At 42.9% G+C, this 72,089-nt stretch overlaps 1 protein-coding gene across 1 annotated transcript; it reads right to left on the reverse strand.

The window, feature by feature from the left end:
• Positions 1 to 22,906: 22,906 nt before the first annotated feature.
• On the reverse strand, positions 22,907 to 50,769 carry LOC117367920 (dual serine/threonine and tyrosine protein kinase-like). The gene is given in 6 exon segments (XM_033961027.1): positions 22,907 to 23,168; positions 23,170 to 23,513; positions 23,515 to 24,441; positions 24,955 to 25,435; positions 45,962 to 46,136; positions 50,694 to 50,769. Coding segments are annotated over 6 exon segments (2,265 nt in total).
• Positions 50,770 to 72,089: the final 21,320 nt, after the last annotated feature.

Consider the following 72,089-nt stretch of genomic DNA (forward strand, 5'->3'; position numbering starts at 1 on the left):
CTCTTCCAGAGGCTGTTATAGGGGAAAACACCCTCCAGGGATTCAAGACAAAGTTAGACAAGTTCCTGCTGAACTGAAACATACGCAGGTAGGGCTAGTCTCAGTTAGAGCGCTGGTCTTTGACCAGAGGGCCGCCTCGTGAGCGGACTGCTGGGTACGATGGACCACTGGCTTGACCCAGCAGCGGCAATTCTTATGTTCTGTGTGGTCCTGGGGGTGTGGCCATGGGTCTGGATTTTCTTGAAGGACAATCTGGTAACCCTATCCCTGGCACTAACTGGATAGTGGTACAGCAGTCACACTGGATTTTCAGCAGCACCACGTGGTTAAGAACTGCTGAAAAAACAGGGGTGGCCCGCTCACTGCATTTTAACTGGCCACGAGCCTCTCCTGCCTGGTTACATCATTTACAATATCCAGTGCTTAGGCTCTTAAGGACCAATCTACCTTCAACTGGCAAATATTGGAGGCAGGATTAGGGTTACCATATGGCTCCAGAAAAAGGAGGATGGATTGAGACATCCAGGTTTTACATCTATTGAAAGCAATGGAAGTATGGAGGATGGATTAAAACATTTGGGCTTTACTTTAATTGAAAACAATGGAAGTAAAACCTAGATAATCCGTCCTTCTTTTTCTGGAGCCATATGGTAACCCTAAACAGGATATGCATGTGCTTTTCAGACTGTTTTCAAACTGTTAAAAGTTCTTTTCCAGGGTTTGAATAGAGATATCTGGAGCTCCTCATTGACTCTTCACCCCTTAGATAAGTGGCTTTTTCTTGCCTCCCTGAGCCTCTTTTCTCTAGGTCACAGCAGGAACCAAGTACACTTCTCCCTCCGTATTTGCGGTTTCAGCATTCACGGTTTCGATTATTCACGTTTTATAGCTTGCTGGCTCCACCCCCAAAATTACATCAGCTTGTATAGAGAAATCGCTGATTCCAAGCATTTACAGAGAAAATCGCCAATTCCTAGCACTTTCTTCACCGTGTTTTGCCTCTCCTTCAGGAACAGGCCAGGTCTCCCACCATGTTATTCACAGTTTCACCATATTCACGATGGTTTTTAATAGAAAACAGTGAATAACATATGAAAAAGTTATTTGCAGTTTTTCTGTATTTGCGGTTCTGTTAATCCCCTATCACAGCGAATACGGAGGGAGACGTGTAAGTTTGACCTGCCTTCCTTTTGCCGAAGTAGGCCCTGTTATTTCCTATGGAAAGAAAGTGTATTCCTTTCCTGCCAGGGCTTGTCAGAGTATTTCCTTTAGCTCTCTCCAATCTGTTAGAAGGCAACAGGAGGAAAAGTTAGGGGAGGTTGAAAAACAATTGTGGTTTGGAGAGTTTTTAGTCACTTTTGTTAAAACAGAGGCAGCACATTGGAGGCAGCACTTCAAAGCATGGGTGTGTTAACACTGATATTGACAGTTTTTGCATACCAGCAGGAGTAAAGCCTTGGGTGGTCCTGAATGAGCCATGGCCCTTCCGATTTGAAGTCAGGCCCACCCATCAGCAGCCCAAACAGCAGGAGAGCTGGAGGTGGTTTCTTTCTATATCCATTCTGCCTAGAGCTCTGCCATGTTAACCTCAGGTCTCAACAAAAAATCAGTTCTGGCTATGCCATTTCTGCCTCCTGCACAAGTATTTCAATATCTTTACTATTCACATATTCTCTTCTGGGTCCTCTTCCCCATTCATATAACTTTCTGATAGTCTCTCTCACAACCACTGCAGGACCCAGGGAGTTATTTATTATTTATCAGTGCAGTAGACTCTCTGTTAACCAGAACTCAAGCAACCAGAACTCTCAAGCAAAAAATAAAAAAAATCAAAGAAATACTGTAATACTTTAAATAAAAATGAAAATAAAATCAATTTCTATCAGAAATTTAAGTGTAAACTCAGCACGCCACACCTGAGTATGCTCATGCTTTGCCTATCACATGTCCGGTCTGGAACAGTTTATGGTATGGCATATTATGGGGTATAGTATTACCGTATTTTCACCCATATAACGTGCATACGTGTATAACACGCATAAGCGTATAGCGCAAGGGTCCAAAGCATTTCAGTAAAAAAAATTTTTTATATAGCACGCACACGTGTATACCGCGCATGCTGCTATAACCTCCTCCCACTCCCGCTTACTCTTCTGGCCTGCGAACTGGCATCCTCCCCCCCATTCACATCACCCCCCTCCCCCGCGATCCTACATCCCTCCAGCACCGCAAAACATCTCTTACCCGATTGGGCACCGGCACCAGCACCAATGCACAGGACGTGCCAGTGCCAGTGCCCGAAGATCCTCCCTCGTTGTTGCTGGGCTGGGCTGTGCTGGACGGTGCGAGGAAGATCCTCCTTCTTCCTCGTGCCGGGCTGGACTGGGCTTTGAGCATTTGCGCATGCTCAAAGCCTTCTGGTCTCGCTCTCTCCGAGATTCTCAATGCTCAAAGCCCAGTCCAGCCCGGCACGAGGAAGGAGGATCTCCCTCGCACCGCCCAGCACAGCCCAGCCCAGCAACAATGAGGGAGGATCTTCGGGCACTGGCACGTCCTGTGCATTGGTGCTGGTGCCGGTGCCCAATCGGGTAAGAGATGTTTTGCGGTGCTAGGGGGGATGTAGGATCGTGGGGGAGGGGGGGTGACGTGAGCGGGGGGGAGGATGCCGGATCGGAATGAAAAAAAAAATTGTACAACGCACTCACGCGTATAACGTAAAAATTGTAAAAATTGTGTATAACGCGCGCGTTATATGTGTGAAAATACAGTAGTTAGGCTATTTTTAATCGTAACTCTCAAGCAACCAGAAACTACATTTTATCCAGCTTCTATCAATCCCCATGGGTGCTGGTTAACTGAGAGTCTATTGTACTTATATTCTGTATAATCTGGCATACTCATCTCTGCCAGCGTCTGTGGGTTAAAAAAAAAGCTATTTATACACACAATAGTCCTGGCGGAATTCTGCATAAAAAGTTTTGAAAATTCTGCACACAATATTTCAGAATTCTGCAAAGTTTATTTGTAGTGTTTTGCATAGAATTCTCCTATCCTGAGGCCTGAAATTCCTTCCTGCCTTTTCCTCTCTCAGGTTCCAGCCTCCTCACTACTACTAAATAGCACTGTCTGAAAGGCGTACGCAGCACTGTACATTTTGACATTTAATAGACGGTCCCTGCTCAGAAAAGCTTACAATCTAACTTCCCTCTTTCACGCCAACTGAAGTTCTGTCTCCCTCTAAATCCCACCCCTCTCTCACTTGCACCTTCAATCCCCTACTTGGCCCCCACAGTCTGGCATCTCTCTCTCCCCCTCTATTCACTGGCTAAGAATCTCTTCCTCCCTTCCCTCCCTTTTTCTGGTCTTGGTCACTCTCTCTCTACCATCCCCAATCCCCCTAGTGCAGGGGTCTGCAACCTTTAAGACATAAAGAGCCACTTGGACCCGTTTTCGAAAAGAAAAAAAACTTGGAGCTGCAAAACCATTATAAAACAAATCTAACACTGCATATATTGTTTCTTATCTTAATGCTATATACAGGATCATGCAGTTAGCTGTCAATCTGAAGAAAAAAAGGACTTTTTCACTTAACAATGTAAAATATATTTTTGCACATTAATAGCCGCCGGACCAATCAGCAAGCAAGGCTTTCATCTGTGTATGTGCTGAGCTCACTGCTCAGCATGGCTATTTCCCGCCGCGATGCCGGACTTGTAAGCTGCATGCCTGCATCGCCAGAATTTAGGTAGGCTGTTTTCATCCCCGTGGGAGTCCCTTAGGTCAGGGGGGCATCCCACGCCTCCCATTCTTCAGGAGCGCGCCGCAGCCACTGAAAGACTCCGGCCCGCGTGACACACTACCGGAGCTGCGGCAAAGGTGAAAAAGAGCCGCATGCGGCTCTGGAGCCGTGGGTTGCCGACCCCCGCCCTAGTGGGTCCAGCATCCATAACTCCTCCCCCCGCTCACCACTTCTTGCTTGCACCCTGAATCCCTTCCTCACTCCCTATGGTCTGGCATCTCTCTCTCTCTCTCTCTACAATCAATCATCTCTTCCTTCTCACCCCTCTTTCAGGCCTGGGTTTCTTTCTAATCCCCTTTTCCATCTACTTACTGGTCTATCATCCATGACCCCTTCCCTCTCCTCCTCTCCCTGCAGGTTTAGCATCCATCCCCTCCTCCACCTACTTGCAATCCAGCATTTATGTCCCCTTCTCTACTCCCCCCCCCACTTGCAGTCCAGAATCCATGTTCCCTCCTCTCCCCTCCCATTTGCCTAGCATTTATGTTCCCTCCTTCACCCCCCCCCCCCATTTATTTATTTAGTTTTCTATTTCATCATCCCCAAATAGTTCAGGATGGGTTACAGTTTAACATATATAATATACAAATTTTGGTCTAGCATCCATTCCCCCTCCCCCATGCAGGTCTGGCCTCTCTCTGACCAACTGACCTCCCACTCTGTGAGATCTGACATACCTATGAGTCTCCCAGAGAAGCAGAAACAGCAGCAGCAGCTGGATGGCAGAGGCAGCGCTGTGACCAAGCTGCTCACGGTTGGCCCTGCTGGGGCTTTCCCTCTGCCGTATCATTCATCTACAGGAAGTGATGCAGCAGAGGTAAGGCCCCAGCGGAGCTGGCTGCGAGCTGCCTGTTCACAGTGCTGCCTCTGTCTGCCGGCTGCTGCAACTGCTGCTTCTTTGGGAGGCTGTAGGTATGTTGGATCTCACAGTGGGGGGTCAGTCAGAGGGAGAGAGGCCAGACCCAGGCGGGGGAGGAGGAGGGACGGGAACAGGGGCAGAACGGAAGGTTTCTGCAGAATTCTGTACAGATGGAGAATTCTGTGCAAATTCTTCACTGTGCAGTTGTGCAGAATTCCACCAGGAGTAACATAAAACAGAGGGTTATACATAGAAATGGTTTCTTGTAAAGTTTCACGGACTACAGACAGGCTATATGGGCCTGATTCTGCATAGTGCGACCAAAATTACCCACGCAAATCTGTGTGCACTTCTGTGATTTGTACATGAAACTTAATTGTTTAATAAGCTAAACAGCGATGATAATTGGCAATTAACAAGTGATAATTAGCACTAATTAGAATTTGAATGCACAATTTTCTAAGCTTATTCTATAAAGTGGTGCATGTAAATTCTAGTGCATGAATCTCAAAAGGGGGCATGACCAGAGGAGGAGCATGGGGAGTCATCGGCATTCCTATAAGTTAGTGTACTGTTACAGAATATTCCCAATCTGCGCACAACTTAGGCGCAGGTATTTAGGTCCTGTTTTTATTGGCCTAAATGATTGTGCTTAAATGTTAGTCATGCTTGCCAGTGCTGAATCTATAAACTGCACATAACTTTGGAAGCATTTTATAGAATCATGCTACGCACTGTCCGTTTTGGCGCTGAGTTTTTGTGCGTCAAATATAGAACATGGCCCTATGGCCCTGATTCTATAAAGTCCTCCTAAAGTTAAGCGATTATTTAGTCACTGATTCAATAAAACAGGTACCCATTATAGAATCACCCTTAGTGTTGCCTAAGCGTGCTTAGGCAGTGCTCAGCATGCTAACATTTAGGTTTCCCCAATTTATGCCAGGGGTTTCTATGCCTAAAATTAGGTGCTGATATCAGAGCCTAATGGCACCCCATTCACAAAGAGTAGGGTTACCATATTTTTCTTCGGGAAACCCCGGACACATGACTCCGCCCTGTTCCGTCTCCAGCCCCACCCCATTCTGCCCCAGCCTCCCTCCAGTTCCGCCCCATGCCCCGCCCTGTTCTGCCCCAGCCCCGTTCCTACAAAACCTCCTCTCTTCTTCTGGGATAGCTCCAGCTGCGTCTGGAGGACGTGGAGCATGCATGGATGTGTGTGACGTCATCTGTGCATGCTCAAAGGCCCTCCAGATGTGGCCAGAGCTTGTCAGGGTTTTCCAAAACCCAGATAAATGCCGGGTGTTGGAAAGTCTGTCTGGGAGCCCAGACAGTACTCTAAAAAGAGGACATATCCGGGTTTTTCCGGACGTCTGGTTCCCCTAACAAAGAGGCACCTAATTCTAAAACGTGCCCATAATCCGCCGCAACCATGTCCACTTTTAGGGCCTGTTTTACAAAGCCGCACTAGCAGCTGTTGCACGGTATCGGCCCTGAAGCCCATAGAGATTTAAAGGGCTTCGGGGCTGTTGCCGTGTGGCTTTGTAAAACAGGCTGTTAGTGTAGGTGGCTTTAGGCTAGGCGCCTATCTTTTATACAATCAAGCTTTTTGAGTTAGGTGCCTTTCAATTAAGTCCAGTTCCAGCTGACTGTGAGATGTTGAGTTCCCGTATAGGCACTGATTAAACCTATTGCTCATTTAAAGTAGGCTACGATATCGGCCCCTAACTTTAGGCGGACTTTATAGAATCAGGGCCTCTATGCATAAAATTATTCAAACTGAGCAGAGGTGTGTTTGGAAAGGTTAGAATTTACTTTCACTATACAAAATATGCACATAGAGAATGACACGGTGACAAAATTCATCACCATTTCCATCAATCCCTTGTCATTCTTTAGTCTTAATCTCAGTCCTTCTACACCAGCATTCTTCAAAGCAAAGCTTGAGGGTCAGTGGTTGTGGCCATTCATACTCTGATTCTTATTTGAGCCAAGTATAGGATAATGAAGCCATTGTGACATCATTGAAGAGGTTGGATCTTAGGCATTGGTGGAATAAGACATTATGACATCACAGTATCTGTTCTGGATACCTGAGACTGTCATTCTTTAGTGTCAATCTCAACCTCAGTCCTTCTACATCAGCATTCTTCAATGCAAGGCTTGAGGGTCAGTGGTTGTGCCCATTCATACTCTGATTCTTCCCTCTCTCCTTAAAGAATGACATGGAGCTGGTTTCCCACGGTTATCCGCGATGAATTTTGCCACCGTGTCATATAAGCTGGGTGTAAACGTGTGTGGGCATTTTCTGTGGGACATTTTTCAAAGGGAATGCATATATTTTCTTTTGACAATTGATGTAATTTATGCATATACTGTAGATACTGCACAGTTTAGACAACCTGTGAGAAAATTATGCTCTAGATTTTAACAAAACAAAGAACATTTATACAGTAAGCATTTTTAAAAATAACTTATTTTTTTTTTCTGAATGTAGACATAACAGGGGGCTAGGCCTTTGTGGCCTGTTGGAAAGCTTCCACAGGGAAGAGGGGAACCATTGCCTCCTCCTGCAGCTCTCAACGGCAGGGCATGAGTATAGTTTGGTAAGACTGAAAGAGAGAATAAAAGAGAATAAAGAAAAGTGAGCTTGGATACTACTACTACTAATCCAAGATAAATCAGAAAGTAGGAAGTGCAAAACAGGAAAACAGGCAGAACACATGGGCGCACTTCATAAAAAGGGCTGGCACCTCATCACCTCCACAGCTAACCCAGCCAATGCATAAGTAGCAGCCGGCAATTTTCTGAAACTGTGACAGCAAAGGAAAGGCTGAGATGGGGTCATGCTAGCTGTTGAATAAGTCTCTATGATTCATCAGAGAGTGGAGGGTGCATTAGGGTAGTCTACATCACTTCCCGTTGTTGCTGTCAGTAATTAACCAAGAAGTTGAGACAATTTATCTGGTAGGAGAGTGTGTGAATTTGTTATGTTGTCTATGAAGTAAATTAGCCATGGAAAGTTGCACATCAATTCTATTTCTGCTACCATTGAGTCCAGGAGGGAATTACACTACAAATTTTAAGTCTTTTAAAAGCCAGTGGCATAATTATGAATTTGCAATTGGCCTGGAGGAACAGCCGATTAAAAGACTTGCTGCTATTCTCTTGGCATGCAATAATGTGGAAGCATTTGAGCTGTACGAGACCCTGACCTTCCAGAGTGAGGCAGACAAAACTGATGTGAATAAAATCCTGAACACTTGTGAAAATTACTATGTCAGAGAAACTACTAATCTAATCTAATCTAATCCTTAGGTTTGTATACCGCATCATCTCCATGTTCGTAGAGCTCGACGCAGTTTACAGTAGGAGAAATAGGAAGGAACTACAATGGTAGTATACATCCTGAATAACAGGATTCAAGAAACCAATTCATCTTCTGATGTGTATCTAGCAGAAGTTAAGTGTCTAATAAAGTTGTGTAAGTATGGAGATTTAGAGGAAATGATCATACATGATGGAGTTATCAGCATTAGGGGTAATGCTATGCAGTGGAAGCTCTTCCAGACAAAAAACTTACCCTGAATGATGGCACCACAATATACTGTACTCACTATGAAAGGTATTATCAGTGAGGAAAAAGCACAGTGGCTGTTTTAGCACAAGTCAGAGCACAGGCAGCTGCAAGTACACTGGGAATTCTGGCTGCTAGAAGCTGGCCAGAAGAGCTACTATTGAAACAGCAGCCATAAAGTGAAGAAGGAAATGTGTCCCATATATGAGAAACCCCATGCTCAATATGAAAAAAGAGTCACTTTGCCAGTGCATACAGAAATCAGCTAAATGTACTCTCCCTGGCAGATGAAAATGATGACAGAGAATGCCTTTTAGTCTTAAGAAGTAGTAAAAAGAAAAACCAGAGTCCTGTGAGAACTGGTGGCAGCCATTCAGAGAGCGACTCATTGCCGGATAGGAGCTCAAAAAGCTCACTCTTGCCCGGTACACTGCTGGACCGCAAGAACTCACAGCAGCCATTCAGAGGGGCTCAGCATGGGGCAGGAGCATGGAAAGCTTGCTCCTGCCTGGTACACCGCTGGATCACCAGGGATTCAAAAAGATACAAGGGGGTGGGGGTGGGGGGGGGAAGAAGTGGGAGGGAGAAAAAAAAATTGTCAGAGTCGACTAGGACAGGACACAGAAGGGATCCCTTCTGTTCTAGCCCACCAGGTCATACGGCAGGCCGGCGGAGGCCTGCAACAAGTCTGAGAAGGGTCAAGTGGGCACTGATTCAAATATAAGACGAGACCCCCATTTTTGAGCCATTTTTTTGGCCCCAAAATCTCGTCTTATATTCGAGTATTTACGGTACAATTCCTTGGCTAAAAAGATGTCTTTACAATTCTTTAACTAAAAGTACTAACTTTACAATCTATCATATAAAATTTTTTTCAACATTCTATGAAATTTCCAATAACTATCTTCTGTCCTTATTTGTATAGGTAAATCATTCCAAATAACAATAGCAGCATATGTAAAAGAAAAATTAAATTGACTTTTAAAACATATACCTCTAAAAGGGGGAAACTGCAATAAAAATTTATTACTCAATCTATTAGATGAACAATGTAAATGTGATGATTGGAAGCCTCTGCCTATATAATATGATGACTCAGACAAACAGTTTTAAACTCTATGGGGCTCATAATCGAAAGAGAAAAATGTCCAAAAACTGGCCTAAGTCGGCACTTGGACGAACATTTCTCAAAAACGTCCAAGTGCCGATAATAAAAACGGGTTTTGGACGTATTTCTAACCTAGGCCTTCAACCTAGGCCTTCATAGTGCCGCTGAACGACCAAAGTTAAACAAGGCGTTTCGGGAGGCATGTCGAGGGCGGGAGTTGGGCGGGACGTGGGCCAGCTTAGACTTAGTCGTACAGCATGTATAACCAAAAGTTTTACAACAGAGCCTAGACGGAACTTGGATGTTGTGACTTAGACCATGTAAAACATGGTCTAAGTCACAAAAATCCACCTAAAGTCACCAGATAAGCACTGCAAACACATAAAACAGACCTCCACATGCTACCCCAGTGATCACCAACCCCCTCCCCCACTCCCATAAAAATTTTAATCATAACTTTAAAATTCAGCCTCCAGACCATCATCACTTGGCCGCCTGGCATAGGAAAGCCTAGCTGTCCAGCCCAGAGGCAGCTTAAGTTGTCTTGGGGGTGAGTAAGGACCCATAGAGAGGAGGACCTATGCCCATAAGCCCCTGTAATCACTGCATTGATACTTAAACATGTGCACTCCCCTATACACCCCCAAAACCCTTTTGTACTGGCATATAAGTGGCTCCTGCAGCCATAAGGGCTATGGGGGATTCTGGAGGTGGTTTGGGGGGCTCACCGTAACCTATAAGGGAGCTTTAGGGAGGAGAAGACATGGCACCCTTTTTGTGAAGTTCACAGCAGTGCCCTGTAAGGTACCCCACTATTTAGGTGGCATGTCTGGGTGTGCAGTCCATCACTTTGCAGACCCCTCCCACGTCCAACAGGGCTTGTTCTAGGCGTTTTGGACTTGGACGGATAGTTGGATAAAAATGTGGTATAAAGATGGACGATATAGTGGCTTTGTCGATCAGATCGGCAGGACGTATAATTAGACGATTTTCGAAACAAAAAAAAAGTTGGACGTATCTTTCGAAAATGTGTCTTAAGCTGTTTTTTTACTTTGGACGACTTGCGAGATGGACGTAAACAGACTTAGACGTCCCTTTCGATTATGCCCCTCCACACGTTTCTCTATAGGCAGCCAATGAAGTTTCTTATAAAACATAGAAACACTACTGTATCTCTTCAGACAAACAAAGGGCATGATTATTACTACTACTACTATTAATTATTTCTAGAGTGCTACCAGACATACACAGCGCTGCACAGACAACCAACACGATGAATCCTAGTGACAATCATAGTTACATAGTAGATTTCTATACCATGAGGCAACACAGACAGCGCCTGTTGGGTGCTGAAGCCCATCAGCTGCTCCAACTTCTCTCTCTAAACACCAACCATTTGTTCACTTTCAGTGCTGCTAAAACAAATGCTAAGTAACATAGAAACATAGACAAACAGACAAACAAAGTAGACAAACAAAGTAGACAAACACCATGGTATGAATACATAAGTATCGCCATATTGGGAATGAAGGTCCATCAAGCTTAGTATCCTGTTTTCAACAGTGGACAATCTCACGTCAGAAATACCTGGCAAGGTCCCTTCCTCCCCAAACCCCCCCTCCCTCTTAGGGTTTCCGCAGCAGGCATTGTGCATTTTGCAGATTTCGGGGTCTCGCTGCATCTTATCAGGTAGAAACTGACATATCAGCCATCAAGCTGTGGCTTTCTTCAGGATATGCTGTGAGGTCTGCAGTTTGTCTTTTTAAATAGTGGGTCCACTGACCTGATTGGGAACAGGGCAGTCAGTTGGTCACCAATTTGTGACCAACTGACTTCCCCACCAAAATTCAAATTGGTGACCAATCAGGTCAGTGGACCCACTATTTACAAAGACAAACTGTAGACCTCATAGCATACCCTGAAGAAAGCCACCGCATGATGGCTGAAACGTCGGTTTTTACCTGACAAGATGCAGCAAGACCTGCAACAAGCAACACAAAAGAGAATATATGCTATCTCAGGAATAAAAATTGGATTTTACTATCTTAATAATGATTTTTTGAATGGATCCACACCTGTTTTAAACCCTGCAATGCTAACTGCTTTTACCACATTCTCTGGCAACGAATTCTAGAACCTAATTACACACTGAGTGAAAAAATACGTATTTTCTCCAATATGTTTTAAATTTACTACTTAGTAATTTATTGCATGCCCCACAATCCTTGTATATTTGGAAAGAGTAAACAAGCAATTCACGTTTACCTATTCCACTCCACTCAGAATTTTATAGATATTTATCATGTCTCCCTTCAGCTGTCTCTTCTGTAAGTTGAAGAGTGCTAGCCTCTTCAAGCTTTCCTCATAGGGAAGTCACCCCATCCTCGTTATTATTTTTGTGCTTTTCTAATTCTGCTGTATCTTTTTTGAGATGTGGTGACCAGACTTGCACACAATTTTTGAGATGCGGTCACAGCATGGAGAAATACAACAGCGATATAATATTCTCAGTTCTGTTCTCCATTCATTTCCCAACAATTCCTAATATTCTATTTGCTTTTTCAGTTGCTGCTGCACACTGAGCAGAAGGTTCCAACATATTAACAATGACACCTAGATCCTTTCTCTGAGTGGTGGCTCCAAATGTGGAACCTTGTATCATGTAGCTATAGTTTAAGTGCCTCTTCTGCACTAGTGTACCAAGGGCAGGGCAGTGGGGATGGTCCACTCTGGGTGCAGGGAGCTGAAGAGCGTTGGAGTGGATTGTGGGGCCGCAGTCTGCATGCAATCGGCTATCAGCTGTGCTTGCCCCTGCCCCCTCTGCTGCAAACTTCCTGATGCGAGGCAGGGGATTGGCAGAGCCATTGGCCATGCACGTGTGGACCATGGCTCTGTGACTGCTTCAAGCATCCCCCTGCTGCCTGGAGGTGGGGGGTGCTCCACCCCAGCTAGCCAGCAAAGTGGGTTCGCCACTGCTCTTCCATATATGCATAACTTTGCACTTGCTCACATTATCATCTGCCATTTGGATGACCACTCTCCCAATCTCATAAAGTTTTCTTGCAATTTTTCACAATTCTCTTGTGATTTAATACTTTTGAATAACTTTGTGTCTTCAGCAAATTTCATCACCTCTCTTGATTTTTCACAATTGCAACACAAATTCGGTCTTAATAAATCAAAAAATTATAGATGGTTGCAGTTGAAGCAGGCCATTCAGGTTGGGTTTCCTGAATGGAAAAATCTCAGTAATCAGTATAGTTTGTCACTCTTATGCTTTCAGGTGGACTTCCTGGGACATCAGGCCGCTCAGTGGTTTAATTACTATCTGGATTTTTAAATAAGAAACCAAAAACTGGTCTTTGGGACATTTGGAGCATTGAGATCAAGCATCAAATTACTGTATCTCAATGGCCACATATTTGGGCTTGCAGGATGAGATGTACAGTGTCTGCATCTATGAGACAAACTTGTTTTTTTCTGTTACATAGAGAATTTTGGACCCCGGTTCGTTTACAGAAGTTAGATAGCTCTAAATCTAATAGATGCTGGCACTGTCATCTTGAAGCTGGGACATTAGATCATTTGTTATTCTATTGTCCATTGATACTTGCTTTTTGGAAATCAATATGGGGGTCAAATAAATAGTTTGTTAGATAATCCGGTGGCATTATCCTATGACACCGTATTGTTTGGCATGTCAATGAGGGCTAAAAGCCAATTATCCTCTAATAATAATAAGCTTCTACTCATTATGACAGGGGTTGCCATACAACAGATTATGAATAATTGGAAAAATTGGGATAGGCTGAATTATAGCTTTTGGTGGAACTCTTTGTGTCACATATTTAAAATGGAAAGGATAATTGCCATGCAGCAGGGAAATTTTAAGAAATTTCAGGTTATTTGGGAGCCATTAACAAGATACTGTAAAGATTGAAATTACTACATAGAATAAATATTAATTTTTCCCTTTTGTTCATATACGTCCAGGATGCGGGGATGGGGGGTAATATTTTATGATGTTTTTTGCTTAGAGATAATTGTTGGGTATAAGGGAGGGGGGATATTTGATGCGAGTTAGAATTTGATGATATATTAAGTGATGTTAAAGTATGAAATGATTGTATTTTATGTTACACTTATTGTGAGTATTAAAAATGAATAAAGATTAATTAAAAAAATAAATAATACTTTTGAATAACTTTGTGTCTTCAGCAAATTTCATCACCTCACTTGTTATTCCTAGTTCCAGATCATGTATAAATATGTTAAAAAGCAGCATTTCTATCACAGATCCCTGGGAAACCCCATTATTTACCTTTCTCCAGTGAGAATATTGATCATTTAACCCTACTCTCTATTTGTTTAAATGTTTTAACCGATTCTCAATACACAATAGGACACTACACCTTATCCCATGACTTTTTAAATTTCCTTAGAAGTTATTCATGAGGTACTTTGTCAAATGCCTTCTGAAAAATCCAGATACGCTATATCAACAGGCTCACCTTTATCCACATGGTTTATTCACCCTTTCAAAGAAATGTAGCAAATTGGTGAGGCATGATTTCCCTTGGGTAAATCCATGTTGGCTTTGTCCCATTAATCCAAGCCTATGCCTGGCACTAACGTCAGGCTCACCAATCTATAATTTCTTGGGACACCTCTGGAACCCTTTTATGTATAACAATTTTTATTGAAAGAATCAAATAATCAGTGCAATAGGATAATACAAAAATACATTCAATACAATAAGAATTACAATAATATTTCATACAAATTTAAATCATTCTTTCAAATTTAATTTCCATATGAATTAATTCAATCTTATCTACACCCTCCTTAATTCCATCCCCTACCCACTATCTTCCCCTAAATGAAATACCTCACCCTGGATGAAAGTTGACAAAAATAAAGAATTAAAATAAATAACTGGAATGTAATTATTAAACCTAATTTTCATAATAAATCATTGATAACCAAACTTCGTATTTTTGGTGAAAGATTCTAAATATAAGGATCCCAAACGTCCATAAAAAGACAAATTTTTTTAGGCGAACCTCGAACCTCCCAACTCTCAAATAAAAATAAGCGATGTAATTGATTCCTCCAATGCCCAAAACTTGGAGATTCTTTCTGCAATCAAAATTGCATAATACATTTATGCCCAATCATACAGGCTTTCTGAAATAAAAGACATTTTAGTTGGCCAAAAACCCCACAAGCTGATGCTTTACCAAAAATTATTCCCCTAGGATAACCCACTATCGAATTACCCCATAAAGAACCCAAAAATAATAGGATGGCAGACCAAAATGAGTTGATCAAAGGACACAACCATGCTTTCTGGAACCCTTTTAAAATATTGGTATTACATTGGTCACCCTCCAGTCTTCTAGTAACACACTTGATTTTTTTAAAGATAAATTACAAGAATTCATGAGAAAGTAGTTCTTTTGTTAAAAACTATCAACCAGTAGGCTAACTTACCTTTTGTATCAAAAATAGTTGGACGTGCTGTGGTTCAACAAATGAATTATTTTCTAAATAACACAAACATACCCCATCCTAATCAATCAGGCTTTCACAAAGCTCATGGCCCAGAGACAGCTCGGTTAGGGTTCACTACTCTTATCTGTACATCCCTAGATCAGGACAAAACAGCTTTTGATTTAGTAAATCCTGAGGTATTAATCTCCAAACTATCATCGGTTGGAACTGCAGAGATAGTATTACTAGGATGACCAGGTTACCCATTCCAAAAGAGAGTCCTTTGGCCAGTCCTGGATTTCTGCCAACATCATCTTGGTACATTATGGCATCTGCAGCATTGATTTCAATGGATCACTACTTTGGGATGTAATTTTAAAACCAGGACTGGCCAAAAAGTCTCTCTTCTGGAATGAGTAACCTGCTCACTCTTTTTACAGTGGTTCTCATCCTACCTTCAAGATAGGACATATGCAGTACTATAGGAAGCTTCCTTCTCTAACCCCTATTCTTTAGTGTGTTGAGTTCTTCAGGGCTCTTTATTGGCTCCAGTTTTATTTACCATTTTTATTGCTCCACTCCTTACACACATACAGTTGTTGACTTAACCAGTACTGTTGATGCCAATGATTTTTCACTCCGTCACAAATTACAAAGACTTTTAGCTCAAATAGCTTCCTTTACCTCACATTTTAACAATGCTAAGTGTCATTTGGCCTTCTTTCTACCTTTATTAATATATGGAATATATCTGGTCTGGGCTTCCAGGATGGTATTTTTGAACAACAGTACAAAAGGAAGTGGGAACGGACAATGAACACTGAAGACCACTGATGTAAAACCAACTTGTTTATTTCATAAAAGGACACAAGCAGAAGCTGTGAACCCGACACAGCACTATGTTTCGGCGTCTGAGGAACACCTGCATCAGGGGTCACTAAAAATGGAACCAAACCTGTAGTGTATAAGTTCACAGATGGCAGGTCTGGGATAAAACAAAGCTCGGTCCAACTAACATGCCAGAGTAACCAAAATCACTGAAAAGCTGTGGAAGCATTTTCATTGTCCGTTCCCACTTCCTTTTATACTGTTTTATACCCGTGGATTCTCTTTCCTATTTTTGAACAACATCCACACCTGACGTAAATTTTTGACCTTTGTAGTGTTCCTCTAAGTTTTTATTTTTACCATTTTTATATATATTTGATTATTTTATATACTGCTTTTCTCTGGTACAAAGTGGTTTTACATATTGCATTCAAGTACTTTTTATCATAGTCTCCTATTTGAAAATTAAATGCTAATTTAGGAAGGCTTTGGTGTTTGGATTCTATGACACCAATGCTGATCTTGTGGTGCAGTGTGATGCTAGACAGCATGGTCTAGGAGCCTGCCTTTTATATAATAGAAAATCTCTGGTATATGAATCCCAAATCTTTGCAAAGTGGAGAAAAACTATGCCCAAATAAAAAAAAAAGAAATTCTATGTGCTGGAATGTTTTCATACTTATGTCTACATTAGACAAGTGACTGTTCAAACTGAAGCATAAGCCACTGGTCTCTACCTTCAAGAAACCCTGGCTACCATGCCTAAACAATTATAGAGAATGAAATATCAACCTCAGACATATACCTTTGATCTGCCGTACCTCAAGAAGGACATGGCGGTACTTGAGAGAGTCCAGAGAAGAGCAACTAAGCTAATAAAGGGTATGGGGGACCTCTCATATACTGACAGACTGAAAAGGCTGGGGCTTTTCTCCCTGGAAAAGCGGAGACTTAGAGGGGACATGATAGAAACCTTCAAAATCATGAAGGGTGTAGAAAAAGTAGATAGGGACAGATTTTTCAAATTATGGGGAACTACAAGTACAAGGGGGCACTCGGAGAAATTGAAAGGGGATAGGTTTAGAACAAACGCCAGGAAGTTCTTTTTCACCCAGAGGGTGGTGGATACATGGAACGCGCTACCAGAGGATGTGATAAGCAGGAGCACGCTACAGGGCTTCAAAGAAGGTTTGGATAGGTACCTAGAGGACAAAGGGATTGAGGGGTACAGATAGGAGTAGAGGTAGGTTATAAGGATAGGATTAGAGGAAAGTTACAAAATTAGTTTGGGACCACTGTTCAGGCGATAGGCCTGATGGGCCGCCGCGAGAGCGGACCGCTGGGCAAGATGGACCTCTAGTCTGTCCCAGCGGAGGCACCTTTTTATGTTCTTATGTTCTTATCTACAATACGTACCAGGCAACAAGATGGCTGTTGCTAACACCCTAAGCCAAAGTCAGAGATTTGTATGGAAGAGTAGGCCTTTCTGATCGATGAGGTATCTTACCCAGAGATAGCATTGACTGCAGTGCCTGAAACCATAGATAAGAACATAAGAATAGCCATACTGGATCAGACCAATGGTCTATCTAGCCCAGTATCCTGTTTCCAACAGTGACCAATCCAGGACACAAGTATCTGGCAGAAAACCAAATAGTAGCAACATTCCATGCTGCTGATCCCAGGGCAAGCAGTGGCTTCCCCCATGTCTATCTCGATAGCAAACAATGGACTTTTCCTCCAGGAACATGTACAAAACTTTTTAAAACTCAGTTACCCTAACTGTGTTACCACATCTTCTGGCAATGAATTCCAGAGCTTAGGTAACTATTCTTTGAGTGGGAAAAAAAAGTATTTATTTATCCATCCAATTTTCTATACCATTCTCCCAGGAGAGCTCAGAATGTTTTACAGGAATTTATACAGGTACTCAAGCATTTTTCCCTGTCTGTCTTGGTGGATTCACAATCTATCTAATGTACCTGGGGCAATGGGGGGGGGGGCATGGTTTTCCTATTTGTTTTAGAAGTATGTATTTCCATGTAATTTTATTGAGTGTCCCCTGGTCTTTGTGAAAAATTGATTCACTTTTACCTGTTTTACTCCACTTAGGATTTTGGAGACCATAATCATATCCCCCCTCAGCCATCTCTTTTCCAAAATGAAGAGCCCTAACCTATATAGCCTTTTTTTCATATGAAACACTGGCTTATGCTGAGTTGTGTATATCCGACTTACTAATAATACATATGTTCTGTTTTCTTCCAGCGTTGTGTGGCTGTTGGTGCATTTGAGCTGTGCATCGCCTGAATTCCCTCACTGCACAATCTCACGAGAATAGTGTGGGAGGCTGTACACTGCATTGCTGTTTTGGAAACAGCATCAGCAGAAAGCCACAGGAGAAGAAGGTGAGGGAAGCATGTGTACTGCAGAAGACTGCGCTTAGGGTTAAGATGCCAGGCCTTACATGGGAAAGCATTGCTACTAAGATGATTACATTTCATATCATAATAAAGTCCTTCAGGGATACGGTGACCATTTTAGATCACGGAGACCATTTCAGATTATTTGCTTCAGTTTGGTTTTGGAAATCGAACCCACACTTAAAAAATGTTAAATATAAAAAAGTCTCTTTGTCCGATTTTATAAGGTGTTATAAGGGGATACAGTTTTTGATTATGGTCAGACTATATCTACTTGGGTCTGACTGAGCCTCATTATATAAAAGGATAATTCTGAAAGAAAAATTGGTGACCAAAAAAAGCAGAAAACATTTTCCTTGCTAGAATATTTGACAGATGAATTTTAAATATGTGCCTTCTTTTTTAATTTTAAAAAAAGCTAACATGTTCTTTTGCCTTATTATGGTTACCTTATGTGATCATCTTGTGGGTGGTTTTCTTACAGCTGCAGAGAGTGGAAGTGAGAGTCTGGTGCTTGTAAGGGGTTAAGCTGAACAAATATGAAGTTACTGCTGTCTGTTTCAGTTCCTCTTTTGGGCTGTGCTTGGAGGTTTGGCTGGAATGTATGTAATGCAGGAAGGAGGGCTGTGGGAGGTAGGGCCTCTTGTAAAGCAGCTTTACCCGGATACTAATCAGGTTGAGCAATCTTGGATGAAGAAACCAGTCTGTTGCTCCTCTGGCACTCTGTATTCTTTTGTTCCTGGGACTTTCATCTTGTTTTCATTGCTGAAAGCTTCTTGTATCCAAGCTATTTCACCACATAAGAAACTTAAGAGTTGAAAATGAATCTTCTAAAACAGTGTCTCGCAAACTTTTCCCACCGCGGTACACTAAACTCAAGGCTGCATCTACATGGCCTCTAAGCATGCACGAAGGTCAAACAATGACGTCACGTGCATGTGCATGATGTCATTACTTTGACATCTGCACATGCTCAGAGGTCCTGCTCTGAGCTCGGGGGCCTGCCAAAGCCCAGACAAACTGACGTGTTTTGGAAATCCCTCCAACGCTGGGGGGGGGGGGGGAAGGGGGGGAGCAGAGAGGAGAAGAGGCGCCAGCACCGGTGCCGGCAGTGACTGACTTACTTTTGCGGCACACCTAGAATCTCGTCGTGGCACAATACACAGTTTGTGATACACTGTTCTAAAGAATAGATTCAGGTTGATCTGGTGGCATAAACTTCCATGTGGAAGATCTCCAGTTCTGCTGCCCAAGTTAGTTGGTGTAGGACAGTGGTCTCAAACTCGTGGCCGGGGGCCACATGCGGCCCACCAGGTACTATTTTGAGGCCCTTGGTATGTTTATCATAATCACAAAAGTAAAATAAAACAGTTTCTTGATCATATGTCTCTTTAGCTATAAATGACAATATTATTATTAAGACTTAGCCAAAAGGAAAGATTTAAGCCCGTTACATTAACGGGTGCTAGAATATATGTCTGTCTTTCTTTCTGTCTCTCTCCCTCCCACTGACTTTCTTTCTGTCTGTCTCACTCCCTGGCCCCCTTTGTCTGTCTGTCTTTCTGTCTCTCTCCCTGCCCCTATGTCTTTCTTCTATTCGTTCTGTCTCCCTCTCTACTTCCCTGTGCAGCAGCCGCAGCATTCCCTCTCCCTCCATTTCCCTGTGCAGCAGCATTTTTCCCCTCCCTCCCACTTCCCTGTGTAGAAGCCAAAGCAGCATTCCCTCCCCCTCCATTTCCTTGTGCAGCAGCATTTTTTTCCATCCCCCCCACTTCCCTGTGCAGCAGTCACAGCATTCCCTCTCCCTCCATTTCCCTGTGCAGCAGCATTTTTCCCTCCCCCCCCACTTCCCTGTGCAAAAGCCGAAGCAGCATTCCCTCCCCCTCCATTTCCCTGTGTAGCAGCATTTTTTTCCATCCCCCCACTTCCCTGTGTAGCAGCCACAGCATTCCCTCTCCCTCCATTTCCCTGTGCAGCAGCAGGATTTCTCCATCCCCCCTACTCTTCCCGCGGTCTGGCCGGCTCCCTTGCCGGAGTTATTTTTAAGTTTAAAGGTGCCGCGGCGGCTCCTCTAACGATCCCCGCCTGCATCGGAAGTCTTCTCTGACGCAGGTGTGGCTCGTGAGAGGAGCGCGGTGGCACCTGTAAACTGAAAAATAACTCCGGCAAGAGAGCTGGCCAACTGGCAGTTCAATGAGAGCCAAAGCTTCAAAACGGAGTCCTCTGTCGGACACTCTCCAACCGCTTCTAACAGGGGACAAACTGCCGGCACCGCCGTTGTGAAACCGCCACCGCAACCGCAACTCTCCTGCCGGTCCTCTAGGCACAACGCTGCTGTTGAAAAACCGCCACTCTCCTGCCGGTCCTCTAGGCACAACGAATAGGGGACCGTTACACAGCCGCACGTGCCTGAATCCGACCGCCATCGAAAGAACTGCACGCTCACACGCCTCCAGCCACCGCATGTGCCGTGAGGTGTCAAGTAGAATACTGCCACAGAAGCACACCTCACGGCGCCAGGAATCACGACGTTTCAACAGCGCATGTGCGCTTAGGGTTTGAGAGAGAGAGAGATAAAGAGTTTTACCTCATGCAAAATTGTCATTTCTTTAATAAGACATTAACTATTTTTTCTGAGGCCCTCCGAGTACCTACAAATCCAAAATGTGGCCCTGCAAAGGGTTTGAGTTTGAGACCACTGGTGTAGGGGATGTTCAGGTCAAAGCCTTCAACTGCAGATTGGTGATTGGGGAAGGGAGCGAAAAGTCATGGGCATTGCTCAAGGGGGCCACCTGTTGGCTGGATTTAGGAACCATCATTGTGGGGTTCTGGAAGAGACCCTGGTGCATGGCCCCTAACACCCATAATCCAGGACCATTTCAAACAAATACAAGTTTTCTTAAATAGTTCAAGAAAATATGGCCTGGTCTTATACGGTTTCTTGCTAGCCTGAACTGATGCATCTTGCCCTCTTTGAGATGGCTTTCAAATCCTAGCCCTCCACATCTCTCCCCCCCCAATTCTTCCTGATGTTTAGTCATGGTATTACTAAAGGGATTACTCAAAATTGTTTGTCTTGAGTGTGTGTTTATCAGCTAGTGGGGGCTCTCCAGCCAGTCAGGTTTTCAGGATATCCAGAATGAATATTCACGAGAGATTTGCAAGCATTGAAGGAAGTGCATGCAAATCTCTCTCATAAATATTCATTCTAGATCAGTGTTTTTCAACCGCTGTTCCGCGGCACACTAGTGTGCCGCGAGATGTTGCCTGGTGTGCCGCAGGGCCGCCGGGCCCGGAGCTGACAGGGGGCCCGAGGCAGGGGCGCCAGTAGCTCGCCAAGGCAAAGTGAGTCGATCACCCAGGACTCACTTTGTCTTGGCGATCTAAAATCTATCGAGCCGATAAGTCTTCTTCTCCCCGACGTCAATTCTGCAGTTGGAGAGGAAGTTCGGGCCAGCCAATCGCTGCCTGGCTGGGCGGTACTTCCTCTCCGATTGCAGAATTGACGTCAGGGAGAGCATGAGTCGGCGTCGGCTTTGGGGCCTGTTATCCATTGGTGGGTCCTGTTCCCCGATGGCAGCGGCAGTGGCAGTGGCTTGGGGAACGGCAGGGAGAAAGAAAGAAAGGGGGCAGGCAGGGAAACAGAAGGAAAGAAGAGAAACAGAAAGAAAGGTCAGGGAGAGAGGAAGAAAAAGTTGGGGGAGGGAATGAGGTGTGGAGGAGAGAAAGCATACAGGCTGATAGAAGGGAAGAAAGATTGGATGCACAGTCAGAAGAAGAAAGTGCAACCAGAAATCACCAGACAAGGTAGGAAAAATGATTTTATTTTAAATTTAGCAAAGTGGAGGCAGTATTACCACAGTTTTCAAAGGAATTTGCCCAAATAACTTAATAACTAAATTCCCAGAGATGAAAACTTCCCTTCACTTACTATGCACAGTTCTGAATTTATATCTGCTGTCTATATTTTACAATATGGTCACCTTTTACTAAACCGCAATAGTGGTTTTTAGCGCAGGGAGCCTATGAGCGTCAAGAGCAGCGCTGGACATTCAGCGCAGCTCCCTGCGCTAAAAACTGCTATTGTGGTTTAATAAAAAGGATGGAGGGTATATTTGTCTATTTTTGTATGCTATAAAAACCAAATACAGAGAGAGACTGAGAGCTGTTGACGAAGAGCTACGTGTGTGTCTTTCTTCGATTCCAGCCAGAATATCAGCTTTGTGTTCAGCCAAACAGGCCCAGGTTTCACACTGAATAAAGTATTTTATAATTTTTATTTCATAATAAAGTAATTATAAAATACTTTCTTTGTGTTTATTTGATTCCTATTCAAGAGAATTACTTTATATATAGTCAATATAGGCAGAGAGTTAAATTTTTTAACATTTTCTAATGGTGGTGTGCCTCGTGATTTTTTTCATGAAACAAGTGTGCCTTTGCCCAAAAAAGGTTGAAAAACACTGTTCTAGATATCCTGAAAACCTGACTGGCTGGGGAGTCCCCAGGACAGGTTTGGGAACCACTCCAGGAAGCAGGTTATTTTATGTGTCTGAACAATGCCACACAGGTCTTGTGGTCCTATAGAAATATTTTGTAAAGTGGATGCGTCTTGATATACCACCTTTTCTGTGTGGTTAATCAAAGCAATAGGGCAATGAAGTGTTAAGTGACTTGCCCAGACCCAGTGTCACAAGAAGCTGCAGTGGGAATCAAACTCACAACCTCAGGGTGCTGAGACAGCTGCTCTAACCATTAGACTAGACCACTTGTAGTAGTGATGGCCTGTTTTCAGTGCCTAGGGAACATGCTGAATTTGAACTTAGTCTTTTTTTTTTCCTGTGAAGAGCTCAGGAGCCATGTGTATGTAGGTTCCCACAATGCTTCCAGACATTATTGTCTCAGGTTTACAGAAGCTCGAGTCTGTTATTTTGGCCCAACTGTTCTCATCCAGCAGGACATTTTTGAGTTTGATGTCACGGTGCACCAGCCCTTGGCTATGAAGAAACCAGATTCCTTCTACGACATCTAAAGCAATCTGTAATCGAACCTCCAGAGTGAGTTCAGCCTTAAGTGCTGTGTAACCGTTCCATTATCAGTATAACGGCAATGCTGGAGCCCCCAACATAGCTGTAATCTATAACTGATCCATGAAGGTCAACCAGACGCTCATGTTTCGGCAAAGACCTCATGTTGTGAAACTCAAGAGCAAGGTCATTCCAGTGTTTCTCATCCAGTGGAACAGATTTCAGTGCACATGGGAAGTGTCCACCCCAATCATCACACAGGTAAACCTCACCGTAATGATCTTGGCCTAATTTGCGGCCCAGCTTTGGCTTCCCATGTAACAAAGCATCCTGCAGGGATCTGCTCTCCAGTGAGAGGCGGACCAGCCGTGGGGCATGCTCCTTCCACACCTTCAACCACAGTTTCCTCAGTCTTCTCCAACCTCCAAGAATGGCCAACTTCAAGCTGTTGGAGAGAAGCTGCAAAAGCCTCATGGAAGCTGTTCAAACATTTGCAGAACTGGTTACATATTGTCTTAGCCAGCTTGCCAGCACTGAGGCTCTCAATTGCATCCTGAGCAACTTTCCTCTTCCAGTCTGTGCTGATGGTAGGGGGACTCATCCAGGAGATCCGCTGAAAGATCTGTTTAATCTTCTCCCACACCATTTGACTCACACTGGATCCAGAATGAAAAGTCACTTCAACTTCATAGGCTGCATTCAATATCTGTTTGAGGTGGTTGCTTGTCATATGCACTGAGGACTCCAGCTGTGACTTCTCCAGGCTCTCCAGGCATCGCTCTAATGTTCCGACAAAGCTTTTCCTCAGATAATCCATCAAATTGATCAGCTTGTTAGCTACAGCCTGGTTTAAGTGAGAAATGATCAGATCCTGGATCTGCATGATACAGCATTTAATGTCCCGCATGCTAATGGCTTCTCCATTCTCTGGAATGAAGATATTCTTGAACTCCATGGTAGCAGCATCTTCCAGCAGCTCCTCCTTCATGCTGTTGAGGGTCTTTACAATCATCTCCTTCATCTCCTCCTGTTTGATATCAGCAATACTCATCAGGGACTCAAAGAGCTCATTCTCTTTGCTTTGTGTGTACTCCAGCCGCTTGGGGGTGATCTGTAAGTCCTGCTGCATGTTAAATGCTTGATTGATAAAGACATCCAGCCACTGGCAATGCATCTTGCTCAAAGCTGTGGCCTCACTCACTAGGTGCTGCTGCTTGGAGAAGAGGTATAGGCGCCACAGCTGCTCAAACTGTTCCACCAGTAGGCTGCATGGCTCGCCACCAAGAACGAAAGCCACACTGCTGCTCTTCAAGTAACCCAGGTCCTGCAGCTGATACCCTGTTTCCCCGAAAATAAGACCTACCGGTATCCCAAAAATAAGCCTTAGCATGATTTTCAAAGACGCTCCTAATATAAGCCCTATATCCAAAATAAGCCCTAGTTAAGATCGACACACTCTGACTCCATCCCTGAAACCTAGTGCTGTCTGATTCACCAAAAAATAAAATCAGACTCATCAATTCAGAAACCCACACCCCAGTGAGACCTGACATACATCCGCTCTGAGGCCTCCTAAAGCAGCGGCGGCAGCAGTGCTCTGAATGGGCTGCTTCCTGGTCTTCCCCACTGGGGCTGTGGGAGGGTCAGTGGGGTTCTGCTGCACAGGGGGATGGGAGGGAGGGATGGAAAGATGTTGCAAATGGGGAGGGGAGAAAGGAAAGAGGAAGAACTAGGGTGGAGGAGATGATTGTTGTACATGAAAAAAAAAAAGACATCCTCCAAAAATAATGCATTTTTTGGACCCCCAAATTAATATAAGACACTGTCTTATTTTCGGGAAAACACGGTAGTTCAAAAGGGAACGCTCACTCTCAGGTTCTTTAGGAGCAATCAACTCCAAGTCAAAGGATGGCACTTTAAGAAAGAAAATCAGGAGAGACGAGAACTTCTCTTGAATGTCCTTAAGTTCATTTTCATACCTTTCAGATAGTTTATCCTTGCAGATAGCAAACATTACAATTGGCTGGACGTGGGGAAGGTAACTGTGCAAAGTGTCCTCAGCTGTCTGAAATCCTCGACAAGGTGCTATCACAACGTCCACTTCCTGCAGGAGTGAGTGGGGCAGGGTTACCTCCAGCTCTGCCAGTCTGTGTCCAGGGTCTTCATCCTCATGGATCTCAAGGTCCTCTTCTGGTATAGTATCCCAGTGCCCTTGATTTGCTGCCATTAGATGTACCAGTTCATATTGCTGGGGAAGTGCTAGGCTAACCTGTGTCTGCTTCCCATAGTTGAAATGGATTCGCCGTCTAGAGCAATTCTCCTCACTGGTGTAAGCAAATCATCTTTTCAGTTTAACGGAGGTGAGCAGGAAGTAGAATATCACGAAGAACAGAGGGGAAAAATCACAGTTTTATCTAAACTATACGATGAGGTAAAGAACAGAGTGAAAATGCCCTTCACCAATGCTTATCCTCCTTCCCACCAGCCCCATGACCAACATTTCTCCTTCTATTACCCCTCTCCAGCACCATGCCACATTTCTTCCTTCATTCCCTTCACCACCATGTCCAACATTCCTTCCTCTTGCATCCATTTCCATCTGTCCCACTGTTCCCTCTCCACCACCACATCCAACATTTATCCCTCTCATCTCTCACGTTCCCTCTCTCCATTCTGTGTCCCAAAATTCATACCCCTCCCTCCTTCCTTCCTTTGTCCCAAGTTCACACTCCCTTCCTTCCTTATGTGTCTCAATGCGCCCCTCCCTCCCGTGTCCCAACGCGTCCCTCTTCCTCCCTTCTGTGATCCAACACACCTCTCTCCCTCCTTCCCTTCTGTGTCCCAAGTTCATGCCCCTCCCAAGGGTGTATACCTGTGTTCTGGCTGGCTTTAAGACATCCAAGTAGGTCTCCTCCTCTTTTCCAGCTGCACTTCTTTCTTCACAAAGCCACATGCAGCAGCAGAGTATAACCTGAGGTCCTAGTGTGCTGGCTGCACGACCTGCTACCAAAATGTGTGTGGCCATGCAGTTTAGAGGGAACATTGCTTTATTTCTTTTCACTTTTTATCTAATTAACTTTCCATCTCCTTCTCTCATCCCTAGCTTTTACATTTCTGATCCTCCTATTCTCTTTTATCTGCTTCCTATTACCACATTTCTACCTTCGTATACTCATTATTCTGCTCACTCATCTCCTTGACAACTCTCACATGGATCCACCATTTCTAGAATCTCCCCTCCTTGTCACTTGTAACCCAGCATTTCTTTCCTCTATTTTTCTCTCTCCCTCTAACAAGTCCAACATCTCTCCTTTCTGCCCTTCCACTCCCTCCTCACAAGTGTGACATATCTCCCCTCTCCCCTTCCGGCCCCCAGTCCATATCGCCTCTGCCTTTCTCTGTCCATTTTACTTCTCCCTCCTCTGCTCTTCCTGAGTCATCCATCTCTCCCTCTCCCTTCTGCCCCCCCCTGAATATCTTTCTCTTTCCCCGTCATGCCCTCTCCACCAAATATTATCTCTTCCTCTCCCCAATTTGCTCCTCTACATCCAGTTTTCCCTTTTCCCCTCTTCTGCCATCGCTCCCTCTGTCCTCCTCCGGTGAAGGCGTTTCTTATGTTCTTATGTAATATGAAGTTCATAGCAGTGCCCCCTAGGGTGCCCCACTTCTCTGCTGGCATGTCTGTGTGGTCAGTCCATTAAAAATGGTGGCCCCCCTTCTGTATGCAAATGGCTTGTTTTGGATGTTTTTAATTTGGACCTTTTTTCCTGATAATGGCTAAAATAATTAGATGTCTAGTTGAATAAAACTTCTAGCTGGGCCATTTTCAGAAAAGAAAGTTAAATGTCTAGCTGAATAAAATGTTTAGTTGGTTTATTTTTGAAAAAAAAGATGTCTTGCGGGTTTAAAAATGGACATTTTCTCCACCCAATTTTTGGACATTTTTCTCAAAACATCCAAAGTCAGACTTAGATGTTCTTTCGAAAATACCTCTCTATGATTTTCCTTAAATAGCTGTTGTCAAAACTCTGAAGCTTCTCCTTGTTTATTTTATTTCCTTAGATTATATTTCCCTCCTTTTTTCCAAGCTATGAGGGGCAGAAATTTATTAATGATATGTCCTTGTATATATTACTATTTCCTATAAGCTTTGTCTTATTTCTGTTTCATTCAAAGTTGTTTCTTTGGATGTTAATTTAAAATTGTTATTAATAAAAATAATAAATTCACACTATAATTCCCTATTTAAAAAGGATTTGTCCCATAGTTCTGGAAAACAGAGTAATAGAAGTACAGAGGAGGAGACTTAAATAAAGCTCTAGGGCAGGGTTTCTCAACCCAGTCCTTGGAGAACCCCCAAACCAGTATGGTTTTCAATAAACCCACAATGAATATGCATGAGATAAATTTGCATGCACTGCCTCCGTTGTAAGCAAATATATCTCATGCGTATTCATGGTGGATATCTCGAAAACCAGATTGGCTTGCCCGAGGACTGAGTTGAGAAACCCTGCAGGACGAGGGTATTTTCTAGAATTATGATCACCTCCCTCCTTTTATAAGAGCCGTGACTGTCACCTTGCAGTTTGTACAGTTTCCACTAACACTAAGGAATGCTTGTCAGCCATAGAGACCAGCAAGAAGCATGGTGCTAATGCTTCACAGATATTACTCTGACTTTCTCCCTAATGGGCAGGGAGCTGTTGGTCATGTAAGGATGAATGCAGGACCAGCAGTTTGTGATAAATACAGTTACACTAATCTTAAGTTTGTCTAAAGCTAGTATAGTAAAAACATTAGGATAAGTTTTAAGCCAGTATTAAGTCAAACTTGGGTCTGGTAGGTATATGCTCTCTAGCACCTTACTAGTATACTTTTCATGCTAGTGTATATGCTAATTGCACATGCCTATTATAATTACAGTGTTTTAGCTAGTGTCCTAAAAAATTTGGTGCAGAAAGTGCAATTTTGGTGTGCTGTGAACACTAAAAATGTTTTACTGTATCCTAAAAAAGTAGGAGCGCGCTTTTCCTGTACAGTCTGCTCTGACATTTGCAAGGTGCCTTCTAGAAACTATGACAAAGGACAGAATGGTTATGGAAGGGGATGCTGGGTATTTCACTCTTTCATGGTATGAAGATGCCAAGTTGTCAAATTCACGGAGCCCTCTAGCACAGCAATCCATTTCTTGTCTCTTTGCAAATGAGGACATCGTTACTGTTAAAGAGTCCCAGATATAATTCAGAGCAATAAGAACATTGGGCTTTTGGGGTGGTTGAACACTTTCCCAAGAGGAGCTCCTCTGGTCGTGCCTTTTTTCGGTGCTGGGGTTCCTTGAACGATAAGGAAGATTGATTCCCTGGCAAATGCTTTAGCAAGGCGACTGGTTTGCATGTGTACAATTTTTTTTTTTTTACCGCTCTTGCTTAATATGTATGCAAATGCAGTGACTTCCATTCCAGCCTGATGTGGCTGTGCACAGTCAGGAGCAGAATTCCATTAAACTCCACATCTCCAGCTCCAGAGTACATTGGACTCGACTCGCCTTTAAACTCTGATAGATGGGAGTGCTAGATACAGAACACAAGCCTGATTTATCTCTTTTATGTGAGGAAGGGGGTCAGCGGAGATTTAAATATATGCAAAATTGTTTATGAGGGAATAGTAGAGAGGCAGAGAGAAATGTAATATGTCATTCTGCCTTTACAGGGCTGGCTGAAAGGATTTGAGCTGAAGGTTAGGAGGAAGGGTCTATTTTAGTCTCATCTTCCCTATCCTGATAAGCAGAGAAGTGTTGTTTCTACCTATTTAAAGATGTTTTCTTTGTTAGGTCTATCATGTTCTGTTATATTCATTCTTATGAAAACACATTTTTAGTTTGGATTAATTTCCATTACAGCTTTTCAATTTTATTTCAGGGAGAGAGACAGACCATGCTAACCATGGAACTATGTTTCCTGTAAATGTGGGGTCCATGACTCCTGCTATCCTCCATCAATTCACCTGGCCAACTGTGCGCCTCTTTATTTAGTTATCCTGGTGAACAGTACTGAATGGTATTGTTTTTCTGGTGCTCCTCTGGGCATTTTCCCCTCCACCTGCATTTCTAGTATAAGAACATAAGAAGTGCCTCTGCTGGGTCAGACCAGAGGTCCATCCTACCCAGCAGCCCACTTGCGCGGCAGCCCACCAGGTCCAAGATCTGTATAGTAACCCTCTATCTATACCCTCTTATCTCCTTCTCCTTCAGAAAATTGTCCAATCCCTTCTTGAACTCCAATACCGTACCTTGTCCTATCACACCCTCTGGAAGCGCATTCCAGGTGTTCACCACCCGTTGGGTTAAGAACTTCCTAGCGTTGGTTCTAAATCTGTCCCCTTTTAATTTTGCCGAATGCCCTCTCGTTCTTTCAGATTTTGAAAGTTTGAAGAATCTGTCCCTCTCCACTTTCTCTATGTTCTTCATGATCTTGTAAGTCTCTATCATATCCCCTCTAAGTCTCCGCTTCTCCAGGGAAAAGAGCCCCAGTTGCTCCTGTCTTTCAGCGTACGAAAGGTTTTCCATACCTTTTATCAAACATGTCACTCTCTTCTGGACCCTCTCGAGTATCGCCATATCCTTCTTTAGGTATGGCGACCAATATTGGACTTAGTACTCCAGATGCGGGCGCACCGTCGTCTGATACAACGGCAGGATAACTTCTTTCGTTCTGGTTGTAATACCCTTCTTGATTATACCTAGCATTCTATTCACTTTCTTAGTGGCCGCTGCGCACTGTGCCGACGGCTTCATTGTCTTGTTGACTATTACCCCCAAGTCCCTTTCTTGGGTACTCTCACTCAGTAACAGCCCTCCCATCGTGTAGCTGTATCTCGGGTTTCTGTTTCTTACGTGCAAGACTTTGCATTTCTCTACATTGAACTTCGTCTGCCATCTCATATCATCCTAACAAAGCAACTTTCATCTTGCCTTTCCAAATGTAAAAACCACATTAGTCATAAGTATAGCTTTACTGGGTCATACCAATGGTCCATCAAGCCCAGTAGCCTGTTCTCACAGTGGCCAATCCAGATCCCTAGTACCTGGCCAAAACACAAAGAGTAGCAACATTCCATGCAGAATCTACAAAGAATAGCAAGATTCTAGAATCCCAGAGAGCAGCAACATTCCATGCTACTGATCCAGGGCAAACGGTGGCTTCCCCCATGTCTTTCTCAATAACAGACTATAGACTTTTCCTCCAGGAAAATGTCCACACCTTTTCTGCAGCCTTGATCACCTCATGCCACCCCAAACACCCAGGATAGCAGTGGTCTCCAACCTTTTTCATGTAAAGAGCCATAGTGTTAATACGAGAAAGCTCTTAGGGCCACCAAAAATTTTCAAGAGTACACTTACTACTAATGTTGTAAATTGCCTTGGCTCGCTTGTTCAGACTGGGAATTAAACATTAAAAATTAATACTAATATTGATTCTACAACACTTCAATGATATATTTTTAAAACTCATTTTTTTTTTTGATTGTTAACAGCAGCAAATTCCTGAAAGAGACACCTGAGTGTTTGCAGTTACTATATCAAGTAGGCAAGATTGAAATTAACCCGACAAAGGAGAAAAGGGAAGAAGACTTGCCTTAATATATATCAACCAAATACTCAAAGGAAAAATTATGTAAAGCTGAGTTGATATATAAATATCTGCAATCACTATTCACCTCAATAAATCAGCACCACAAAACCTCAGAATATGTGAGTGCTTAAGTGAACGCTCTAGAGTAGAGTTTTGGTTGTGGGTCTGAGCATTCACTCTAGAGTTTTGGTTGTGGATCTGAGCGTTCACTTAAGCACTCACATATTCTGAGGTTTTGTGGTGTTGATTTATTGAGCTCAATATATGTCAACCAGACAAAGAAAGGCAAGTGAGATGTCATAAAACAACCAAAGGTTACATTTATTGGCAAAAAGTCATAGTACATTTACTTGATGAAACCACAGAGTAAAAGCCCCAACTAGGATCCCAGTTTCGGCTACCTGGAATGCCTTCTTCAGGGGACTAGACAAGTAAACGGGGACTAGCTTGTAGGTAACCACAATCAAAACGAGTTGAAGAGCTAAATGTGCCGGCAGCCGAAACCAGGATCATAGTTGGGACTTTTACTCTGTGGTTTCATCAAGTAAACGTACTAGGACCTTTTGCCAATAAATGTAACCTTTGGTTGTTTTGTGACATCTCACTTGCCTTTCTTTGTTTGGTTGACAAGATTTAAATTAATACAGTTACCGGATTTGAAGAACATTTCAGCCAATTGTTTGAGGGCCATGTGACCCAGGGTCCGTGCGTTGGAGACCACTGCTGTATAGCATCTCTTACTAAGTATCTATTAGCCACTTATCTGGAAAAATGCTCCATGTAATTTATTAATAATAAACATATTACAATACAATAAAACAATAAATCAGTACACAAGATAGTACAGTCAAGCAAAAATAAACATACAATTCTTCCTCCCAGTTTTGACCCCTCTAATACATACTATAACCAAATGCCTGTCAAAGCAGCAAAGTCTTAAGCTGTCTTTTGAACCTCAAGGAAGCTTTCACCCATTCCCTGTGTGATTATTCCACCACATTGGTGGTAGTATGGGGAATGACAACCAAAGTTCCCTCACCATTGATATACAACAGGACTCTTCATCCTAAGATTGTAATAGTTGACCTGAAAGATAATTGGAAATTTTCTCTTGCAAATACACAGGGCCTTGTCCACTTCTGACTTTAAGGCACTGACACGGCAGAGGAAAGGACCTGCAGAGGCTGGCCAAAAGCAGTCTGTTTACAGCACTGCCTCTGCTCACTGGCTTCTGCTACTGCTTCGGGAGAGCTGCAGGTAAGTAAGGAAAGGGGGAGTCGATCAGAGGCTAGACCCGCATGGAGGAAAGAAGGGCAGACTAGGGGGAGGAAGGGACATGGGTACTGGTCCAGCAGAGGCCAGGGGAGGGGAGATGGATGGATGCTGGATCCGTAAGTTGAGGTGAAGGGGAACAGAAAGTGACCCAGACCAGAAAGGAGGATGGGAAGGTAAGAACAGATGCTGGACCTACAAGTGAGGGTAGAGGATCATAGGGAGAGGAAGAGAGTGAGGTGGGAAGTAACTCTTTAAAATAACTCTCAGGCAACCAAAAACTACAGTTATCTGGCATTTACCAATCCCCATGGGTTCACTATTACCCCTAATTCCTCATTCCATTTCCTAGCTAGTGCACTTTGATCTTTAGGCAGAACAGAATTACTTGGGCCCCTGTGAAGGCTGGCTGCTGATATGTTTCTCAGAATCTAAATTTGCATGTTATACGAGGTCTGTTCAAAAAGTTCCAGGACAATTTGAATTGTGTGCCAACAGGAAGTTCTTTTGAGATGTGCTAGGTAATGTTGAGTAGCTTGAATCCTCATGAGCAACCTCATTTTTTCTGTTTGTTGATATATGTTTTCATCTCTGAGCTACAGCAGTTTTTGTGAAAGTGTGTTTTCGTGATTGGCTATTTTTCATCACTTGAGACCTCAATGAGCAGTGCTACAGTGTAAAGTTTTGTTTTAAATTGGGTAAGAAAGCTACAGAAACTTATGAAATGTTGAAAGTGGCTTATGGGGAACATGTCATGAGCTGTGGAAGGAGTTTTGAATGGTATTCACACTTCAAAAGTGATCGTGAATCAGTGGAAGACGATTCACGAACTAGAAGACCATCAATATCAACTGATGATGATCATGTTGATCAAGTGAGAGTCCTTATGCGTGCTAATCAGCGATTAACAGAGAATTGACAGAGTAATGCAGCATCTCCATTGGTTCATGCCACAGCATTCTAACAGAGAAGTTAGGGGTGTCTCGCATTGTGGCAAAGTTTGTTCCATGGTTGATGATCAACAACCAGAAGAACAACCACAAAAAACGCAATGACCAGCCACCTTACACAAAAAATGTTGATGACCAGCCACCTTACTCTCCTGATTGGCACCTGCTGACTTCTTCTTGTTTCCTAAACTTAAATTCACGCTGAAAGGAAAGCACTTTGACACCATTGAAGACATAAAGCAAAATTCGATGCAGCAACTTTTGGCGATTCCTAAAGATGCATTTAAGAACTGTTTCCAGAAGTGGAAACGACATTGGGAAAAGTGTCTATGTAGGGAAGGGGAGTACTTTGAAGGGGACCCAATGGAATAAGGTCTAAGACTGTTTAATAAATTTTTATAAAATCAGTCCTGGAACTTTTTGAACAGATCTCGTACCTGTGGAGAAGCCTTCTTCTTTAAATATTGCACATGGAAGGTAATTTTAAATAGTGTGTCTAAGTCCGACATTGAATGTTTCCCACTAGACGTCCAAAGGTCAGGGTAGGGAAATGTTCATTTTTGAAACTGCTAGATGTCCAAATTATTTTTTGAACTGATCTATTTGGACTCTTGGTTATCAGGACACCAGATTGTTGAGGGGCAATGTTAATCCAAATTATGTAGAAACTTGTGTGATGACCTTTTGTTGTGCTGGGGTAAAGTTATGGAATTCACTGGTAGGACAGTTAAGGAAATGTGCTAATAGAGGAACTTTCAGAAAATTCTTAAAAACACAATTGTTCGTAACTGCTTTTTTATAGGGTCTGACTCACTTTGATTGAAGATTTATTGTGAATTTAAATCCTGATGTTTGTTTGTCTTTTTGTTTTGTTTTAAGCATTATGTATGTTTGATCTTATGTAAACCGCCTAGGGCTAGACAGTATAGAAATTTTAAAAATAAATAAATAAATAAATAAAATGTATGTTGCTTGTTACCCATATAGAATTGTCACATACATGGGATACAAATTTTTTAAATAAATAAATTCTTGCTTTTATTGGCCACTATGGTGATATCACATTTACTACTTACAGTATTATAGCTGTGATGTCATATGTGAAATTCTTAACAAAAATAGAGTGTCCTTTAGAGACAAGAAGGATTGCAAGGAATATGCTGAATACTTTTAAGACCTCTTCATTCTATAAAGGCGGCAGCTATAACTATGCATGTATGATATATTGTTCACTTTATAAGCATGGGAAACTATTATAAATGCATACATACAAAAACAGTCCAGTACACACATACTTTTTCCTGTATGAATTTTGAAAAAACTTCAAGACAAATGTACTCACATAATTCTGCTTTGAAAATCAACCCAGGGAATTTATGTACCTCTATTTAAATCCACTTTAGTACATATAAAATTTGGGGGTTATTATTTGCACATATGGCTGCATTTTCAAGGGATTGCATGTAAATACAAATCTCTCACCAGCCCTGGTCTGGGGACATCTCCACTCAGTTTGGGTAGTTATGAGTATAAAAGTGTGTGTCTGATCATAAAGCACTACTTTACCCCAGAAATGCTTTTAACAATTACCCTCCTATAGAGCTGAATTATTTTAAAGAGCAATGGAAGGTAAATTTATTTTGATATTTGATACTATGGGCCTTTTCTATTAAACTGCGCTAGCAGTTTCTAGCGCGAGGAGGCGCTCTGAATGGCCTGCACTGCTCCCGATGCTCCCAGAGTTCCTATGAGTGTCAGGAGCAGCGCAGGCCATTCAGCGCAGCTCTCTGTGCTAAAAACTGCTAGCGCAGTTTAATAGAAGAGGGGGTATGTGGCCTATGATACAATTTTTACAGTTTATTATTTTTATTGTATATTTATAATGTATTTATTGAAAATGGGTGAAGGGAGTAAAAAGGAATGTTATATGAACGAGCTATTTTGACTTTTTAGAAAAACCACATAATAATTTTTTTAATGTTTTATTATAACCTCAATTGAGGTACTGAAAACTGAATATTTAAGCTGAAAAAGCTACTTCCTATAATTTGTACTCTTGCTACCTCAATATAGTTCAGTGTATCTCCTGGACTTGTGAGCGAATGTCAAGCATAATGGTATTGCATCCCAGGTCAGGAAAAGAAAGAAATTGCAGACTACCAATGGTAGAACCCACAGGAATTCAGATACAGTAGGATGCTGATTATTTGAACTCTGATTATCCGGATGTCCAATTACCTGGACTGCTTCTGTTCTTTATTTTTTTTTTATTTTCGTATCATAATCTCTGTATCATAGTTATCACATTATGCCTGATATACAGTGAAACAATGTTATAACATCACAGTTTGGTATTTTTTCCCATTTATTATTTTTTTTTAATTACGGTAATGCTCAGCATGTAAATGCTCAGTGTGTGTGCCTGGGATAGGCATGTGGGATCTCTGAAAGAGAAAGAGATAATGGTTAGTGCGGATGGGCAAACTAGATGGGCCATTTGGCTTTTATCTGTCATCATCTTCCTATGTTTCTATGAGTGCCCCATCATCTGGATTTTCCAAGATTAGTCCAGATAATCGGCATCCTACTGTATTTTGCATTGTCTATATTTGTAAGTAAAACCTATGAACAAATATCAAGCTTTAAGTTCAGAAGTTAGTATTTGTACTGAGGTCCAGTCTAGTGTTTCAGGCAGTAAATGCTATGCACTACCAAGTGGATAGTCCTTGTTTGGAAGTTTCATGTTTATTTAAAATTTGATGCAATTGCTTATCAAATTTCTAAGCGATGTAGAATATTTTAAAAGGGTATTATATAAAACATATATATAGAGATGCAAACAAAACAAACGCAAAACTGCACACTGATCATTACGAATAGGGGAAAAGAACTACAATGGTTATAGGACTGAAGAACATGTATGGTAAAAACAATTGGGAGGGGATAGTTTGAAAAGAAGCATGAAAGAATCGGAATTAGGATTAGTCAAGATTTCCTAAGAGAAAAAGAGTTTGATGACCCATAAATGACTCTTAGGTTTCGAAAGCATCTCTAAAGAGGAAACTTTTCAGGCTTCCTTTAAATCTATCTAGGGTTTTCTCCTCCCTCAGGTGAACTGGTAAGGAGTTCCAGAGTTGTGGGGCTGTGACAGAAAAGATGGTAATATGTCGCGTATTAATGGCTCTCATGAGAAAGCTGTGAGAAAGCTGCACAGATGTTCAGAGTTGAGCTTTTTACGAATATGAAGCTATAGATAACCAAGCTTTTACAATTGACACAATGATTATGGGGAGGGGCCTAGGTGGTAGCTCTCTGGAGCACCCTCAATATTTGGTGAACTCCTTCACTGTGTCCAATGAGGAGCAATTTGTTCTGAGTTTAGCACCCCAATTGTTTTGAAAAGTTAGCTCCTATGATAGGGGAAGGGGAAATTAATTTTCAAAAGCATTCCTATACGTAAACCAAAAATAGTCTTTATTATCTGTTGGTTATGTGGGTAAATTTAATGCCCGTAGCTTTACCAGAACTAAACGTAGGCAGAGTTGAAGGAGTGGTTAGCATTTGTACAGACTTTCAAAAATTCAAATGTATGGTTTATGGTTTATTAATCTTGTTATACCGCTCGTTCATTTTACTGGTCCACAACATACAACATCTGTGCCCATTAAAAAAGCTGCTCTTCCTGCCCCAAACAGCTGAGCAGAAGGGAAAACCCCAAAGCCGCTGAGGGCTTTGAGGAGTCCTACGGCTTAGTTGATCGGGACAGGGAGAGCAGCTTGACAAGAGGGAAGAACTGTGCCTAATGATTGCTCTTCCACCACCCTTTTACTGGCGATTCTCCACAGAAATAGCATGCATATAATTTGCATGGTATTGTGCTGAGCATCGCTAGTAAAAGAAAAATCACTCCCGCCACGGTATTTTTTTTACTGTGGTGTCATAGCTTTGTGTATCTGTTCTATAGTCCTTATCCAGGTGTTTGGCATCCTCTTTATTTACTCCCTACCAGTCTAAGTAAATGGGCATGACAATTTCTTATCCAGCATCTCCCTTCCCATTTCTTTCCATAAAGCTCTATAATCAAGACAGTTATGAATACTACCAAGTCTGTTGTCTAAACATCTGGCCAGATTTTGGGGAATTGTAGCCTGTTGGTACTAGCCGAGCTACCACCATGATCTGTGGTGCTTTACCTAGTTCAGGGGTAGGCAATTCCGGTCCTCGAGAGCCACAGGCAGGCCAGGTTTTCAGGATATCCGTAATGAATATGTACGAGATGGATTTGCATGCACTGCCTCCTTGAGATGCAGATCTAGCTCATGCATATATTTATTGTGAATATCCTGAAAACCTGACCTGCCTGTGGCTCTTGAGGACCGGAATTGACTACCCTTGACCTAGTTCATTCACTTATTTTGTAACTAAGGTTTCTCTGTGCTTACCACAAGCACTTCTAAAATAATAGAAAATAATAGTAAATATTGAACTAAGGCCAGTACTGGGCAGACTTGCACGGTATGTGTCTGTATATGCCTTTTTGGTTGAGGATGGGCTGGGAAGGTATAGATGGGCTGGAGTGAGTTTTTGACGGAAATTTTGGCAGTTGGAACCCAAGCACAGTACGGGGTAGAGCTTTGGATTCTTGCTAAGAAGAAAAAATTTTAAAAATTTAAATTGAATCAGGTTGGGCAGACTGGATGGATCATTTGTGTCTTTATCTGCTGTCATCTACTATGTTACTATGTAGTACAGTTTAAGCATCCACTATCTGTACTACTGTACACTTCTACCACACTTCTAATTACAAAAAACTATTTTCTGCTGCTGTTCTGTCTTTCATACTATCATCCGTTGTTCTAGAAGTTTCATTCTATTGAGACTACTGTCAAGCATTTGCCTACCTCTATTTTGTCTCTGGAACATGAATGTGGACATTACTTAAATATCATTCTTCACTCTCCACAGATTTTGGGCAAGAGAAGGAGAAGAAAAGGAAATATACCGCACCAATGAATAATTTGTTGCAGAATGCAAAAGGGGTCTAACTTCCCCCCATCCTCCATCAATTTATAAATATTCATTTACACAATTTCTTAGCGTTGCCCCTTTCGTGCCTTCTCTTTCCTGGTTAGAAATCCGTCCCTGGCACTGCACAGCCATTTGTCTTGTTTGGATTCTCCTCCTATCTCAGCCTGCCAACAATTCCCAGAAAAAAAAAAACAACAACCCAGAAACAAAAAAATGTCTGAAGGCTCTGGAGGGTAAAGGTGGTTTCCGTGGTAACATGCCTTTGATTGGCTGAGCCGAGGAGGTGCTGAGTGATTAATGAGCCCTCATTGTGCGCAGGAGGCTGCAGACTTTCAAAAGCTAGCAGAGCCCACATGTCTCGGTGCTGTTAAACTCGCCGCCACCACTGCCACTACCGCCCAGTTACGTTTTTCTTCTAGACAGTATACTCGTTATCTCCATGCAGATGATTTGAGATACAAAATGGTTTGTTACAAAAGCTATTTTTGTCCTTCTAACAAGAAAACTAACAACTTTTTAAAAAAGAAAACTAGTGTGTTTTTCCATAGCAAAATGAGTTCTTAAAGAACAAATGATGCAACATCGGATTTTTGTAATGTAACAAATCAAACTTCAGTTATTTCCCATTTTCAAAATAATTTAAGATCATCTTATTCTGGAAACCATAGAGAGAACATTGACATTTCAGTATTGCTCTGCTCTTGTCATCATGTTATTCAACATGTAAACATGCAGAAGGCATATAAAATAGCAAGTCTGTTTAATAGTCCCAAGATTTTAGGTGCTCCAGTACCACGCCCTTAATACCAATTCTAGACTGACATCTTAGTACCAAAATTCTTTATAGAATATTAGTCTACATGGACACTGGAGTGTCTGTAGTTAGGCACCAACAATTACACCAAGTTCATGCATTGTAACTGAGACTTATCTCTATTACCCATCCATACTATGGCCCATCCCCTCAACACTTATGTACTAAGGGCTAGATTCACTAAGCAAACCGATCGTGAGACCCAATTTCCCTCCGACCCGATTCACTAACGTGTTTAGCGATCCCATCCCGGAATGATGGAAATGGCATGCAAATTTGGGTTCCCATCCTGGAATGATGGAAATGGCATGCAAATTTGGGTTCCCATCCCGGAATGATGGAAATGGCATGCAAATTTGGGATCCCATCCCAGAATGATGGAAATGGCATGTAAATTTGGGATCCCATCCTGGAATGATGGAAATGGCATGCAAATTTGGGTTCCCATTCTGGAATGATGCAAATGGCATGCAAATTTGGGATCACAACCCGGAATGATGGAAATGGCATGCAAATTTGGGATCCCTTCCCGGATGAGGGAAATGGCATGCAAATTTGGGATCCCTTACCGGATGAGGGAAATGGCTTGCAAATTTGGGAGGGCAGCGACTCACTAAACTTTTTCCCTTACACACCGACTGGCTGGCCGATCAAGAACAAGCGACTGGTGAGGACCAGTTATCAAGCAGCCATATGGGGTAAAGACCTAGGAAAACTAATCGCGCACACAAACAACTATGAAGAATTCAGGAAACACCTAAAAACCTACCTATTCCTGAAATACCTAGGCAACGAACCGGAACATCAACCCCCCTCGTAACATCACCACATACCTGAACTTGCAAACTGTTAACCCAACCCCCAATCACTAAACATGAACACTCTATTCAACTTACGGAACAGTTCTACTTCTGTGTAAACAACTTGGCACTTCCTGGCCTTGCAACACACAAACTGACGTTAACATTATTAATGTTATCAGATGTACACCGCTATACTCTTTAATTCGTTGTACGAGATATTCACTGCTATACTCTTCAATTCGCTGTACGTAAAGTTTCTCTTTATTCTTATTGTATTTACAGTTTCTTTTATTGTAAACAGTTTCTTATATTGTAAACCGCCTAGAAGTCGCAAGATTGTTGGCGGTATATAAAAATAAAGTTATTATTATTATTATTATGTAAAAAACTGCTCTGCCCCAACTCTTCTCTCTCTGGCTCCCCTGACTCTCCTGCTCTCTGCCGCCCTTCCCCGCAATGCGAGCCCTTGGTTTTAAAGCGGGGCTGCACTACGGGGAAGGGCAGCAGAGGGCAGGAGAGTCCAAAATTGTCCACCCACCAGCCCGGCCAACTGACCCACCACCCCCCCCGTACATAAAAGTTAGGAGCAGGAGAGGTGCTCAGTCCCTCCTGCTCCGTAGGCCTCCCTCCTGCCACCGGCATGGCATGGCCCACCCACTCACCCTGGACCGACCCACCATATACTGACGGGCCCACCTCTGGTCAGGCCGGCAGGAACCCCCTCCCTCCCCGTACCTTGAAAAATTGTTGGGAGCAGGAGGGATGCCCGATCCCTCCTGCTCTTTAGGCCTCCATGATATCTTTGGGAGCAAGAGGAAGCTCCTGCTTCTCTGCCAGGCCACTTTGTAATACCGGCCCTGATTGGCTGAGGTGCCTCGGGCTCCTTTCTTGGGCAATTAACACCTAATCGGCATGCATTATAACTTCGTAGGCGCATTCTGTAAAGTGGTGTGTGTCGCTTTTAGTGTGTGAATCTCAAAAGGGGGCATGGCAAGGGATGGAGCAAGGGCGGATCATGGGCATTCCTAAAAGACACACTGTTATAGAATATGTCTGATCTGTGTATAACTTTGGCGCAGGTATGTAGGCCTGGTTTTCCTTGGGCTAAATGGATGCACCTAAATGTTATGCTACATATGGCTGCTAAGCGTGATTCTATATATAGCAGGAACCTTTTATAGAATTATGCTAAGCACTTCTGATAAGTGCCGAATTTTTAGGTGCTATATATAAATTTTAGGATAAGAGATTCTGGCCTGTTTGATATAGAATAGCACCACTAATTAGCATAATTGCCAATCACATACATAAGTACAATTATTCTATAATTTGCTTGCAGAATTAGCATTTCTCTTTAGACACCAGCTTACAGAATTGCCTTTAAGATAATTCTGTGGGTTATACTCTAGAATTATTTTGCAATTGGTAAAAGGGGGGAGGGGCAACGCTGCTTCAGATACAGGCTCCTGGTTTTGGTGTCCAAATCCTTAAATCATTTGGGCTTCGACCATTTGGGTGATTTACTATTTCTGTACTAGTCAGAGCAGGTTTTGAGATCTTCCATGGCATCACTGAGAGAAGAGAAAGGGATAGTAGATGGTATAGATGGGGGGGAGAATGGATAGGTCACATGGTCTCTGCCTTCAATTTTCTTTCTTTCTATAATCCTATTATTTGTGTACCCTAGTCCTAGGAGATGCTGTTCCACTGGAAATGTACCAAGAAACGAATTATTTAGGTTTAATGAAGTTTTCTAAAACCTGGCTTTTTTTCTCAGCCTTTGGTTAATGGCGGAGGAAGGCAAGGACATGGATTATACCAGTTATACAGTATGCATACTCAAATGTGTATTTTAATTTCTGTATTGTGTTAAACTGATTAAGCTATTCTGGTTATTATACACTGCTGTGGTCTATTCATAGAACAGTGGTTATTCAAATTTTAATCATAACAATCAACATCATCCCTGGTAAAGAAAGTGAGTCTTCAGTTTAATTTGAGAAATGATTTGCTTGTGTGGTCCTCTGGACGTTTATTGTAGCCAGAGCAGAAGGCACTTTGACCTCCTCTCCTTCATTTCTGAAGGGGGTTGCTATTCCAACTTTGTTCTAGACTTTAGCTGAATTATTTATTTATTAATTTATTAATTAGGGTTCACCCAAGACAGTGTACAGCAGGATGTTGGAATCCACATTTCCAACGAGGGAGGATGGCTCAAAGGAAACAATGGAAACTCTTTTTTCAGTGAGACAGCAGTAGATAGCTGGCAGAGGTTGTGTTAAGAAAAACCAGAAGAGATGTTAAACCTGCCTGGGACAGGCTCAGAGCAGAGTAGTAGACAGGTGGAGTGGGAGGTAATGGATACTCAGTCATATGTTTTTTTAGAGGGCCAAAGATGGGAGATATGGTAGTAGGGCTCATGCACTCATATTCACACACTTCTGCACACTCTCAGCATTTGGTTACCATATATACTTGAATATAAACCAATCTGAATATAAACCGAGGTGACCTTCCCCCCCCCCAAAAAAAAAAGGATGACTTGAATATAAACCAAGATTAGGAATTTGGGTGCTTCTGGTGAGCCAGTCTACAAAAACTTGGGAATATCCAGTGCTTTTTTTCTAAGCAGCATAAAATCTGTTTGTTTGTTTTTTAGATCTTCCCAGATAATCGTGACCTGGATTGGCCACTGCTGGAAACAGAATACAGGGCCTGATAGACCTTCAGTCTGTCCCAGTATGGTAACTCGTATGTTCTTAATTAAGAGAATAGGTAAGAAGATGATAAAAACTTGTACACTTCTACTATAACTATGGCAAATTGTAACTTGTTAACTGTATATTGTGTATGTTGACCTGTAAATCATCCTGGACTCTCTGGGGAGGACGGGATATAAAATGAATTAAATTAATAAATATAGTAGCTGTGCTGGGCACGGGGAATGTGCATAAAGCATCCGTAGTTAGAACTCTGACATTAGAGGCAGTGGGTGCATCAGGTTTTTAAGAAGTCTGGAGTGAGCTGCATGGAACAGCCATGACTACAGCAAGCCCTAATGTTAGTTTCATGATTGCTTCCAACAAGGCTGGGATAACCTGCATGGCTTTTTCAATACCAGACATAGCGGAGGTGAGATGAGTGGTTTCAGTGAAGTGTTTAAGAAGAAGCTGAAGGCATTTCTGTTTAGCAAGGTCTTCTCTTTGTAAGTCTGTTGGTGGCCAAAGTTTCCATTTTATGGTGAATTTGGCAAAGGAAGTGGTTGAGGAGATGTCTGTGTCTTGATAGATGGCAATATGAAGAAATAAAACAAAAAACAAAAAAATAATGCCTTTTTCATTGGACTGACTTACCCACCCCCTCCTTTACAAAGCTACGCTAGCTAGCTAGGAATTCTATGAGTGTCAGAGCTGTTAACGTGGCGGCCGGCGCTAAAAACGCTAGCACGACTTTGTAAAGGAGGGGGTTAATGTAGTAGTTTATGATTAGCTTTCCTCAGCTCAGAAAGCAAAAATTACATGGACAGATTAGATAGGCCATATGGACTTTATTTATCTTCATTTGTCTGTTTCTATGTTTCTGTGATGGAGTATTGTTTGGTTTGTATTTGTGTTATGTTGTGTCATAATCTTCTCTGAACTTCACATAGGATGAACTATAAATATTTGAAATAAATTATATATTTTTTATATCTTAAACTTTAGACTAGAAGGCCAAACACCACCCATGACTTGCTAGTGATTATCCACTTTGAAGAATCCAACTTCCCACAGATGTTTAGAAGGGGTATAATTATCAATGTGGGCTCTCATTAAGATATGTTATTCTACCACTTATTTGTACTGTTTTACCATAGATTCCATTTTATGCAATGAGACCTTGGCCTAGATCAGTGGTAGGCAATTCCAGTCCTCGAGAGCCGGAGCCAGGTCAGGTTTTCAGGATATCCACAATAAATATGCATGAGATAGATGTGCATCTCAAGGAGGCAGTGCATGCATATCCATCTCATACATATTCATTGTGGATATTCTGAAAACCTGACCTGGCTCCGGCTCTCGAGGACTGGAATTGCCTACCCCTGGCCTAGATGCACTAAACACAGTCGGTATGACCGTGTGGATCGCTGTGGGTCGATTTTTTGGCCAATTCCGAAACAGCGATCAATGCTCAAACAAGTTTGCATGCAGATGATTTGCACGGAGGTTTGCCGTAATCTCCGTTCGATCCCGTCTGATCGATCGCTTTGAGAGCGACTCTCACACTTGCGCAGAATACTCCAGTTGGTACAGAGACAACGTACGTATGCGCCAGATTTGCTATGTCAGATTCCTCCTTGGCAGCTGGTCCTCCCTCCTTAGATTGCCATCATCGTTTCTTCTTCCTCCCAGGGAAAGGGCAGCCTGCATAAATCAGAGTCTACAACCACCATCCTTAATGTTGACTGTTGGAGCACAAAGCATACGCGGTATACAAATGCTGGTATTTCATATGCTTTTAAATAGTACAGTGAGGGCAATCCCTTGATGCTTTGCGGAGAGGTAGCAGCAGACTGTGCTAATACGGGGCATAAATGATGGTGGAGCTGTATAAAGTTCTGGCCCAGCTTGTACATATTTTAATCATGAGGAACAAAAATTTTAGTCTTCTCCCATTGGCCCCCTCTTTTGCTGCTCTCTCTTTTTTATTTTATGCTGTTAATGGGCACGCATAAGACGTGCTTTCAACGCACGTGCTCCTAATGTGCATATAACACAAGTATACATCCCTGCTATTGTAAAAACTGTATTTATGATATCAATGTTATAAATAGTGTATTAATTTCAGGGCTGAACTATCGGTAAGACAAGTAAGTGACTGGTCTTGACCAGTCGCTTTTTTTGGATCGCTAAAAGCGATCACATTTTTTTGTGCATCGCAAAGTGATGTCAGAGCATCAATCGCTCAGCTAGTTTATATGGCATTTCAATATTAATGACCTTATTTGCATGGCTGGATCGGATAATGAGTGATCATGCAGAAAACCATGCAATGAGCCGTTTTGTGCATCGGGTCAGTAAATCTGATCGTCGCTAAACCAGTCAAAATTGGTTTAGCAATGATTGTTAGACCATAGCTGACTTTAGTGCATCTGGGCCCTAGTTACTAATAACTGGTGTTAACCGTAAAATAACACATCTTAACAGTAATCCACGTTAACTTTCTTGCAAAGTTTCTTAAAAAAGTTTCCCTTTAGAGGAGGAGCTCTGTTTCTTCTGAAGAATGTGCTGTCTAGAGACCAGTGTTGGAAGCATCTTGAGAAGAACCATAGAACTTGGCTTAATTTTCAGAAGGAAAAGTTGCCTTTTCTTTGCAAATATAAGACTTCTAAATGACTAAGAAAATCATGGCTGTGCACTCATTTTCCTGCAGAATAGGATTATAAATTCTGTTTCTAAACAATAGTTAGCAGAGGTGTGAATTCTACCTAAGCAGCGCCTGCTCTAGGGACCATTTATTTTCTATGGGGGCCCTTTATTTGAACTTGCTCTATTGTTTAGTAGAAAAGGATATTGCTGGCCATTTCAGATGTGTTCCCACTTACCCCATTCCCTGTAGACCACTCTTGCTGTATTGCTACTGTAAGGAATTGATTTTTCCTCCGTTAGCAAAATATGCCAGAAAAATGAACTAGTCTCCTAAACACTGATTTGAAGAACTCTGCAGTCTGGGGTCAGCAGGGGTATGAATCCAGTAGCACTTCCCCAGAAGACAAGTTATAGTCCTGAAAACTTTTGTTCATTTACAGTGTCTATTAATGTTTGATTTGACAATAATTGTGGGCTGTAGCAGTGTGTGACAGGCATAAATTGTGTCCTATGATATGGGTTGTAGGTGAGAACTACAAGACCCTGATTGTTTGCTTAAGTTAAAAACTTGTTGGAAGGAAAGGTTTCCCCTGGGAGTGGTAGCTTAGAATCTTACTATTCTTTGGGAGGGCACTGTGGAAAGAATTCAGCCAATGAAAAACCACCAATAGCAAGAGTTTTCTCCGGTGGGTGGGAGCAGGGAAGTCTGAAATCAGGGAGAGTTTTGCCCATACAGTAAAACCTTGATTTGAGAACATAATTTGTTCCAAAAACATGCTTGTAATCCAAAACACTCGTATATCAAAGCAAATTTCCCCATAAGAAATAATGGAAACTCCACAACCCAAAATCTTTAATACAAAATTCTGTATGTACTCATATTGCAAGACCTTGCTTGTTTGGAACAGTCCCTACACTCCTGCAGTGAGTGAGAGAGAGAGAGAGAGAGAGAGAGAGTCAGATCCATCAATGACGCCTCTTGCAAGGGCTTGTACTGGCTCTACTGAGGACCCTTAATGGGTGTGGCACAGGAGGAGGCAAACACAATGCTCCCTTTTGAGATCTGGACACATTCAGATGGGAAACCAAAGGCCCTTTCTCCATTCGAGCCATAAGACACGAGAGGCTTGGCATCTGTACCATGTATGGGCCAACCGCCAGACACTTTTTGAGACTGTCCTGAAAAAAGAACCTCGGAAATCAGGGTCCTAAAAGGCTCAACCTTCAATTCCGCACACCAGTACTAAAAATACTTCCAAGCCTTAGCATAGGATGGGACAATAGCCAGCTTCTTATATCATAAGAGGGTTATAACCCCCTCCGAATATCCTTTCTTTCTTTTTTTTTTTTTTGGTTTAGGGCTGTGTGTTCAAGAACTATGCCATAAGCCCAAAGTGTTCTGGAATCTCTAGGGCAATTGGACCTGTGAAAGCAGCTACAGTCTGAGGCTCTTGTCTTCCTGTAGCCAAACCAGATCTACATACCACAAGTGACACAGTGTATAAGAATCACCACCCCTTGGTGGGTCACTAGGCCTATCACTGGTCACAGGGGAATACATACAACAGTTCCTTTGTTGGTCATGGCTGTACCACAGTGTCTATGCCAGCGCTTCCTGGTTCTACATTGCGGCTGAAATATCAAGAAGCCCTCTTGTTGACCACTGACACCATTAGATCGAACTTCAGCCTCCCCCAGCTCTTTACAATTTTGTTGAAAGCACTCTGGGACAAAGACCACTCCCTCAGATCCGGAGCCTGGTGACTGAGATAGTCTGCTTGTACATTATCCACTCCCAGTGGCGTACCTAGGGTATGTGGCACCCGGGGCCCATCATTTTTTGACACCCCCCCCATGTAAAAAAATATTTTTTGTAATGACCATGAAACGGAATAAATGGTCAGAATAGAAACAGGCAGTGAAAATTTTCTTATATTCCAAACATAACATAACATAAATTATGTCTGAATTGTCATGACATCAGAAGTACATATGGAGTAATTGCAGGTGATGCTTGGGACAGTTCTGATTGTGTTAGTTCGGTTTTATGTGTTTTTTGAATAGAAGGGTTTTTATTTCTTTTTGAAGGTTTTGCAGTCTGTGGTCGATGTCAATTGGTTGTAGAGTTGGGGGTCGAGTGTTGCAGCTCGAATGGCTAGGAGGTTGTCAAACTGTTTTTTTCTTTTGACGTTTTTGGTTGGAGGGTGTGTAAATGGTGCGTGAGTTCTCCTATGTCTGTTTGAAGTGGATTGAATTATTTAGCTGAAGAAATTAGTTACCCCCTCATCCCACACACATTAATTCTCTTCCATTTTTGTTCCCATTATAAAAAACACTGATAATTTCCCAGAAAAAAAATACATTAAAATAAGAAGTGAAAACAAAGGCCCCTACAGATGAGAACATAACATAAGAATAGCCTAACTGGGTCAGACCAATGGTCCATCATGCCCTGTAGCCCATTCTCATGGAAGCCAATCCAGGACACTAATACCTGGTCAAAACCCAAAGAGTAGCAACATTCCATGCTACCGATCCAGGGCAAGCAGACACTTCCCCCATGTCTTAATAACAGATTATGGACTTTTCCTCCAGGAATTTGTCCAAATCTTTCTTAAAACCAGCTACACTATCTGCTTTTACCATAACTTCTGGCCACTTCATTTTTAAGTTTAGATCTTTCCTTTCAAACAGAGACCTTGCTAGATGTCAAATACAGCACAAGGTAACTTCACATGGACTTAGCTGTGCAGGAAATGTGAATCTCCTCATACACCCACCATATAGTGCAAAAATGTGCAAAGGTCTGTTTTTTTCTTTCGATCACTACATAGCCTAATGCCACACAAGCAGCGCTGTTACAAACATATTCTGTAGGTCAATGCTAAGGATAACAAAGTTTCCTTCCTTGGACCAGAAGGAGATAAACCACTGGAAGAGATCCCAAAACAACACCCAAAGACCCACTCAGTGTGTGAACCAGTTGAGTGGAGTGGACTAACTGGGGGGTGGAAATGGGCCCGGAGTTTGCTCAGCAGAATTTCCCAGACCACCTCTTCCTCTCAACACATTGACACGCTGCCACCACCACCACTAGGAACACCTCACTGGGTAGGCCAGCTATGCTATAAACTTTATAAAACACATTATTATATTTTCTTATAAAGCACATATTTTAACTGAACTCTCTGACATCCTCAGCCTTTCCATTCACAAAAATAGAAGGAAGAAAAGTTCCCATTTCCTGCTGTCTCATGTCCCCGGCCTATACAATATTTTTTTTCTGCAGACCCTTCAAAAGTCTGACCAAATCCTCGTTTCACTTGCATTATAAAGTACTGAGGATGCCATCTCCCCAGGTCCTAAAGTCTAAGACAGTAGCGCAAACTAATGCTGCCAGATTCAGGAAAAAAAATTTCGATTCAATTCAGCCTATTGAATTGGTTTTTCATTTCGATTTTCCTGCCCAGTTGGATGATTTTTTTCAAAACTCCTGGTGGGTTTTATAGCTTTTTCACCCCCTTTGGCTTCTCCTAACCACACTGGCGCTGTGGTGTAAATAAAATAAAGAAACAAAAAGGACTTTTCCTCTCTCTGTTAAATCCTAGCTCATGTTTGCAGTCCAACACCAGCATTTCACATTTCAAATACACATTTCAAATCTGACATATTATAATCACAAAACAGAAAATAAAATTAATTTTTCTACCTTTTGTTGTCTGGTTATATTTCAAATCTTGTTGGTCCAAGGCTCTGGTTTTCTTCTGATAACTTGCTTGCCAGGGTCTCCTTCTTTCTGCGTGCTAACCATCCATCTGCCAACTCTGTCCTCCCTTTCCATTTCCCTCCCTTCCCCAGGAAGTCTGGTATCTTTCCTTTTTTTCATCTCCCTCCACAGATCCACCTTTTCTTAACTACCCTTTCATCCGGCATCTCTTCCTCCTTCCCCACCACCCCAGAGTCCACCATCTCTCCCTTTCTTTTTCCAATTACCCTCCTATCCAGTATCTCTATCCCTCCTCCACACCATCCCTTGTGTCCAATTTCTCTCCCTTTCTGTTCCTTCCCTCCCTAAATCCCATGGTCCATCATCTCTCTCCCTCTCCTCTATTTTCAGACGCATTATTTCTCCCCCCCCCCCCCCAAAGTTTGGCATATGCACGTCTCTTTGAACACCCCCTTCCCTCCGTGTACTTCTAAACCAGGGTCCCCCCCAAAGGCCTGTCCCCCCTTAAAGGTCTGCCTGTCCCCCCTTGAAGGCCTGCACCCCCCTTGAAGGCCTGTCCCACCCCCTTGTAGGCCTGTCCTCCCCTTGAAGGCCTGTCTCTCCCCCTTGTAGGCCTGTCCCCCCCTTGAAGGCCAGCCTGCCTGTCCCCCCCTTGAAGGCCTGTGTCCGCCCTTGAAGGTCTGCACCCCCCCCGAAGGCCTGCACCCCCTTGAAGGTCTGCACCCCCCCGTAGGCCTGCACCCCCTTGAAGGTCTGCACCCTCCTGAAGGCCTGACGTCAGAGGAGGGGCGGGACCGCGGCGCAGGAAGCAGCGCCCAAGCAGCTCAGGGATCGCTGACGTCGCGAACCTGCTGCGGGCTGCTTCACAGATGGTGTAGGAAGGTCAGTGGGGCGAGCAGTCCTTCGGGGGTGGGGGGGACTGAACGGCAAGGCCGGGAGCACCCCCTCAGGGCTGGCACCCGGGGCGGACCGTCCCTCCCGCCCCCCCCTTGGTACGCCACTGTCCACTCCAGTACATGTGCCGCCGAAATGGCTTGTAGGTGAGATTCTGCACAGCAAGACAACAGCTGGGTCTCTAGCTTCAACAGAGCACTCTTGGTGTCTTCCTGTCTATTGACGTATGTCACTGCTGTGGCATTGTCTGAGAAGACTCTGATAGCTTTGCCTTCTATGATCTTTCCAAATGACTGCAGCGCTAAATGAATGGTTCTTAGTTCCAATCTGCAGTTCTGCAGTTAGACTTTTCTTAATTGCTGCAATGTCTTCAGTAATTCTAACTAAACTAAACTAAAACTTAGCTTTGTCATCAACCAAATAAGGAGCTCGACTCAGTTAACAATAATTTGAAAAAGATACAAAAAAAGAAAAAACAAAGTCAGGAAAAATATTAATGCGAATGGTTTCCAAAATATTTAGCAAACAAAATAGTTCTTGCTATCGTGGATGTCTTGTCCAGTAATCCAATGTGAATACCCTTTTGTAACCCGTTCTGAGCTCCCGGGAGAATGGGATAGAAATCAAAGTAAATAAATAAATTGATGGACCATTTTCTCTAAGAAGGCAATCATCAGTCCTGAACCGGGTGACATTCGCAATGACCTCCCCAGCCTTAAAGGTTCAAGAAAGGATTAGATAATTTCCTGAAGGAAAAAGGGATAGAAGGGTATAAATAGAGGAATACTACACAGGTCCTGGACCTGATGGGCCGCCGCGTGTGCAGACTGCTGGGCATGATGGACTTCTGATCTGACCCAGCAGAGGCAATGCTTATGTTCTTATCTGTCATCAGTATCATCGAAGAGGAAATGCAGACAGACAAACCCTTAGACAATGTCTCCGCCTGAAGCCACCAATGCAAGCTTTGACACGCTTTCACCTTCCAGATCAAAAAGCATCCATAGTAAATCGGTCTGCAGAGACCAGTAGGTTAACAGTGAATTCTGAAGGGGGCATAAGTGAGCTTTTGCCCAAGGTACCACTTCTATGGTCGCTACCATTGACCCCAGTACCTGCAGGAAGTGCCAAGCCATAGGAGCTGGCCTTGCCACAGACTCTAAAATCTGTGCTCTTAGCTTCAGCTTGCATGACTCCTGAAGAAAAACACAGCCTTCTGCTGCATTAAAAAGGATCCCCGGGTACTCCAGGTATTGTCAGTTCCAGGTGACTCTTTTGGAAAGTTATAATCTATCCCAGGTCTTGCAAGAGCTGGATAACTTGCATCACTGCCTGGTGTCCGTCAGTCTTGGATGGAGCCTTGATTAACCAATCATCCAAATACGGGTGTATTTCAATCCCTGTTTTGCACAGGTATGCTGCTACCACCACCATCACCTTGGTGAAGGTGCAATGTGCTATTGTCAAACTGAACGGAAGTGCCGAGAATTGAAAATGCTTTTCCATCACATGGAACCTGAGGAACTTTCTATGTTCTGGGAATATGGGAACATTTGAGTAAGCCTTCATCAAGTCTGGCACGGCTAGGAATTCTCCTGACTCCACTGAGGCAATAACCGATACACAGTCTCCATCCAGAACTTGGGCACCTTTAGTGCTGCACTGACAGACCAGGATTGGTCTCCAGTCTTCTCTTTCTCGGGCATGATAAAGAATATGGAATATCTGCCCAAGTCCAATTCTGTGTCTGGCACAGGCTCTATGGCTTGAATACCCCAATTTCATTTTACTCTCTCAGATTATGGCTGCTTTTTCTGGTCTTCTTAAAAGTATTTGAGCCTTTGCATCTGGCTTGAATCTCCCAAAGCCATTTTGCTGTCTCTTGGACTTTGACTGCCTTTTCTGGTCTTCTGGCTGGAGAATCCACAAAGAAATCCAAAAGAGGATGAAAGAATTTGAGGTTATAGTCCTCCAGAATAATGTTCAGCACCCACTGTCCAAACAAATCTTCACCCCGGCCTTCCTGAACTCCGAGAGTCTCCCTCCTATTCGGGGTAACTCAGGCTCTGGAATGGCTGTCAGGTGGAAACCTGACATCTGAGCTCTTCTGGAGCCACCAAATTTCTGTCTAGATCTGTGAAATGATTTCTGAGCAGAGGAACCTGCCAATGACTGGCGAGACCATCTGTAGCCACAGGGTTTCACAGGCCTACATTTCCATTGCCTAGAGTCTTCCATGAATCACAGCCAGCGTCGCCTAGTGATGCCAAAGGCCAGTACTGTCCGTAACCATGCCTACTGCTGGCCTTCAGCATTACTAGGCGCCGGTAGGTGCTAAGGCCCAAGGCGCCAGTCAGGTAGGCCACGTAGCAGAGATGTTTTTAAAATGAGTTTTAATTGGGTTTTAATGGCGTGACCAATTATCGTGCCACTTAAACCCAATTAAATCAATTAAATTAGGCAGCGGTAGGTTGGCTTGCACCGCCTAACTTAAAGCGCTGTGTTGAGAATCTGGTCCTAAGTGATTAAGAACTCATCTCTAATCAATATATTAAAAAAAAAAATCAAAGAAAATCCACACATATACATCTTTCAGCTAACTCACTGGAAGTGAATTACCACAATCACTTAAACTGCTGGTTCATCAAGTGAGAACTACTCCTTTTGTGAGCAAAACCAAAACTCTTTATTATTCAGAGCCTTCTGGTTCTCATATTTGGAGAGGAGGAACAAGAAAACAAACACATTGTTAAGAGTTCTCAAGATATGCAAATCATCTTTCAATCCCTCTCATAGTCTCTCTAACAAAGTCTTTTTTTTCTCTTCTGTATTCCTTCAAAAAAGAAAGACTGGCTCCTTCTTAGTAAGAACTAGAAGCTGTAGTCTAGCAGCCACTTCCTCTGGATAGTACCATAACTTTAAAACACTATGCTCCATCCTCAGTTGTTCTCAGTAAAAAGAAAAAAACCCAAACTATTCAAAGACCCTTAAAGCAAGGCTTCTAGTGGATTAAACCTTTCTGAAAGATGTATATGAGGACTTTATTGACACTAAATTTCAAATATCCACCCAAGGGTACTAAAAGAGCTGAGAAACGAAATAGCGGAAACACTTCGCCAAATATGTAACCTATCCTTAAAAACTGGGGAGATCCCAGAGGACTGGAAAATAGCAAATGTCACGCCTATCTTTAAGAAGGGATCAAGGGGGGACCTGGGAAACTACAGGCCGGTGAGCTTGACCTCAGTCCCAGGAAAAATGATGGAAGCACTGGTCAAGGACACAATCTGCGAACACATAGAAAGCAAGGGACAACTGAAGACGAGCCAACATGGCTTCTGCAAGGGAAGGTCGTGCCTCACGAACTTACTGTACTTCTTTGAAGGAATAAACAGCCAGATGGATAAGGGGGAATCCATAGACATCATTTACCTTGACTTCCAAAAAGCCTTCGACAAGGTACCTTAAGAAGCTGTGGAGCCACGGGGTGCAAGGGGATGTCCACCGATGGATCAAACACTGGCTGGCAGGCAGGAAACAGAGGGTTGGAGTAAAGGGTCATTTACTCCAACTTGTATTGTATTGTATTGTATTGTATTGCTTGTATTGTCATCTTCAAGATGTTTTTCCGCCAGCATAGGCCTACTGTTGGAAGTGGGAATCTGAACTAGGAGTCAGCTATTTATTTATCATGATATACGATACCACTATTAACTGACAAAACAGGGCACAGTAGTTTACAAAAATACAAACAATAAATTAGAAAGGAACTGCAATTGTTTGATAGGAAAGAGCCACACATTCAAGACAAAAACAAGAGGCACAGTAACTTAGGTAATGCTGTCGGGTACCTAATCTCCCCCAACCTAATTCAAGGCTATCTTAAAGCACTTGAGAGACAACTCTCCTTGAATCTGAACAGCTATGAGGAATTGGATTGGGTTGTCATGGAGGTTGCCTCTGTAGTAAACCTTCAAGAAAACTACAAAAGTTTAGTACTGTTGGTACATGACACTGGTATGTCTTCATCATATGTATGTTATGGCATCACTGACTTGTTGGCATGAATACGGAGAACAAGGAACCCTAGGATATATGTAGTGGGCTTGTCTTAAGTGAAAGCCTTTTGGGAAGAAGAGTGCAAAGTTGGCTGGGTTGTATAATACCATGGGACCAATAAATTTTCCTCTTCAATAAACCAATCCCAGGGGTCTGGAAGGATGGACACCTATTAGCTAAACAATGCTTTAATGCTACAAGAATGATAGTAGTGAGAGCTTGAAAAATAAAAAAACCAACTCTGTTGCCCATCTCTGATTAAATGGTACAATTTGGTATGGTATATTTATGAAATTTATTGTTTATTGAAAGCTTCTATACTACTGCTAATGACTGGGGAAGCCAGAGGTCCATCATGCCCATTTAATTCCTATGGGCTTCGGTGCATTTGCCGCTGGAGAATTGCTATTGCTACTGCCCTAAAACAAATTCTGTATAGTTGGAAATCATTATATATGCTACACGTCCATTTTTGGTAGCATTCCATTCTACAACATTACAAATGTATCGTGCAATGGTGCGCCCACACCTGGAGTATTGTGTCCAGTACTGGTCGCCGTACCTCAAGAAGGACATAGCGGTACTTGAGAGAGGCCAGAGAAGAGCAACTAAGCTAATAAAGGGTATGGGGGACCTCTCATATACTGACAGACTGAAAAAGCTGGGGCTTTTCTCGCTGGAAAAGCAACGACTTAGAGAAGACATGATAGAAACCTTCAAGATCATGAAGGGCATAGAAAAAGTGGACAGGGACAGATTTTTCAAACTATGGGGAACCACAAGTACAAGGGGGCACTCAGTGAAATTGAGAGGGGAAAGGTTTAAAACAAATGCCAGGAAGTTCTTTTTCACCCAGAGGGTGGTGGATACATGGAACGCGCTACTGAAGGATGTGATAAGCAGAAGCACGCTACAGGGCTTCAAAGAAGGTCTGGACAGGTACCTGGAGGACAAAGGGATTGAGGGGTACAGATAAGAGTAGAGGTAAGGTTATAGGGATAGGATTAGAGGTAAATTGTAAAATTAGTCAGAGACCACTGTTCAGGCAGTGGGCCTGATGGGCCGCCGCGAGAGCGGACCGCTGGGCGAGATGGACCTCTGGTCTGCCTCAGCGGAGGCAACTTCTTATGTTCTTATGTATTGCAGAGGAAATGGGTGCAGTATCACATGTGCAGTCATCATGGTCTGCACTTGAGACTTATTTAGAAAATGTTGCTTCATAGATTTTATATGATTCACAATTTCTTTATTTCTCTTCATACACATTTTATACCTCTTACAATCTGTTTCTGTTACAGCATTCTTTGGTTTTTAGCAGGTTGTCTTTAGGCTAGATTCACTAAACTCTTTTTTGGGGGCGATCCGTGGCCGAGTCTTGCTGGGCGATCGATTCACTACAGAGTCCCCATGCAAATGATCTGATCGGACACACGCCCATAAGCGATCCCATGGATCGCTGCAGAGCGATCCAGATGCATACGCAGACCCATCCTCTCTTCCTGGAGATGGGGTGGGGGGCTGCACTCGCTGGCCACACGAGAATGTGAATCTAGCCCTAATCAGACTGGAACAAAAATCAGAATGGAACAAAAGCAAAATCAGACTGGAACAATGCCATAGTACAGTCCCGCTTTTAACCTGTGGGTTAAAACCACGGGCTCGCAGAGAGGCAGGGCGGTAGAGAGCAGGGTGCTTTTTTGCACATGGGAGATGTTTTATTTTTATGGTTTCAGGGATGCAGGGCTGGGATTTCAGGGCGTCAGAGAGCAGGACAGTCAGCAAGGACGTGAGCAACTGGTCCTTAGCAGTCGCTTCAGTTTGGATCGGCCAGCCCAATCGGTGTTCTTTCTTCTCTTTAGTGAATTGATACCCTTCCTTCTTTGCATGCCATTTCCCCTCATTTGCATGGGCAGATCAGATCGGGCAGAAGGTTAGCGAATCGGGTCGAGGAATGATTGCAAACCGGTCGGGACACAATCGGACTGTATAATGAATCTAGCCTTTGTAAACTGGAACCATTTCTTCGATTTGTTGCTCTTTTTAGGTTCTCTTTAATTATGTATACTTTCTTAAAACCTCAATAAAATATGAGAAAAAAAATGTGTGTGCTACTGGGGGTATTGTGTAAGCCTATTTTAGAGAAGCACATAAACACCCATCTCATCGTTATAAAAGAGCCACTTTTTGGACTCTCCATAAAGAGTCATGTGAAAAAATTAGGACACTCCCTGACATATTCAGTTCTTTCTTAAGAAATGTTCAGACATCGATGTCAAATCTTTTTTTTTATTTATCTCTGGAAAAGAAAGTGATGTAATTGCAGGTAAACAATAACGGTTTTCCTTGATTTACTCATGAAACAAAAGATATCCACAAAAATGTGTATTCTAATTGAGGCATAAATTAATAAATAACTTGCTGAGAGAATCAGATATTCCCAGTTCAGATTTTCATGGTGAATATGTAGTGGCACAAAATTCTGGTTCTCACAGTCCAGCCATTTACCCATCGACACTCCCAGATATCCACTTCAATATCTACCCAGAGCCTTGAGTAAAGGCAGAATGTAGACTGAATACAATAAATAAAAAGAAGTATGAGTAAATGAAATAGCCAGATTCTTGAACCTGAAGGGAAGAAATGCAAGTGCTTGCTGTTAAGAGTTGCTCTACCTGGACAGGAATGAATTTAAAATGACTTTTATTTTTTAAAGAAAACTTGTTTGATATTGCACTTGGAGCACATTCATTCTGGTTTTCCGGATCTTGGCTTATACCTAAAGGAATCGCTGGTTTGATGACTGTTTCACTGAAGTGGGTATTTCACCACTCTAACACTGTTCGCACGGAGTCAGTCACCTCTTTTCATTCAGATTCAATAAACTTTTCTGGTGTGTTTGTGCAGGGGTGCCCGAAGTAATCCATTAAATGGCTAAAAAATAAAGTAGAGAAAATGTAAAATAGCATCACTGATTAACAAAATGCCTATAACAGAGACTGTTCCAGGCTCCTCTTTCTCCAGCGAAAGATGCAGTGGATAATTGCTCAGAGGAAGGAGGGAACCAGGAGAGGGCGGAGAGAGGCTCTTTCACAAGCACTGTGTGTCTTGTCTTGTTCAGGGCTCTTTAACCAATGTGCCAGTCTGCGTATGCGCCTGTGCTTCGAGGAGATTCTGGGATGGTTGCACTGATATAAAGTGCAGCACCTTCTTCCAGTGACAGCACACCCCTAATGGTCTGGGTGTATCACTCTCTTAAGTGTACAGCAAAGCGGAGCTAAGCCCTCCCTCTCCTGCCCAGCTGTTCTCAGGCTCGGTAAGGGGCAGCCAGCAAGGAGGAGAATGCATTTTATATATACACGAGGGTAAATAAAATAATAAAGGCAAAACACATTTCATGGCTTTAATACAATTGAACATATAACTTTTCCACATAGCCCCATGCAAGATGACACATTTGTTGTATTGTTCCTGCAGAGAAGATTTTTGGCTGCTCCCAAAGCCAGGTGAGCACTACTTCCTTTATTTCATCACGTTTTGTCTTTTGCTCTCCGGGTTGCAGTGATGCACCCATATCTCATCACCAGTGACAATTCTCTCCAGAATACTCGGATCATCTTCATACCATCTCAGGAACTGGGTCGCAACCTCCCACACGCTGTTACTTGTGCAGATCAGTAAGCTGTTTGGGAACTCATCGTGCGCAGACTTTCCTGTATCCCAAGTCATCATGCGTTATGGCAAATGCAGATCCATAGCCGATATCCAAATCTGCAGCCCACTGAGACACTGTTATTGGTCCTCTCTAATCAAGGCATTCACTCTGTCAATGTGTTCTTGTGTGTACGATGTTGATGGGTGATCAGAATGACCTTCGCCAGTTACACCTGTTCTTGCCGCTTTAAACCTTTTTACTCACTCGTAAACCTTTTGTTGATTTATGGTGCTATGTCCACAACTGAGTCAATATCTGATGGTGAATTTCCACAGGTTTCGCTCCCTCTGTTCAAAGAAAGTGCACTACTGCACATTGTTCTTCGATGGTGCAATCTTACAATGAAGCATCCATGTTTCTGACCTCAGGCTGTCACATGACTAAAGGCTGAGTGCTGCACTGTGTTTGCACAAACTATCCCGCAGACAAGTACATATGTTGCATTTTGCTAGCTCTGTTCCAGTTATTGCATAATTTAACAATTGCCTTTAATTTTTGATTCACCCTCATATATAATGTTAGCTTCCTACATCTAGAACTGGAAAGTAATATTACAATCCAGTGAGTCCAGATTCTTGTCTTAGCCTTGGTGTGAATGACAGGTGCTCTAAGCCAGTGGTTCTCGGTCTTTCTTCACTTGTGATACACCTTATAGCAGGGGTCTCAAAGTCCCTCCTTGAGGGCCGCAATCCAGTCAGGTTTTCAGGATTTCCCCAATGAATATGCATGAGATCTATGTGCACATATGTCCGATAGACTAATGAACACTGTTTCACACTTTTGCCACTTCTTTAGGGCTTCAGACATGCCATTATTTGTTCGCTGATATTTTTAGCGAAACAAAACACCTTTTTGGTTATGGCTATGGCTTTTTGTTTCGCTAAAAATATCAGCGAACAAATAATGGCATGTCTGAAGCCCTAAAGAAGTGGCAAAAGTGTGAAACAGTGTTCATTAGTCTATCGGACATATGATTTCTAAACATGGACTAATATAAAAGAGATGACTGGATTTTTACTTCTACAGTGAGATCTATGTGCATGCACTGCTTTCAATGCATATTCGTTGGGGAAATCCTGAAAACCCGACTGGATTGCGGCCCTCAAGGAGGGACTTTGAAACCCCTGCCTTATAGACAATATTCGCATGCATGACACACTAAACACTACAGTTTTCAGCTGAACATAGGAAAAAATTGTATAAATCTTTCAATTGTTGCTAACAATGATGTAAGGGAAACACAGACGCAATGGTGGCTACTGCTAGGGTAGAAGAGATATCCATTTTCATTTGACACTAATGACAGAAGTAGGGACCAATTTAAAGCACAAGCATACTGTTCCAAATTTTCAGTGATACTCCTCCTAGCTGTTGGTAACACACTGGTTGAAGCTTTAACTACAAGAGAAATAACTGACAGCACAAGGTCAGATGCTTCTCTGTGTGGGCCTTCTTTACTCAAAGACTAGGTACAAATGTATTGTAAGAGAAGATACAAGGCTTGTCTATTTGTGTTAGATTGTGAACCACTTTGCTGTGTAACATACAAATAGCAGTACGTATGTCAAATGAAAATCAATAAGTACATAACAGAAAATAGGAACGTAAGAATTGACGCTGCTGGGTCAGACCAGTGGTCCATCGTGCCCAGCAGTCCACTCCCGCGGTGGCCCCTAGGTCAAAGACCAGTGCCCTAACTGAGATCAGCAGGAACTTGTCTAACTTTGTCTTGAATCCCTCTTTAGCCCACCATTTCTAATTATTACATGCAGATAACAATTAGTGCATGTGGCGGAGCATTTTTGATATGATGTATAAATTTGATTCTGGATGTTTTGGGGAAAATGTCCAAAACTCTAGTAGAGAAAATGGCCATTTTTAAACCAGAAAAACATCCAACTTTTTGTTTTGAAAATGGCCATTTCTTAGATGAGTTTGTCCTCAATGCATCTATCATTTTGTTCTTCAACCGCTGGTCCGCAGACCGATGCCGGTCCACAAAATAATTATTTTATTTCTGCCGGTCCATAGGTGTAAAAAGGTTGAAGAACACTGCACTAGAGAATGACAGGGGACACATTTTCCCCCGTCCCCACAGGAACTCAGTTTCCCCGTCTTGTCCTCTGCAAGTTTTGTTGCAGTCCCTGTCCTTGCCCCATTCCTTTAAGCTTGCAGGAATGGGGCAGGAAAAGAACTTGCCGGGATGGGAAAATGAGTTCCCAAGGGGACGGGGAAAAATCTGTACCCGTGTCATTCTCTAATGTGCACCACCTGACCCCCAACAGCAGCCTATTTCCCCTCCCCTCCACCCAAGTTGTCTGCGTACTCATCAGACTCACCAGTGGAATCCTAGCCTACCCCAATATGGAGGTAGCCACTGGAGCCATTTTGGGTGGGTTGGGGGAGGGGCACTTATGGTACTCCTCAACTAGCAGAAACCCCCTTTTTCTAAATTTCTGTGACTTATTTGGATGGATTCTACTTAAAGTTTTCAAAGATTCTAAATTAGATTTTTGTGCTTTTTTGGAGGGTACCGGGGGGGGGGTTATCAACGTGGACTACCATTAAGATGGGCTATTTTACTGCAAGTTGTATTATTTTGGCACAATTCATGGTACAAAACCCCCCCAAAACCTTATGGTAGCTCACTTTGATAACTTCCCCCTTAATCCTTTGGAGAGAGACAAAAAATCTTTCAGGTAGGTGATCTGCAGCATGTCTAATGTTAACCTTCTATGGTTAAACCTAAATTATATGAAAGTTTATCAGACATAATTTCATCAATAGTGTAACCAGAAATGAATTTTTTGGAGGGCCAAATGTTAACCTGGGTAGACAGTTAGCAACTTATTTCCTCCCATAGGCAGCGGAACACTTTTTTGTTTGGGGGGGCCCAAAAGCTCTGCCCCAGGCCACGCCCAAGCTCTACCCCAGAACCCGCTCAAGCTCCGCCCCAGACCCCACCCCCATAATAATAGTACTAATTGTAATGCCATTGTTTCCATTCATTTTTCATAAATACACACAATATAATCTTATTAACAATACATAATGGTTAACCACAAAATTAAACTACACTGTATACTTCTCAACATTCATTCCTACCAGAACACCTGGCCTTGGTCACACATGCAGAACACAGATAACCCCTATGCAAACACAGAACCACATACTAACACCTCCCCCCTTTAACAAAACCATAGTGCATTTTTTAGCACCAGCCATGGCGTTAACAGCTCCAACGCTCAAAGGAATTCTATGAGCGTGGGAGTTGTTATCACCATGGCTGGTGCTAAAAATCACACTATGGTTTTGTAAAAGGGGAGGTAAAAGAACTAATATATACAAACGAAACCCTAAGAGGCCAGACTCTACATGCATTATAAAACCAGAGAAATAGAAAGCAATTAATTTCTTCCTGAACAGTGCAAGATATAGACAGCAGATATAAATTCTCAAAACTGACACATTTCAATCACTAAATTGAAAATAAAATCACATTCCCTACCTTTGTTGTCTGGTGATTTTATTTTTCTATCATCTTTTCCCAGGCTCTAGTTGCACTTCCTTTTGTCTTTGCTCTGTGTTTCCAGGGCATTCTTATCCATTTGCTGTTTTTCTCTCCTTCACTTTCTGCCCTTCATCCATCTTTGGCATTAACTTTTAACATTCAGCTTTCTTCCATTTTTCTTTCTTCTCGAAATCTACTTTTCCATGTTTTCCCTTCCCATCTATCCATGTGTACCATCTTCTCTCTTTCTTCACCCCTATTCCCATCTATCCATAAAAAGCATTTCATCTATCTCTCTTCCCTGCCACACCCATTGTTGTACACCATTTCCTCCCTCTCTCTTCCCTTTCCCTCCATCCCAGTGCACCATCTCCTCCCTCTCTCATGGTCTGATATCTCTGTCTTCCCCCTTCCCCCCTCCTATGGTCTGACATCTCTCTCCTCTCCCATGGTCTAGCATCTCTCTTCTCCCTCTTCCCATGGTCTAACATCTCTCTCCTTCTCTTCCCTCCTTCCTGCAGTCTGGAATATCTCTCTCCTATTCTTCCTGCAGTCTGGCATTTCTCTTTCCCCTCCTTCCCTTCCCTGGTTTGGCATCTCTCTCTCCTTTCCCTTCCAGTGGTCTGACAACTCTCTCTCTCCTTCCATCACCCTCCAGAATCTGACATCTCTCCCTTCTTTGAGTAATCTCTCCTCCTTCCCAGTGTAACATTTCTCCTTCCCTCCTCTCCACCACTATCATGTCCAACAATTCTCCTTCTTTCTTCCTTTCCCCATGTAAACCATTTCTCTTTCCCTCCCAGTCCATGCACCTATATATCCAACAATTCTCTTTTTCTCTTCCCTCCCCCACTGGCAGCATCTCTCTTTCCCTCCCTTTCCAGCACCCCATTCATACAGCATCTGTCCCTTCCAACCCCCCAGCCCATTAAGCATCTTTAATTCCCGACTCACTCCCAGTCTATGCAGCATCTGACCTTTCCAACTCCGTCCCAGCCCATGCAACATCTGTCCTTCCCTGCTTCCCCCCAGCCCAGGTAGGATCTGTCTTCCCTGTCTTCCTAACCCCCTACTCCCAGCCTTCACCCCCTAACAGAACCCTGCAGCATGACATTTCTCTTCACTTCCTGACTCCCCCACACCTTCTCCCCGGTCGCTGTTATTTTAAATCTTCGGGTAGCCACAGCATCAACGAGTTCAGCCTTTGACCTTCGGCCTGCCCCAGAAGCCTTCATTCAGCAGCAATCCACCTAGGCAGGAAGTTGCTGTTGAATGAAGACTTCCGGCAGATGATGGCAGATGGCTGAACTCACTGACACTGTGGTGCACCTGCCCGAAGATTTAAAATAACAGCAACTGGGGAGGAGGTATGGAAATCTTCAGGCAGCCGCAGCATCAACGAGATCAATCTTCTGCTGCCGGCCTGCCCCGGAAGTCTTAATTCAGCAGCAACTTCCTATCCCTACCCAAGCGGACTGCTGCTGAATGAAGGGTTCCGGGGCAGGCCGAACGCTGAACTCATTGACACTGCAGGTGCCTGAAGATTTAAAATAACATCGACTGGGAAGGAGGTGTGGGCGAGTTGGGAGGTGAAGAGAAATGTCATGCTGCAGGGTCCCACTCGGGGACACAACTGAAGGGCCCCTTTCATGAATTGGGTGACATCTCAGTGAGAAGCAGGAGGACCTCTTTCACCCCAAGCTTGGAAACAGGAAAGGCCTACTATCTACACCTTCAGCAATTCAACTGACAGACCCTTCTGAAGTCCCTCTTGCAAAAAGTCCAGGATTACTGAAATCAGAGTTCATAAGGGCTCTACATCATCCAGAACACACCAGTGATGAAAAGACTTCCAGGTCTTGGCGTAGGCTGCTACTGTTGATGGCTTCTTAGCTCTAAACAAAGTTGAAACAACCATGTCTGAGTAACCCTTGCTCATCAGGGCCAACTTTTCAAGAGCCATGTCATAAACCCAAAGTGTTCCAGATTCTTGATAGAGACCAGTCCCTGAGTAGGAAGATCTACTTGGACCGGTAGTCTGAGGCCTTCGTTCCTCTAGAGGTGAACTAGGTCTGCATATCATGGTCTGCAGGGCCAATCAGGCGCCACTACACTAGGACTACCAACTCTGAAGACTCACAATCCTGCAGATGACTCACCCTAGCATGGACCACATGGGAAACATGTACAAGAGCCCTTTCTCCAACCACAATTGGACTAATACATCCAACTCTGCGCTTCTAGGCTCGTATCTTCAGCTGTAAAAGTGATCCATCTTTCTGTTATAGCCAAGGCCATCAAATCCATCCATGAATGCCCCCACTGCTGAACTATGAAGCTGAATGCCTGGGGAGGACAGAGACCATTTCCTCAAGTCGAGAGTCTGCCGACTGAGAAAGGCAGCCTGCACATTTTTCACCCCTGTAATGTGCGCAGCCGAGAGGGCCTGTACATGAGCTTGTTCCCACCAAAAGAGGAGTTGAGCTTCTAGGCGTAATGGGGCACTTCTGGTGCTTCCTTGCCTGTTGACATAATCCACCGCTATCACATTGTCCGAGAAAACTCTGACTGCCTTGCCTTCCAGAGATTTCTTCAGTACCTGAAGCGCTAGTCGAATGGCTCTGAGTTCTAATCGATTTATGAACCACTTTTATGTTCAGTTCTAATCCCATGTTATGACTTTCAACTTTGACTTTTCTCAGTAGATACAGCATGTCTACTTTGCTACTGGTGTTGAGCGTTGTATCATCTGCATAGTACAGGTTGTTTATATTTCAGCCACCAACTTTGAAACCAACACTCTCTTCTTCCAAATTTGCTTTTCTGAAAATAGCTTCACCGTAAAGGTTGAACAAGTAAGATGACAAGATGCATCTTTGCCTGACACCACATTTTATTGGAAACCAATCAGTGTTGTCATATTCTGTTTTCATTGCACCTTCTTGATTTTCATAGAAGCTATTTATAAACTGAGTTATGTTCGGGTATTCCCATTTGTGCTAGAGTTCTCCATAGTTTATCATGACCCACACAGTAAAAAGCTTTGCTGTAGTTGATGAAGCAAAAGTATAGGGGCTTTTGGTATTCTTTGCTCTTCTCTAATATCTATCTAACATTGGCAATGATATCTCTTGTTCCTTTACTTTTTCTGAAACCAGCCTAAACTTCGGGTAGTTTTTGCTCAACGTATGATTGCAGCCTTCATTGCATAATGATAAAATAACTCTACAAAAAATTAAATCATTACTGTAGATCAAAGAGACCAAACAGAAACCATATCACAACAACATGATTAAAGAAACAGAGATAAGAATGGGTCTGGATAGCAGAACAATAACTATCTAGAACCATCTCTGCAGATCACAGAAGGGAAATGGGGATGTAAGAGTGACAACAAGAATCAGTCAGTCCATCCTAGAATAAGAGTGAAATATTTAGTAAAAGAGAAAATAGTCAAGAGCTGAGACAGCACATTGAAAAGCGCCAAGCAGACATTAACATTTTGGAAAGATCTGCAGGAAGTGTGTTCTAGAGAGAAGGGACCAGGTAGCTGAAAGCAACAGATTGTGTCCAGTGTGACAAGCACAGGGGGTCCTATCATGTTTGGAAGAGGACCACAGAGGGGAGCTATGGGTCTCTGATTAGGAGGAGGACCATGGAAGGCAAGGATCTTTTTCACTTAGGGTGAGCTACAACTCCTATCAGGCTTAGAGCCAGACTGATTTCCTCTAGGGCAGGGGTGTCTAACTCAATCACATAAGGGGCTGAAATCTAAAACGCAGGCCGAATTTTAAAATAAAAATTACTTAGTATTAATAAAAGATACTTAGTATTAGTAGAAGTATAGATCCTTCCTCACCCTCAGACACCTGTGGCATGGTCAGGCACTTGATTGGAGTGTCCTGCTCCAACCTAGCTGTTACACTGGGACTAGGGCCTGCAAATAGATACTGAGGCAGCGCAGTGAGGAGCTTGGAGCACTGTGGGAGTGGGGCAGCACATCAAACACTTGGAGCACCACTGCGACTGGGGCTGCACAGTCACCGTGGGCCACATAAACTGGCCAGGCGGGCCTTGTGTTTGACATGTGTGCTCTAGGGCTTTAGGAAGGTGGGGCAAGAATCCTGGGCTAGAATCCCATTGGGATAAATGAGTTCAAGTAGCCTCAATGAATGGGGAAACCCCAAGCCAGGAAGCCTGGGTAAGAAGGGGATGTGTCTCAGGATAGGTGCATTTCAGGACCTTCCCAACCACCATATAAAAGGTGCTATGTGCTAAGGAGAGAGGGTGGTGTGGGGATAAAACTGTAAGATACCAGAAGCCTATAGCAGCAAGAGAAGCAGTATGTAAGCCTTGGCAGGATGGGATACTGATAAAAATACAAATGACTGTTTCTAGAAGAAACGGAAATGCTGAGAAAAGGGAGAGAATCAGTTTAATGAGTTTGAGTAAAGGTCTTGCAAGCAGTCTGTAAGTCTACTGGACACTGGGGAAGGTTCTAAATGCCTATTGGCATAAGAAGTGCCATAGAAGGATATGATATCAGCATAATGTTTGGTTAAGTGTTTTCTTTTGATTACCAGCTGGAGGTGGAAGATGGTACTGGAAAAGTGAAGTGTAGTGTTGGTTGGTACCATCCGGGGAGTAGAGTAGAGGTTGTCGATAGTTAAAAGTTAATAGTCCTTGTTAGAGCCATGATTTGCAGGAGCATGAGAGAGAAGTCAGGAAGCTAATTTGGATATGGTTAAGACTCTTAACAGGACTGTCCTTTTAACTCTGTTCTCTTGTTTGAGAGGGAAAACTAAGAAGTCAATGAGCTGGTGAAGGTTATTGGAAAGCCTCCAAGAAGTAGTGGCGAGCCTCTACTGGGAAGGGTAGATGTTTGCCCTGAGCTTAATAATACTAAGAAATATGGACTACTCACAGGAACTCAATTTCTAAACAAGTCTGGTTCTGTGTTTTTTCTGTTAGAAGCAAGGACTTTCACGGTTTATAGACGGGACGTGTCGAAGTGGAAGATGATATTTTCTTTCTCAAGGGACTCTCGGCCACAAGAGGGCACCCGCTCAAACTCAGGGGCGGAAAATTTCATGGCGACACCAGAAAGTATTTCTTCACAGAGAGAGTGGTTGATCATTGGAACAAGCTTCCAGTGCAGGTGATCGAGGCAGACAGCGTGCCAGACTTTAAGAATAAATGGGATACCCATGTGGGATCCCTACGAGGGTCAAGATAAGGAAATTGGGTCATTAGGACATAGACAGGGGGTGGGTAAGCAGAGTGGGCAGACTTGATGGGCTGTAGCCCTTTTCTGCTGTCATCTTCTACGTTTCTATGTTTCTATCTTGGAGACTGTTTTTCTGGTTGATACCTCAAGGGGTCCTAGAAACCTTTATCCAGGTCATTTCTGAGGAGTTGTCTAGGGAGATGAGGGTATAACAAGGTGATGTATGTTTGAAGAGTGCAAGGCAAGAAGAGAGGATAAATGAAAAGGTAAACCTCTGTAGTATACCTTTTGGGTTAAAACCAAAACATTATATTATATCCTGCTGGAAATTGGCAGCCAGTGTTTTGGACAAGGACTTGGATACCATGGTCGTACCTATGTGTGTTATAAATCAGTTAATGGCTGTGAAAAGAATGACAGTGAGAAAGGAATTATAATAAAGTCTACTTAACATAGGTACACAATCATCTAATAAGGACTGCGGGGATATCTTTCACACTGCAAGAAATGATTTTTGAACCACTCAAGAGATGTGTGGTTCAAATGACAAGGAGTAATCAAGGATTTAAAAGCAAACTAGATGCACATCTCCTTACGAGAGGCATAGAAGGATATGAGTGACTAAAATTACGCCAAGTGTACACCTGGCTGGGCCTCCGTGTGTGCAGATCGCCGGACTTGATGGACCGAAGGTCTGATCCGGAGATGGCAGTTCTTATGTTCTAAAAGGAGTCTGAGTTACAAGTGGTTGAAAAGGAAGTAGAAATCCACAGAGCTTAAAATTTAGATGGGTTAAGGATCAGCTTGTTTTCAGACAACCACAAGGATATTTTAGGTAAGCTGATCTCAAATGTACTCTGAAATTTACTATAAGATCCCAAGAGATATTAAAGAGGTTCACTGGGGTTATGGTGACTTTACACCTTTCCTTCCCTCTCAATGTTCCAGTGGTTGTTTGGAGCTTTAAAAACCCCTCTTGCTGCCTCAGTAGATGTTTGGAGCCTTCAAACCTTTCCTCCCCTTTTACTGCTCCAGTGGCTGTTTGGAATACAGCATTTGGAACCTAGGCCAATACCAGGTGGACTGTACAGTCTATTTTCCAGAAATATCAAAGAAGAGACAAGTTAATGTAATCATTAATTTTTAATGGGTATAACTAATGGGCAGACTGGATGGACCGTTCAGGTCTTTATCTGCCGTCATTTACTGGGTTACATCTCTAGTTGCCTTGCCTCGAAAGCAGTGTTTCAGTTGTTCCTGATATGACTCATAGCCACAGTCTCACCGGGAACTGGCAGTTGTAGGATTAGTAGAGGAATAAATACATTCCAGAAACATAATGGATGATGTTGTGTGAGAGAGGCTACTGGCTGGAACACCTTGGATACCTAGTGCTTGCAAACAGCATATTTCTGAGATCAGATAAGAAGTCACAGAGACACTTGTATGTGATATTTCCCACTTTGAGACAGATATAATATGTCTGAGGGATGAAAACAAAAATAAAAAAAATCAATCATGCTACAGTCCTGTAAATAAAGTAAGTATTGAGTTGCACTTCGTTCCTTCTGTCTTGCTGCTCTGTATTCATGGAACAAACTGCCTGAGTCTTTTTACATCAGGCGCCGTCTCTAGCAGTATTCAAATCCAAGCTAAAAGCCTACTTTTTAGATGCTGCTTTCAACTCCTAACTCCCACTCACCAGAAAATTATCCTATCATTCTCTGCAAGAAACTCCCCCCCCCCCCCATATGTCCTGTCTGTCCAAATTAGATTGCAAGCTCTTTTGAGCAGGGACCATCTGTTGCATGTTGAATGTACAGCGCTGTGTACATTTTTCAGTGCTACAGAAATGATATATAGTAGTAGTAACAGTGGATCACAAATTGACATGGATGCAGATAGACACATATGTCAGTACATGTGCAATACATTCATTCCATTTTAATGGAAAAGTGCATCTTTCCTACCCTTGGGTTTTGAGGGGTTAAATAATGCCACATTGCCTTTGTATGTAAACCCTGGACCAGATCCTAGGCAATGTAATGGGAAGGGTTGGCAGAGATGGGGCCAGTCTCCCATGAGCTGGAGCTTGATTATAATCTCTCCGGAGCTCAGCTGTGCTCAACAGTGAGGAACTGGTCACCATAGCAACTTCTGCCACTCACTCCCCATCTTGGATGTAAATTAGTTACAATTTTATTAGTGTGCAGAATTTCAAGAGATGGTAACTTGCTTCTTCTGGAACCAGAAGGACTTTCAAAATTCATTGCAGATGTATAATGAGTGTGTGCACTGTAGGATCTGGTTCCACTGGTAAGGCTCAGAAGATGTGTAGCTGGGTTACAACATAAAACTTCGCTAGACCTGCGAAAAGAGACTCGGCAGTGCTAAGGGATGGAGGTTGCAACAGCTATTCAGGCGGGTTATTCTGATATCCTAGGTGTTGTCCTAAGTTTGAAGCAAAGTTCCTTAGAATCACAGATAGCAGTAAATACACCCATTATGAGCATGAGAGCTTTTACGCAAACTGTTCTCAGGCATGGAAAGTTTCAAAGTTCAAAGTTTTTATTAACATTTGATGAATCGCCTATTTGAATTACTAAGCGATGAACAACATTTAATAAAAGCATAAGTCATATAACAACAAACAAACTAACAAAAATTCTTCAATAAAATACGGACGTGAGACGGAAGGAAAGGAGGAAAAGTTACAATTTTGTCTTAGAAGAAATAATCAAGGCAAAAACAAAAGGAAATTGAGGGGGTTGAAACTAGAGCATATTTTATAATAAGATTAAATGTTAAAAGCATCTTTAAAAAGATAAGATTTTAGTGATTTTTTAAAAAGTATAATATCTTTTTCGTTTTTAATATATTGTGGCATGGAATTCCACAATTGCGGGCCCATTATGGAAAACATGTCTGATCTTCTTGTACCTACTATTTTTAAGGAAGGGACAGATAAGAGGTTTTGAAATGATGAGCGAAGTGGACGTAAAGTGTCATGGGGGGATTAACATTTTAGATATAAATTGAGGTTCGTTAAAAGTCAGGGTTTTGAATATAAGTTGCATGACCTTAAAGGGTGCACGATGGCTGATTGGCAGCCAATGGGCATCGGTCATCAGAGGCGTAACATGATCGTATTTCTTGGCATTGTATATTAACTTAATCGCTGTATTTTGTATGGTCTGCCTGCCTAATTACAATATGCGTAAAGATTATTATTTATTTATTTAATTAATTTTCTATACTGTTCTCCCAGGGGAGCTCAGAACGGTTTACATGCATTTATTCAGGTACTCAAGCAGTTTTCCTCTAAGCCTAAGGCCTGATTGGCGGGATGGGCCGGGAAGGGGCGGGCCCGCCTCATTTCGACGAGGCGTGCCTGCTTGCTCGACGTGCAAGACCCATCTGTAAGAACAGGTTTGGTGGAGTGGGGGTTGTTAGCGCCGGGGGGGGTGCATCTTCGGGCAGGAGGGATTGGGCACCCTCCTGCCAGCGACCGATATTGTCGGGGGGGGGGGATCGGTAATGTCGGGGGTGCGGTCGGTAGTGTCGGGAGGGTGCGTCTTCGGGCAGGAGGGATTGGGCACCCTCCTGCCAGCGATCGGTAATGTCGGGGGTGGGGGGGCGGTCGGTAGTGTTGGGGGGGGGGGCGGTCGGTAGTGTCAGGGAGGGGGGTGCGTCTTCGGGCAGGAGGTTTGGGCACCCTCCTGCCAGCGATCGGTCAGGGGGCCATGGCCCGCTATACTTATAGCGGCAGAGAGATCCCTTGCCGCGATAAGTGTAGCGGCCGTGTCTAGTTTAGGCCGATTCTGAATAGGACGCCTCTCCCGGGCGTTCTATACAGAATCAGGGCCTAGGTGTCTTGCGGGCCTCGCCTTCAATATAAGCGGCCTGCCTGGGGAGCATTTAAAAAAAAACAAAACGTGCATCCCGATTGGCTGATTAGACAGCTGTAGGACGTCTACAGCTGCCTAAAATCGGGACGCACTTTTAGAGAATCAGGCCCTTAGGGCTCCTTTTACAAAGGTGCGCTAGCGTTTTTAGCGCACGCACCGGATTAGCAAGAGCTATAGCACATGCTACCCAAAAAACCATTGCCTGCTCAAGAGGAGGCGGTAGCAGCTAGCGCATGCAGCATTTTAGCGCATTGCTATCCCGCGTGTTAAGGCCCTAACGCACCTTTGTAAAAGGAGCCCTTAGTCCAGCAAGTTTCCAGTTTTTTTTGTATCATAGGAAAAATATCTTATGAAAAAACTGGAAACTCGCTACTGGCCATTCCGCTCCTTAAGTATCTGAGCATCCTTCTAGCTTGACTTTTCAACCTGTTTGACCACCTTTAGATCATCACATATTATCACATCCAAGTCCCGTTCCTTTTTCGTGCACAAAAATTCTTCACCCCTTAAACTGTACCATTTCCTCGGGTTTTAGCAGTCCAAATGCACGACCTTGCATTTCTTAGCATTAAATCTTAGCTACCAAATTTTAGATCATTCCTCAAGCTTCACTAGGTCCTTCCTTATGTTATCCAGATTGGAAGAGAATGGAGGTATCAACATTGGGTATGTGGAGAGAGGTGGTGTGGGAAATACAATCATATGAAAAAATTAGCATCAGATCTAAAACACAGGAAAGCTTAGTTTATGATAAAGTGGACCCCCCAGTAATGTGGTGATTATATATTTAATTATTTTGAATTAACAGTTGAGCCCAGAAGGAATCTGCAGTTGCAGATGGTCTTGCCCAGGGTGGGAGGGTGGAATATCAAAGGAAGTGTTGGAGTATATAGAGGGTGAAATTAAGAAAATGGGCAGGAGCTTTCTTTGAAGGCATGATATGGGACACTGTGTATAGAAGTTTTGATGTTTTACTTGTTGATTATCAATGCCTTTGTTTCTTTTAAGCACTGTGTAAAGAGTTTTCTGTTCTTTATGCGTGTTGAGATGTATGAGCTTTTGGTAAAGAAAAAACACAACAAAATAAAAGTTTCTCAAGAGACATGACCCTAATTCCAAAAGTGAAATCACAATGGATTATCAGTATAGAGAAAATAGCCAGAAGAGCTCTACAAGAGTATAATCTTTATTAGGGCTTTGCATCGGTTAAAATTTTTAATCACTTGATTAATTGCATAAAGTGTCCCCTGTACAGTACAATATAGAGAGAGCAGATGTAAATTCTCAAAATTGACATATTTCAACTAAACTAAAAATAAAATCATTTATCTTACCTTTGTTGTCTGGCAATTGTATCTTTCTAATTTTCTCATTACTTGACTCTGGTGCTGTTTTCCTGAGCATGCAACACAATTCTGTGCTGTTAACTCTCTTGACTATTCACTATTTCTCTTTTCTCCTCCTTCACTTCCTGCTCTTTATCAATCTTTAAATTTCAGCTTTGTTCCATTTTTTCTTCCTTCATCTCAAATCTAATTTTCATCTCTTCCATTACCTTCCCTTCCCCTCCCTTGCATGGACATCATCTCCTCCCTTCCCTTCCCCTCCCTTACATGTGTACCATCTCCTCTTTCCCCTTCCCTTCCCCTCTCTTCCATGGGAAGCATCTCCTCCCATCTCTCTTCTCCCCTTCTCCATAAGCATCATCTCCTCCAGTCTCTCTTGTCTTCGTTTCCCCTCCTCTCCACTTGTGCTGTCTCATCCCATCTCCCCCTCCCTTCCATGGATACCATCTCTTCTCTTCTCTCTATCCATGGTCTACCATTTCTTCCTTTTTCTCTCTTCTCTTCCCTCCCCTCCTACACTCAACACTCCATGGTCACCATTTCTCCCCTCTTCTCCATCAATAGTCACCATTTCCTTCTTTGTTTATCCATCCTCCATTTCCAGCATCTCTCTCAAAAATCCTCCCACCCACATCTCTCTCTCTCAGTCTTTCTTCTGGCACTTCTAAAACTTCACTCCCCCATCTTGTCTGCATTCTCTCACTCTGTCTGGCCCTCTTGGCCCTACAATTTTGCCTTTTAGTACTTT

This window comes from Geotrypetes seraphini, chromosome 10, assembly GCF_902459505.1.
Source record: "Geotrypetes seraphini chromosome 10, aGeoSer1.1, whole genome shotgun sequence".
In the NCBI taxonomy this organism is placed as follows: Eukaryota; Metazoa; Chordata; class Amphibia; order Gymnophiona; family Dermophiidae; genus Geotrypetes; species Geotrypetes seraphini.